Source organism: Arachis hypogaea, chromosome 19, assembly GCF_003086295.3.
Source record: "Arachis hypogaea cultivar Tifrunner chromosome 19, arahy.Tifrunner.gnm2.J5K5, whole genome shotgun sequence".
NCBI lineage: Eukaryota > Viridiplantae > Streptophyta > Magnoliopsida > Fabales > Fabaceae > Arachis > Arachis hypogaea.
In genome coordinates, this window is record NC_092054.1 from 99,253,667 (window position 1) to 99,325,755 (window position 72,089).

General features: G+C 38.5%; 1 protein-coding gene and 4 non-coding genes across 5 annotated transcripts; 3 read left to right on the top strand and 2 right to left on the bottom strand.

Moving 5' to 3' along the window:
- Positions 1-13,427: 13,427 nt before the first annotated feature.
- On the bottom strand, positions 13,428-13,535 carry LOC112780230 (small nucleolar RNA R71). The gene has a single exon (XR_003191082.1). It is a non-coding gene; the product is annotated as a small nucleolar RNA R71 (small nucleolar RNA).
- A 7,877-nt stretch (positions 13,536-21,412) lies between these two features.
- On the top strand, positions 21,413-21,520 carry LOC112780343 (small nucleolar RNA R71). The gene has a single exon (XR_003191186.1). It is a non-coding gene; the product is annotated as a small nucleolar RNA R71 (small nucleolar RNA).
- Positions 21,521-32,769: 11,249 nt separating this feature from the next.
- LOC112778551 (uncharacterized) lies at positions 32,770-33,969 on the bottom strand. Its single transcript, XM_025822858.1, has 2 exons — positions 33,555-33,969; positions 32,770-33,440 (listed from the first exon to the last, which is right to left on the bottom strand). The coding sequence occupies exons 1-2, from the start codon at positions 33,967-33,969 to the stop codon at positions 32,770-32,772; spliced, it is 1,086 nt and encodes a 361-aa protein (XP_025678643.1).
- Positions 33,970-57,580: 23,611 nt separating this feature from the next.
- On the top strand, positions 57,581-57,688 carry LOC112781288 (small nucleolar RNA R71). Its single transcript, XR_003192073.1, has one exon. It is a non-coding gene; the product is annotated as a small nucleolar RNA R71 (small nucleolar RNA).
- A 10,381-nt stretch (positions 57,689-68,069) lies between these two features.
- On the top strand, positions 68,070-68,175 carry LOC112781049 (small nucleolar RNA R71). Its single transcript, XR_003191847.1, has one exon. It is a non-coding gene; the product is annotated as a small nucleolar RNA R71 (small nucleolar RNA).
- Positions 68,176-72,089: the final 3,914 nt, after the last annotated feature.

A 72,089-nucleotide genomic window follows, 5' to 3' on the forward strand; every position in this document is an offset into this window, starting at 1 on the left:
GAGTTGGGGATGCATGACAGAGGGATAGTCCAATGGTTAGCTACCAGGACTTGTCGGGTTGGCTTTATAACCAACAAATGATATCATCAGCCACTAGGACATGCATTCATTATATGCATCTATTTGACATTGTTTGGGTGTGCATATTGTACTTGGTTTGCCTTTGTGATTACTTGTGATTAACTGCTAATTGTTCTACTTGCAGTAACTGTTTGTTTGTGCTTGAACTTTCCTCTTTGTGTTTGAGACTGAGACTTTGTTGGACTATGGTGATTGGTTATTGTTTGGGTTGTTTGGGCCTAGGGCCATGGTTGATCATGAGGTGGGCCGAAGGCCATGTCTGGTTGATGTTTCTGGTTTGGAAAAGTATGAAAAACTAATCTAGCTCAGCATAGATAAACCTTTTGAAAGGCTTTTGAATTTTCAGAAACAAACAGTTCCTCTTTCAGAAAAGATTTCAGATTTTTCTTTTAAAGTAAACCTTTGCTTTTGAAAAGATGCATAAGGCGGTTATTAATCACTGTAACGATTTTTATCTCGTATATCCTATTATAGTAATTCTGTCAGACGATATTTTTGTAGTGAGAACCCTTTCGAGGATGATGTTTTCACTCCGCTACAGATCTTCTCTTTTCAGGTTACAGGTGACGAAGTTCAGAAGATATTATTTATTTTTTGTCAGACGATATTTTTGTATTGTTTTAGTATTTATGTTTCCCTCGCCTTTAATTTTGTAAGTCTTGTAAGAGGGATAGGATTGTGATATGAGATGTTTGTATATATATATATATATACTCTATGAGTATTGTAACTTATATTGTAAGTCTGAATATTTGTTTTTTTTGAAAAATTAGGTTCAAGTTTTAAACAGGCTCATATTTTAGTATTAAATATTATAAGAGTCGTCGTAATACCCGAGTTATCAGAGTGGCGCAGCCGGAAGCGTGACATTATGATAGTTAGGGTGTTACATGTTGGTTGAGTTAGTTTTGGCTACGCTTCTAAAGCGCGTCAATAGGAGACATAGCCACGCTTTTGAAGGGAGAAAATAAGAAAGTATAAAAAGAATTGATTTTTTTATTGATTTATATGAATTATTTACATTCTATAATTATAATTAAAAAAATTATAGTTCTATAATAAAACTAATAATTTAATTTACACACGGCAAATGTAATGCCAATAAGCCATAATAACCTCTTTATTTTAAGCTGAAATATGGAGAAAAATGCTTAACCTATTTTTGGTAAATTTACGGAAAAACCATCAGTTTAGTATTAATTACCTCATCAGTTCTACAGATTACAAAAAAGCAACACAAATCAATAGAGAAATGGGGAATTTTTTGGCCATACATGAGGTCATAGAACTATAAGCTAAGCTAACCCATGATACAGAATTCCATAAATGGATTCATAGAAGATGATCACCAAAGAAGTAGCAAGAAATTCAACAAAAAAAAAAAAAGAAAAGAAATTCATAATCATAAAGAATCCAATAATAGTCAAAATCAAAGGCACTGCATTATACTACACAACATCATGTGATTCTTGTTTGCATGCAAAAGATTTTAATCAAGATAAAAAACATAATCAAATAGAAGAAAGCAAGATTGAGAAATTAAAGCAGAAACTTTACCAAGAAACACAAATAGGATTCATTTTCAGCTCTTCTCAATAGAAGAGAATAGGATGAGTTGAAAATAGCATGAGCCAGCAAATAGCTGAATAATTGATAAGAGACATTGAAAAAAATAATAATTCACTATTTAGCACTGAGCTAAAAATCAAACAATTGATTCCTATTAAAAGAGATTGCATTAGAAAATAGGTTCAATAACATTAATCTATAGTAGTAATTTGTGCAAGTTCAACCAACTCAATCAGTAGACGATGTTAACCTTCTTTCTAGGAGCTGCTCTATTGCCTGGTGCCTGAGCACTTTCTCCTTTACCAGGTTCTTTCAACTTGTTCTTTTTCTTCTTTTTCCTGAAAATTATATGAAATCATTATTAGGAGAGAAAAAGAAGTACAAAACAGTTAGTATAAATTAAACAAAAGGCACAAAATGTTCTTTTTCAGTGACCCTTTTAAAAAAACCAAAGGCTGGTTGGCACAGAGATGTAAGATGTCACTAAATAAGTATATTTATCTCACTTATCTTGCTGCTGTAGTTCATCTCCATCAGCACTTTCGACTTTTCATTTTAAGTTTGGAGAATGATTAACACCTGTATTTTTGCCAGCTTCCTCAGCTCTCTTATTTGCTTTGTTTCCTTTAACTACAGATTTACCTTTCTCAGCAGCAGAAATTAGAAAACCATCCTTATCTTCACTTTCCATATCATCTTTTTCACTTTCTGGAACAGGATGGCCAGTCTCATCCCTAATAACTATTAAAAGCTGAGAATATTTTGTTATCTTCCTCTTTCATCTAAGCTTCCTATTTCTTTTTCTTCAATTTCTGAGCTGGATATTCTTCATTTTAGGCATTTCATCGTCCACTATTTCCTTAATTCTAACTGTATAATTAATTAAATACAATTAGCTAATAATAATAAAAATGCCACTGTCTTTGCTACTTGCAAACAGCATGAATGAATACACGAATAAACAATAAGGTTCATGCCACAGTACAGAATAATTGCTATTACTTTGTATGAGCATCAATTAGAACACTACATAATGATTTTAAAAAAATAAACAAGAAAAAAACAAAACAAGGAAGGGAAAAAGGCAGAAAAGAATCAGATACTGATTTCATTAACCATGGATGAAAAAAAAGCCCAGATCCTCATGTTCCTACATATTCATGTGAATGAATTTCATTAACCAAGCAGATCAAATCATACAGTAAATGATGAACATAATGTTCAACAAACAGCAAAAAAATTTAACGATAAAAAAATCAACAACGACACATTCATTTCCTATAATCAGCAATAACATTTCAAAAATTCAGCAACTCAGAATAACCAAACATAAAAAAATTATTATTATTAACTCAGCAACTCAAAATTAAACCCAGCAACTCACAATTAAACCTAACTTAGCAACTCAGAATTAAACAAGCAAAAGTAAAACAAACACAAATACAAACAAATAAATAAACACAAACAAAAGAGGTGCATACATGGTGAATATTGGGCAGTGATAGTTCTTCTACTCTAAAGTGGCTTTTGGTGAGAGTACTGCTGTAACACCCTACCACACAAAGTCTTATGCTTAAGTCATAAAGCTGAAGTAACGAGGTATTACAACCTTTAAAATAAAATCATATATATATATATATATATATATATATATATAGTGAAAAGGAGTTTTATCTAGGAGCCTTGAAGAAAAGTCAAACAAAAGCGTTAAACAGAAAAGCGCATATCTCTCGACGAATAAGTGTGATCATAAGCCGGATAAGTTAAGAACAAAGAACTATAGATACATAAGAGAACAGTTGCAAGGATACATATAACAAAGCTTCTGACTTGGCTTGCGAAGTTAAAATCGGCCAGAACATATATACATATATACATATATACATGAGAATCCCCAAAAAGACCCAAAATATTTTTTTACAGAATCTCTTTTTCCAAATCAACCTCTAAGAGGGATAAAACATAATATACATATACAGTGGAGATATAAGAGTAACTACATATATATCAAAACTAAAATGGAATCCAAAAAGGCTAAAGTCCTTTGCTTTCTGAAGCTTCCAAAATGCCTCAGCGAGGTGCCTCACGTCCTGCGTTCGAAAACCACAAGATATATATGGAATGAGAATCGGAGGTTCTCAGTATGGTAACTGTACCCACATAACTAACATATAAGGTCTCGGAAAAGCCAAAGGTGATCCTAGAACTTCTGGCATTGGATTCACTCTTATAAAACACAACTAAACCAAAAATTTAGGCGACTAACTAAGGATCTTCCTTTTAATCTAACACTCCCCTTTCCAACTCCTCCGAACCTTCCAACCGCCATTGGAATTGTTTGTTTTCAAACACATGTATTACATAAAAAGAAATTCTAAGAACCGCAATTAATTAATCACTTAATTAAAATAATTTAATTTTCCAAAATAGGATCTAAAAATTTAGAATATTAATTAGAAAATTTAAATATGATATTTAGACTCAGTAGATTTTTCTGAGTTAGAAAATGTAATTTTCTGTGGAAAATTGCATAAAAAATACGTACCGGTAAATTAACCGGTAGTACCAGCTTAAATCTGTCCCGTACTGTGCGAAAATGATAAAAAAAGTAGAAAAACTTAGAAAATAAATTAAAGTTGAAACCGGACATTAATTTTAAAGGTTTGGGCCGAAATTGGGCCAAACGGGCCAAAAACGCTAACGGATTGGATCGGACCCAAGTTGGGTCCAAGCCCAACATATATAAGCACTTAAAGGCACCCATTTCAGCTCATTAGACACATAAGAGAGGGAGAGCTGCTGAAGTGAGAAGAGAGTGAGGGTTTCCAAAGTTACTATTCACATACAACTTCAATCCATCATATCTCGAGCTACGGTGCTCTGATTTGGGTGCCGTCAGCGGCTACACGAAGCTCTCGCCAAGCCTGTTACTCTCATGTAACTTTTATAGGTGATATTTCGAAATTTCTTCTCCTTCATGCAGCCCTAAAAATCCGAAAATGTGGGTGATGGTTTTGAGTGAATTTTTGTGTTTTAAATTGATTAGGTAATATCTAAGGTTGGGCTATTGGTGGTTTGTGCCCCAAACACCATCAAAAAAGGTAAGAAAACTCTTTACCTTGTGAAATTATGTTTATGATGAATCCTAGGTTGATTGGTTATGAATTATGTGTGTATATAGCTTGAAGCTATGATTGTTGGCATTTATTTGGAGCTTTGGATTGATTGTTGGTGATTGGAGGCTTGAGTTGGACTCAATTTTGGGATTTTGAAATATTGAAAATTGGCCAAGGTATGGTTTCAGTTTTCTCTATGTAATATATAATATTTCTGGACACTTAGGCTAGTGACCCATAGGATAGGTTTGGATTGAATTGATCGTTGAAACTTGGTTGATTGATGATGTATGATGAATTGATGATTTGGATGAATAAATGTCGTTGATGTTGGTAAATGATATTGAAGTTTGAGATTGATTATGATGATTGTTATTGATATAATAATGATGGATGATTGTATTAGATGGGAAATGATTTTAGTGTGATATATTTGATAATTGGGGTTGAGGATTGTATATTGAGAGTGCAAATTTGGTATGAATGGTGAATTGTGACACAAAGGGTAAGTTATGAGGTAAATTGGTGTTTGGTGTGGCTATGATTTGGTTTTGGTTATGAATTTTAAGGATTTGAGAAATTAGTGAACTTTGGTAAAAATGGATTTTTGGCGAAATTTGACGGATCATATCTTGAACTGTAGTTTCTAAAATTTAATGAATTTTATATCAAATTAAAGATAATTTAAGGAGCTTTGAAACAGTATAGATTTTGTAGAAATATGAATTTTGTAGGGAAAGATATGATCATTGGAAGTTGTGTCAGAAATCTGAATTCTGTGATGTTGCAGAATTTATGATTTCTGGTTTGTGTGCGCACGCACACTGCTGTGCGCGTGCTCTGATAAGTGGCTATTTCTGACTTGTGCGTACGCACAACCTTGTGCGCACGGGTTGTGCGCACGAACACCCTGCGAATTTTTGAAAACCTGCGTACGCACACTCTTGTGCGCACGCAGACACCGGGAGGTGCCTACTGTTGGGAGCGCTAGCACACTCAGGTGTGCACACACACCCTTTGAAATTTGCAAGCTGTGCGTACGCATAACTACGTGCACGCGCACACGCTGGAAGGTGCATTCTATTTAGGGCGTTTGCACGTATCTATGCATGTACGAAGAATGGAAATTTTTACTCTCTGTGCGTACGCGCACCTCTATGCGTACGCACACTTCTTGAAAATCTTTCTGGGCGTGCGTACTGATGGACTGATAATTCACTATATCACTATAATGAACCCGTCTTTGGCAAGTATACCACATTATCGTCAAGTAATAACTCACAATGAGTGAGGTCAAATCCCACAGAGATTGATTGATTGAACAACTTTAGTTACTGGGTGATTTAGTCAAGCTAATCAAGAAGAATTGTCGAGTGCAAAATTCTAAATAGCAGAATTATAAATGACTTAAAGATAAAGGAAAGCAATAAAGTGCAGAAATGTAAAGAACATGAAAGTAAATGGAAGGAACATAAATGACTGAATTATAAATGGAGAATGGGTTATAGCAGAAATTAAAGAAAGCTATAAAGAATAGGGAAGATAAAAATAGGGAAGATTCATTGGGATTGGGAGATATTGCTCTCTTTGGATTAAATTTAGATCATCTCATCTTCAAACATACAGCTCATTGACCTCTTGGCACTCATGATTAATTGAACCCCAATTCCTTGGTGATTCAATCTTTCAAATCTTGATAATCAGCCAATTCCTTGGTCTAATTGCTCATGAAGAGAGATAAGCTTGGTCCCTGATTTTGCCACACATCCTCATAGATCCAAATATTTGGGTAGATTTCATGTCACCATATCCAATCCCAAAATCCAGATCTACTCAATGTGAGAAGGGATTTCAAGCATGGTTTCATGTTTCCTTTTCCAAGGCTCCCATGAAACCCAACTTGCATTCAATCTCTTTTCCAAGATGATTGAACACTAAGCATGAAGAACAAAATTCCTTCTAGAAAATCAAAGAAAAGATGAAGAGAAGAAGAAATTCACTATCAATTAATCCATCAAGCATAATAGAGCTCCCTCCCCCAATGAGAGGGAGTTTAGCTACTCATAGTTTAGAGAAAGTACAAGAGATGGAAGAAGATGAAGTGAAGTGTAAAGTAAAAGTTCCAAGCTAACAAGCTACTCAAAAACCCCCTCTTCAGTACTCTTTAAGGGGTATTTACACTACTCCTATTACTAGAAATGAAAATTACAAAAAGGAAAGAAAATACAATTGAAAAACTAAAGAGAAAAGTCATTAAAATGAGACATGTGCCTGGCGTGTGAGCGGCCTGCCATGCCTGGCTTTCAAGTGGCACGCCCCCTTTGTTATCTTCCTTCTTCCTCTCTGATGAATTGAACTAGCGTGGCACGCCCAGAACTGGCGTGCCATGCCCTCAGCAAAGTCCTCATTACTCTCTTTTGAAAAGTTGAACTGGCGTGCCACGCCTTCAATGAGATCCTCAATTTCTTATTTGGAAGGTTGAACTGGCATGCCACGCCGAGGTTTGCCATTCCACGCTCTTGTAAAAGCATGAATACTCCCCTCTGGTCCAGTAAGCTGGCGTGCCACACCCAGGAGTCAAGTGGCACGCCCATGATTGACCACGACTCTAAGTGTTTCGTCTCAAGACGACCCTTTAGGTTAAGCTTTCAATTAGCACTCCCAAACTAGTTGGTTTTAGGGTACTAGGTGTTAAAACACCCCTAAGAATTTACTTGCTCAGGTCTCTGTTCTTGACACATCTTTACCACAAGCATCTACTAAGATTTTGGCTCTTTGAGCTATGTGTTTCTTTCTTTTATCTTAGTAGTTGATGCTCAGAGCCTTGGGTCTTACTTACTACTTCTTGGTTCTATTGATATTCAAGGGTCATCCTTGGCATCTACTTGTTATGTCCTCTATGTCTAATTATTCATTATGAATTACTCACTTCCAGATTCTTATTCATGATTCCATACTTGTTCCTCATCTCTTAATTTGAATTATCTCACTTGGGTCTTAATCTCTTACTCTTATTTTGTAACAAATCCTCATTGATTCTTGTGAAAACAGACTACTTTTATTGATGTAATGAAAACTTAACAAAAGACATTTTCTTTCTCAATTTAAAGACTGAAACTTAAAGGACTTATATATGGATTCAAAAACAACAAAAAACTAAGATATCAAGATACTACTAGCAGTAAATTCAGAAAATAAATTTCAACAATGGGACTCAACAACCTTTTTCTCATCAGCAGCTTCAATGCATAGGTCCCTTCCCCTTATCCTTCTTCTTGGAGGACTCATCACCATCCTTCTTCTTGGAGGCTCCTTCTTGTGCAGGGGTGTTCTTTGGCTTCCAAAAGCCTAGCTTCCTCATGAAGGTCCTCTCATCTTCCTTGTGCTTGGCTAGTATCTCCTCTTGCCTAGCACTCAGCTCTTCCATTCCTTGCATGAATGTTGGATAGTCGGGGTTGAGAGTGGCCACCACATTATACAAGTGATTCAGCTTCGTTTGTGTATTTATGTCATATTGCCTTCTTGATGTGGTCCTAGCCTCATAAAGGGACCTAAATTCAGCAAGGTTCCTTTGTTGTACTTGTTGTTGCTCCATGATCTTGTTGAGGCTACCTTGCAATTCTCCCTAATGAAATTGACCTTGCTGCTCTTTCACATACTCCACACTCCCTTGGAGTTGCTGGATACTCTCTTGCATTTGCTCCCATTGTTTTTGCTACTCCCTAAGTTGAGTGATGTCTTCTTGCATATGGTTGATGTTCCCTTGCATTTGGTGGATGTTCCCTTGCATTTTTTCCCAATTAAAGCCTTCCAGAAATTGTGCTTGAAACTGTGGAATTGGTGCTGGCAGTTGTGGAAATGGTCCTTGAACATATGCTTCCTCTTGTTGTGGTGGCCCTTGTGGTTCTTGCACATGGCCCTATATTCTCTAGCTCTTTGTAGTGGGTTGATGACCACCACTTTCTCCATCTTCTTGGCAGTTATTGGTTTGTCTTGCTCAACCAAGATTTCATCTATGACCTTCTCCACTCCAGCCTCATCACACAGTCGCTGAATGATGCTTGGGAAGGTCAACCTTGTGCTATCTTTGGTGCTTTTCAGCACCCTATGGATGTTGGCTGTTATCATCTCCCCCACATTGATGTTCTCCCCCTTCATTATGCTGTAAATTAGCACAGTCCTTTCCAAAGTTACCTCTGAAGTGTTGGAGGTGGGGTTGAGGGATCTTTTCACAAAATCCAACCACCCTCTAGCTTGAGGGCACAAGTCTCTTCTTCTCAACTGATTTGGCTTCCTATCTTTATCATTGATCCACTGGACATTGAGGACACAAATCTCATTCAAGATTTCTTCAAAACCCGTATCAAGTTGCTTCATCCTTTCTTCATAGCTCTGGGTGGAACTTGTGTGCCTCACCTCTAACATTCTCTCTAAATTGGCAGGGCTATAGTCGATGCTCTTCCCCCTCACATAGCTTTGATAGTTGATGAGCGGATAATTTATACGCTTTTTGGCATTGTTTTTAGTATGTTTTTAGTAGGATCTAGTTACTTTTAGGGATATTTTTATTAGTTTTTATGTTAAATTCACATTTCTAGACTTTACTATAAGTTTGTGTATTTTTCTGTGATTTCAGGTATTTTCTGGCTGAAATTGAGGGACTTGAGCAAAAATCAGATTCAGAGGTTGAAGAAGGACTGCTGATGCTGTTGGATTCTGACCTCCCTGCACTTAAAGTGGATTTTCCGAAGCTACAGAACTCAAAATGGCGCGCTTCCAATTGCGTTGGAAAGTAGACATCCAGGGCTTTCCAGAAATATATAATAGTCCATACTTTGGCCGAGTTTAGACGATGCAAAAGGGCGTTGAACGCCAGTTCTATGCTGCAGTCTGGAGTTAAACGCCAGAAACACGTCACGAACCAGAGTTGAACGCCAAAAACACGTTACAACTTGGCGTTCAACTCCAAAAGAAGCCTCTACACGTGTAAACTTCAAGCTCAGCCCAAGCACACACCAAGTGGGCCCGGAAGTGGATTTATGCATCAATTACTTACTTTTGTAAACCCTAGTAACTAGTTTAGTATACATAGGACTTTTTACTATTGTATTAGACATCTTATGATTTTTAGTTCAACTTAGGATCATATTGATCACGTTTGGGGGCTGGCCATTCGGCCATGACTGGACCATTATCACTTATATATTTTTAAACGGTAGAGTTTCTGCACTCCATAGATTAAGGTGTGGAGCTCTGCTGTTCCTCATGATTTAATGCAAAGTACTACTGTTTTTCTATTCAATTCAACTTATTCCGCCTCTAAGATATCCATTCGTTCCCAAGAACATGATGAATATGATGATTATGTGACGCTCATCATCATTCTCACTCATGAACGCATGCCTGACAAACACTTCCGTTTTACATGCAAACAAGCTTGAATGGATATCTCTTAGATATCTAATACAGGGGACCGAGTCCGAGTTATTAGTATCTTCGTGGTATAAGTTAGAACCCATGGATGGCCATTCCTGAGATCCGGAAAGTCTAAACCTTGTCTGTGGTATTCCGAGTAGGATCTGGGAAGGGATGGCTGTGACGAACTTCAAACTCGCGAGTGCTGGGCGTAGTGACAGACGCAAAAGGATAGTAAATCCTATTCCAGTATGATCGAAAACCTCCGGATGATTAGTCATGCCGTAATAGAGCATTTGGACCATTTTCACAGAGAGGATGGGATGTAGTCATTGACAACGGTGATGCCCTTACAGAAAGCTTGCCATGGAGAGGAGTGAGACTTATTGGATGAAGACAGTGGGAAAGCAGAGATTCAGAGGAACGAAAGCATCTCTATACGCTTATCTGAAATTCTCACCAATGAATTACATAAGTATTTCTATCTTTATTTTCTGTTTATTTATTATTATTATTCGAAAATACTATAACTATTTGATATCCGCCTGACTGAGATTTACAAGGTGACCATAGCTTGCTTCATACCAACAATCTCCGTGGGATCGACCCTTACTCACGTAAGGTTTTATTACTTGGACGACCCAGTGCACTTGCTAGTTAGTTGTGCGAAGTTGTGAAGTGATGTTTGGACCATGGTATTGTGCACCAGTTATTGGCGCCATTTCCAGGGAGAGAACGAACAACAAATTTTACAACCTCAGAGTAACAATTTCGCATACCAAGTTTTTGGCGCCGTTGAAGGGGATTGTTTGAGTTTGGACAACTGACGATTCATCCTGTTGCTCAGATTAGGTAATTTTCTTCTCATTTTGTTTTCAAAAAAATTTTCAAAAATTTTTCAAAAATATTTCCTTCTTTTTCGTTTTTCCCAATTAATATTTGAAAAAAATTTTTTTAAATTATTCTATGGCTTCAAAACTTTCAAGAATGAATTCTAGAGTTTCATGGTAACATGTTGAATCCTATCTGGCTGTAAAGCCATATCCAAACTGCTTTGGGATTGGTCTTCAACTAATCACCACAATGCATGTAATTCCATCCTAAAGCTGACTGGCTATTAAGTCATGTCCAACCCTTTGATTGGAGCTTTGGGCTAATATTGAAAGATTCTTGGAATTCTTCTTAAAGATTTTGGATTTCTTATTTTCTTTTTCCATATGTTTTTCAAAAAAAATTAAAAGAAAATACAAAAAAATCATAAAATCATAAAAACCAAAAATATTTTGTGTTTCTTGTTTGAGTCTTGAGTCAAATTTTAAGTTTGGTGTCAATTGTATACTCATCTTGCATTTTTCGAAAATTGCATTCATGCATTGCATTCATCATGATCTTCAAGTTGTTCTTGATAACCCTTCTTGATTGATCTTCATATTATATTGTTTTGTGTTGTATGTTGTTTTTCATATGCATTCTTGAATTCTTAGTGTCTAAATATTAAAAATTTCTAAGTTTGGTGTCTTGCATGTTTTTCTTTGCATATAAAAATTTTCAAAAATATGTTCTTGATGTTCATCATGATCTTCAAAGTGTTCTTGGTGTTCATCTTAATATTCATAGCATTCTTGCATGCATTCATTGTTTTAATCCAAAATTTTCATGCATTGAATCTTTTTCATGTTTTTCTCTTTCATCATTAAAATTTAAAAAATAAAAAAAATATCTTTCCTTTTTTCTCTCATAAATTTCGAAAATTTGGATTGACTTTTTTCAAAAATTTTTAAAAATTCAATTGTTTCTTATGAGTCAAATCAAATTTTCAATTTAAAAATCTTATCTTTTTCAAAATCTTTTTCAAAAATCATATCTTTCTCATTTTTCTTATTTATTTTTGAAAATTTTAAAAATATTTTTCAAAAATCTTTTTCTTAATTTTATATCATATTTTCGAAAATATCATCAACAATTAATCTTTTGATTCAAAAATTTCAAGTTTGTTACTTACTTGTTAAGAAAGATTCAAACTTTAAGTTCTAGAATCATATCTTGTGATTTCTTGTGAATCAAGTCATTAATTGTGAATTTAAAAATCAAATATTTTTCAAAACTAATTTCAATCATATCTTTTCAAAAATATATTTTTACCTTATCTTTTTTTTTTCATATCTTTTTAAAACATATCTTTTTCAAAAATTTGATTTTAAAATATCTTTTGTAACTTCTTATCTTCTTATCTTTTCAAAATTGATTTTCAAATTTGTTTCAACTAACTAATTAACTTTTTGTTTGTTTCTTATCTCTTTCAAAACTACCTAACTAACTTTCCCTCTCTAATTTTCGAAAATACCTCCTTCTTTTTCAAAAATTCTTTTTAATTAATTAATTGTTTTCAATTTTTAATTTTAATTTTTTTCATTCTTAATTTTCGAAAATCATTAACCCTTTTTCAAAAACTATTTTCGAAATTTAACTTTAAATTCTAATTTCTAATTTTCGAAAATCCTCTCACCTCTCATCTCCTTCTTTTTATTTATTCATTTACTAACACTTCTCTTCATCTCAATTCACTACTCTTATCCTCACCCTTGTGTTTGGATTCTCCTCCCTTCTCTTCTTTACATTACATTCTATTCTTCTTCTAGTCACACAAAGGAACCTCTCTCTACTGAGGCAAAGAGGATCCCTATTATTATTTTCTGTTCCCTTCTTTTTCATATGAGCAGGAGCAAGGACAAGAACATTCTTGTTGAAGCAGACCCTGAACCTGAAAGGACTCTGAAGAGGAAACTAAGAGAAGCTAAAATACAACAATCTAGAGACAACCTTACAGGAATTTTCGAACAAGAAGAGGATATGGCAGCCAAAAATAATAATAATGCAAGGAGGATGCTTGGTGACTTTACTGCACCTAATTCCAATTTACATGGAAGAAGCATCTCCATCCCTACCATTGGAGCAAATAATTTTGAGCTTAAACCTCAATTAGTTTCTCTGATGCAGCAAAACTGCAAGTTTCATGGACTTCCATCTGAAGATCCTTTTCAGTTCTTAACTGAATTCTTGCAGATCTGTGATACTGTTAAGACAAATGGAGTAGATCCTGAAGTCTACAGGCTCATGCTTTTCCCTTTTGCTGTGAGAGACAGAGCTAGAATATGGTTGGATTCTCAACCAAAGGATAGCCTGAACTCTTGGGATAAGCTGGTCAAGGCTTTCTTAGCCAAGTTCTTTCCTCCTCAAAAGCTGAGTAAGCTTAGAGTGGATGTTCAAACCTTCAGATAGAAAGAAGGTGAATCCCTCTATGAAGCTTGGGAGAGATACAAGGAACTGACCAAAAAGTGTCCTTCTGACATGCTTTCAGAATGGACCATCCTGGATATATTCTATGATGGTTTGTCTGAATTAGCTAAAATGTCATTGGATACTTCTGCAGGTGGATCCATTCACCTAAAGAAAATGCCTACAGAAGCTCAAGAACTTATTGACATGGTTGCTAACAACCAGTTTATGTACACTTTTGAGAGGAATCCTGTAAGTAATGGGACGCCTCAGAAGAAGGAGGTTCTTGAAATTGATACTCTGAATGCCATATTGGCTCAGAATAAAATATTGACTCAGCAAGTCAATATGATTTCTCAGAGTCTGAATGGAATGCAAGCTGCATCCAACAATACTCAAGAGGCATCTTCTGAAGAAGAAGCTTATGATCCTGAGAACCCTGCAATAGCAGAGGTAAATTATATGGGTAAACCTTATGGAGACACCTATAACCCCTCATGGAGAAATCACCCAAATTTCTCATGGAAGGATCAACAAAAGCCTCAACAAGGCTTTAATAATGGTGGAAGAAACAGGTTTAGCAATAGCAAGCCTTTTCCATCATCCACTCAGCAACAGATAGAGAACTCTGAACAAAATACCTCTAATTTAGCAAACTTAGTCTCTGATCTATCTAAGGCCACTCTGAGTTTCATGAATGAAACAAGGTCCTCCATTAGAAATTTGGAGGCACAAGTAGGCCAGCTGAGTAAGAAGATCACTGAAACCCCTCCTAGTGCTCTCCCAAGCAATACAGAAGAAAATCCAAAAGGAGAATGCAAGGCCATTGATATAACCATCATGGCCGAATCCAAGGAGGAAGGAGAGAACGTGAATCCCATGGAGGAAGACCTCCTGGGACGTCCAGTGATCAATAAGGAGCTTCCCTCTGAGGAACCAAAGGAATCTGAGACTCATCTAGAGACCATAGAGATTCCATTGAACCTCCTTACGCCCTTCATGAGCTCTGATGAGTATTCCTCTTCAGAAGAGAATGAGGATGTCACTGAAGAGCAAGTTACCAAGTTCCTTGGTGCAATCATGAAGCTGAATGCCAATCTATTTGGTAATGAGACTTGGGGAGATGAACCTCCCCTGTTCACCAATGAACTAAATGCATTGGATCAACTGAGATTGCCTCAGAAGAAACAGGATCCTGGAAAGTTTCTAATACCTTGTACCATAGACACCATGACCTTTGAGAAGGATCTATGTGACCTTGGGTCAGGAATAAACCTCATGACACTCTCTGTAATGGAGAAACTGGGAATCTTTGAGGTACAAGCTGCTAGAATCTCATTAGAGATGGCAGACAATTCTAGAAAACAGGCTTATGGACAAGTAGAGGACGTGTTAGTAAAGGTTGAAGGCCTTTACATCCCTGCTGATTTCATAATCCTAGACACTGGGAAGGAAGATGATGAATCTATCATCCTTGGAAGACCCTTCCTAGCCACAGCAAGAGCTGTGATTGATATAGACAGAGGAGAATTGATTCTTCAACTGAATGAGGACAACCTTGTGTTTAAAACTCAAGAATCTCCTTCTGTAACAATGGAGAGGAAGCATGAAAAGCTTTTCTCAGTACAGAGTCAACTAAAGCCCCCACAGTCAAACTCTTAGTTTGGTGTTGGGAGGCCTCAGCCAAACTCTAAGTTTGGTGTTGAACTTCCATATCCAAACTCCAGAATTGCATGCAAAGGTGTTTTACATGCCTAATTGGTGCAGGGATGCAAATTCTTGACACCTCAGGATCTGTGGACCCCACAGGATCCCCACATACCTCCACTCACCTTACCTCCTCATAATCCTATATCACCCTTTCCCAAGAACCCTTCGCCACTCACATCCATTACTCCCCTAAAACCATCATACAACCCACCTACACCCACCCACTCAAATTCAAACCATCAACTCACCTCCATATCTTCTTCTTCTTCTACTATTCTTTCTTCTTTTGCTCGAGGGCGAGCAATATTCTAAGTTTGGTGTGGTAAAAGCATAGCTTTTTTTGTTTTTCCATAACCATTGATGGCACCTAAGGCCAGAGAAACCTCTAGAAAGAGAAAAGAGAAGACAAAAGCTTCCACCTCCAAGTCATAGGAGATAGAAAGATTCATCTCAAGGGTCTATAGCTCAGTGGTAGAACATTTGACTGCAAATCAAGAGATCTCTGAGATACCTCTGGGGATACATTTTCCTCCACACAATTATTGGGAGCAACTAAGGGTGGAACATCAAGAGCACTCTGGTATGCGAAATTGCTACTCAGGTTGTGAATTGTTGTTCGAAATTGATTCCCTGGTAATGGCACCAAAAACGGATGCACAGGACCATGGTCTAAACATATCTTCACAACTTCGCATAACTAACCAGCAAGTGCACTGGGTCGTCCAAGTAATACCTTACGTGAGTAAGGGTCGAATCCCACGGAGATTGTTGGTATGAAGCAAGCTATGGTCACCTTGTAAATATCAGTCAGGCAGATATCAAATGGTTATGGAGTTTTCGAAAATAATATAATAAAATAGGGATAGAAATACTCATGTAATTCATTGGTGAGAATTTCAGATAAGCGAATGGAGATGCTTTCGTTCCTCTGAACCTCTGCTTTCCTGCTATCTTCATCCAATCAGTCTTACTCCTTTCCATGGCTGGCTTTATGTGATACATCAGCACTGTCAATGGCTACTTTCGGTCATCTCTCGGGAAAATGATCCAATGCCCTGTCACGGCACGGCTAATCATCTGGAGGCATCACCCTTGTCAATGGCTTCATCTTATCCTCTCAGTGAAAATGGTCAACGCACCCTGTCACGGCACGGCTATTCATCTGTCGGTTCTCGATCATGCTGGAATAGGATTTACTATCCTTTTGCGTCTGTCACTAACGCCCTGCAATCGCGAGTTTGGAGCTCATCACAGTCATTCATTCATTGAATCCTACTCGGAATACCACAGACAAGGTTTAGACCTTCCGGATTCTCTTGAATGCCGCCATCATTCTAGCTTACACCACGAAGATTCCGATTAAGAGATCTAAGAGATACTCATTCAGTCTAAGGTAGAATAGAAGTGGTTGTCAGGCACGCGTTCATAGGGAATGATGATGATTGTCACGTTCATCACATTCAGATTGAAGTACGAATGAATATCTTAGAAGCAAAACAAGATGAATTGAATAGAAAACAGTAGTACTTTGCATTAATCTTTGAGGAACAGCAGAGCTCCACACCTTAATCTATGGAGTGTAGAAACTCTACCGTTAAAAATACATAAGTGAAAGTCCAGGCATGGCCGAGAGGCCAGCCCTCAAGCGTGATCTAGGATAGCATACAACTGATCAAAGATGCCTAATACAATAGTAAAAGGTCCTATTTATAATAAACTAGCTACTAGGGTTTACAGAAGTAAGTAATTGATGCATAAATCCACTTCCGGGGCCCACTTGGTGTGTGCTTGGGCTGAGCTTGAGTGTTGCACGTGTAGAGGTCCTTCTTGGAGTTGAACGCCAGCTTTTGTGCCAGTTTGGGCGTTCAACTCTGGTTTTGGCTCCTTTTCTGGCGCTGGACGCCAGATTTGGGCAGAAAGCTGGCGTTGAACGCCAGTTTACGTTGTCTATTCTTGGCCAAAGTATGAACTATTATATATTTCTGGAAAGCCCTGGATGTCTACTTTCCAACTCAATTAGAAGCGCGCCATTTCGAGTTCTGTAGCTCCAGAAAATCCACTTTGAGTGCAGGGAGGTCAGAATCCAACAGCATCAGCAGTCCTTCTTCAACCTCTGAATCTGATTTCTGCTCAAGTCCCTCAATTTCAGCCAGAAAATACCTGAAATCATAGAAAAACACACAAACTCATAGTAAAGTCCAGAAATGTGAATTCAACATAAAAACTAATGAAAACATCCCTAAAAGTAACTAGATCCTACTAAAAACATACTAAAAACAATGTCAAAAAGCGTATAAATTATCCGCTCATCACAACACCAAACTTAAATTGTTGCTTGTCCCCAAGCAACTGAAAATCAATTAGGATAAAAAGAAGAGAATATACTATAAATTCTAAACTATCAATGAAACATAGCTTCAATCATATGAGCGGGACTTATAGCTTTTTGCCTCTTGAATAGTTTTGGCATCTCACTCTATCCATTGAGATTCAGAATGATTGGCATCTATAGGAACTCAGGGTTCAGATAGTGTTATTGATTCTCCTAGTTCAGTATGATGATTCTTGAACACAGCTTCTTTATGAGTCTTGGCCGTGGCCCTAAGCACTTTGTTTTCCAGTATTACCACCGGATACATAAATGCCACAGACACATAATTGGGTGAACCTTTTCAAATTGTGACTCAACTTTGCTAAAGTCCCCAATTAGAGGTGTCCAGGGTTCTTAAGCACACTCTTTTGTTGCTTTGGACCTTGACTTTAACCGCTCAGTCTCAAGTTTTCACTTGACACCTTCACGCCACAAGCACATGGTTAGGGACAGCTTGGTTTAGCCGCTTAGACCAGGATTTTATTCCTTTTAGGCCCTCCTATCCACTGATGCTCAAAGCCTTGGGATCCTTTTTATTGCCCTTGCCTTTTGGTTTTAAGGGTTATTGGCTTTTTGCTCTTGCCTCTTGGTTTTAAGAGCTTTTGGCTTTTTCTGCTTGCTTTTTCTTTTTCTTTCTATTTTTTTCGCCTATTTTTTTTTTCTGCAAGCTTTGTTCTTTGCTGCTTTTTCTTGCTTCAAGAATCATTTTTATGATTTTTCAGATTATCAAATAACATGTCTCCTAGTCATCATTCTTTCAAGAGCCAACATATTTAACATTCTTAAACAACAACTTCAAAAGACATATGCACTGTTCAAGCATACATTCAGAAAACAAGAAGCATTGTCACCACATCAATATAATTAAACTAAGTTCAAGGATAAATTCGAAACTCATGTACTTCTTGTTCTTTTGAATTAAAACATTTTTCATTTAAGAGAGGTGATGGATTCATAGGACATTCATAACTTTAAGACATAGTTACTACTTACTAATGATCATGTAATGAAGACACAAACATAGATAAGCACACAACATAGAAAATAAAAAACAGAAGAAATAAGAACAAGGAATGAATCCACCTTAGTGATGGTGGCGTTTCCTTCTTGAGGAACCAATGATGTCCTTGAGCTCTTCTATGTCTCTTCCTTGTCTTTGTCGCTCCTCCTTTCCTTGCTTTTTGATCTTCTCTTATTTCATGAAGGATGATGGAGTGCTCTTGATGTTCCACCCTTAGTTGCTTCCAATAATTGTGTGGAAGAAAATGTATCCCCTGAGGTATCTCAGGGATCTCTTGATTTGCAGTCAAATGTTCTACCACTGAGCTATAGACCCTTGATGGAAGCTTTTGTTTTCCCTTTCCTCTTTCTAGAGGTTTCTCTGGCCTTAGGTGCCATCGATGGTTATGGAAAAAAACAAAAAAGCTATGCTTTTACCACACCAAACTTAGAATGTTGCTCGCCCTCGAGCAAAAAGAAGAAAGAATAGAAGAAGAAGAAGAAGATATGGAGGAGATGGATGGATGTGTGTATTCGGCCATATGGGTGGGGTTGGGTGAGAGAGAGATGTTGAATTTTGAAGGTAGTGGGTGTATGGATGTGAGTGGTAAATGGAAAACAGAAGGGATGATCATGAATGGAAAGAGAGATGATGAGGTAGGTGGGGATCCTGTGGGGTCCACAGATCCTGAGATGATCCTGTAGGGTCCACAGATCCTGAGATGATTCTGTGGAGTCCACAAATCCTGAGGTGTCAAGGCATTTACATCCCTGCACCAACTTAGGCATGTAAAATGCCCTTGCACACAACTCTGGGCGTTCAGCGCCAGGTTGGTGCCCATTTTGGGCGTTCAACGCTCATTTGTTACCATTTCTGGTGTTGAACGCCAGAACCATGCTTGTTCTGGGCGTTCAGCACCAGAATGCTGCCCATTTTGGGCGTTCAGCGCCAGAACCATGCTCTGTTCTGGCGTTGAACGCCAGGCAGATGCTCCTCCAGGGTGTGATTTTTCTTCTGCTGTTTTTGATTCCGTTTTTTATTTTTTTGTTTATTTTGTGACTCCATATGATCATGAACCCATAAAGACATATATCTAAGAAAAATATAGTTAGATAAATAAAAATTAGGTTGCCTCCCAACAAGCGCTTCTTTAATGTCAATAGCTTGACAGTGGGCTCTCATGGAGCCTCACAGATGTGCAGAGCTTTGTTGAGACTCTCTAACACCAAACTTAGAGTTTGGATATGGGAGTTCAACACCAAACTTAGAGTTTGGTTGTGGCCTCCCAACACCAAACTTAGAGTTTGACTGTGGGAGCTTTGTTTGACTCTGCTTTGAGAGAAGCTTTTCATGCTTCCTCTCCATGGTTGCAGAGGGAGATCCTTGAGTTTTAAACGCAAGGGAGTCCTCATTCCATTGGAGGACTAGTTCACCTCTGTCAACATCAATCACAGCTCTTGCTGTGGCCAGGAAAGGTCTTCCTAGGATGATGGATTCATCCTCTTCCTTTCCAGTATCCAGGACTATGAAATCAGCAGGGATGTAAAGGCCTTCAACCTTTACTAACACGTCCTCTACTTGTCCATATGCCTATTTTCTTGAATTGTCTGCCATCTCTAATGAGATTTTAGCAGCTTGCACCCCATAGATTCCCAGTTTCTCTATTATAGAGAGGGGCATGAGGTTTATTCCTGAACCAAGATCACACAGAGCCTTAAAGATCATGGTGCCTATGGTACAAGGTATTATGAACTTCCCAGGATCCTGTCTCTTCTGAGGCAATGTCAGTTGATCCAGATCACTTAGTTCATTGATGAACAAGGGAGGTTCAACTTCCCAAGTATCAATACCAAATAATTTGGCATTCAGCTTCATGATTGCACCAAGGAACTTGGCAGCTTGCTCTTCAGTAACATCCTCATTCTCTTCATAAGAGGAATACTCATCAGAGCTCATGAAGGGCATAAGGAGGTTCAATGGAATCTCTATGGTCTCTAGATGAGCCTCAGAGTCCTTTGGTTCCTCAGAGGGAAGCTCCTTATTGGTCACTAGACGTCCCAGGAGGTCTTCCTCCTCGGGATTTACGTCCTCCTCTCCTTTTTTGGGTTCAGCCATGGTGCTTATGTCAATGGCCTTGCACTCTCCTTTTGGGTTCTCTTCTGTATTGCTTGGGAGAGTACTAGGAGGGATTTCAGTGATCCTTTTACTCAGTTGGCCCACTTGTGCTTCCAGATTTCTAATAAAAGATCTTGTTTCATTCATGAAACTTACAGTGGCCTTAGATAGATCAGAGACTAAGTTTGTTAAATTAGAAGTATTTTGTTCAGAGTTCTCTGTCTGTTGCTGAGTGGATGATGGAAAAGGTTTATTATTGTTAAACCTGTTTCTTCCACCATTATTAAAGCCTTGTTGAGGCTTTTGATCCTTCCATGAGAAATTTGGATGATTTTTCCATGATGAGTTATAGGTGTTTCCATAAGGTTCACCTAAGTAATTCACCTATGCTATTGCAGGGTTCTCAGGATCATAAGCTTCTTCTTCATAAGAAGCCTCTTGAGTACTGTTGGATGCAGCTTGCATTCCATTCAGACTCTGAGAAATCATATTGACTTGCTGAGTCAATATTTTATTCTGAGCCAATATGGCATTCAGAGTATCAACTTCAAGAACTCCCTTCTTCACAGGCGTCCCATTATTCACAGGATTCCTTTCAGAAGTGTACATGAACTGGTTATTTGCAACCATGTCAATGAGTTCTTGAGCTTCTGCAGGTGTTTTCTTTAGGTGAATGGATCCACCTGCAGAAGTATCCAATGACATCTTTGATAACTCAGATAAACCATCATAGAATATATTCAAGATGGTCCATTCTAAAAGCATGTTAGAAGGACACTTTTTGGTCAGTCCTTTGTATCTCTCCCAAGCTTTATAGAGGGATTCACCTTCTTTCTGTCTGAAGGTTTGAACATCCACTCTAAGCTTGCTCAGCTTTTGAGGAGGAAAGAACTTAGCTAAGAAAGCCTTGACCAGCTTATCCCAAGAGTTCAGGCTGTCCTTGGGTTGAGAGTCCAACCATATTCTAGCTCTGTCTCTTACAGCAAAAGGGAAAAGCATGAGCCTGTAGACTTCAGGATCTACTCCATTAGTCTTAACAGTATCACATATCTGCAAGAATTCAGTTAAGAACTGAAAAGGATCTTCAGATGGAAGTCCATGAAACTTGCAGTTCTGCTGCATCAGAGAAACTAATTGAGGTTTCAGCTCAAAGTTGTTTGCTCCAATGGCAGGAATGGAGATGCTTCTTCCATGTAAATTGGAATTAGGTGCAGTAAAGTCACCAAGCATCCTCCTTGCATTATTATTATTTTCGGCTGCCATCTCCTTTACTTGTTCGAAATTTTCAATCAAGTTGTCTCTGGATTGTTGTAATTTAGCTTCTCTTAATTTCTTCTTCAGAGTCCTTTCAGGTTCTGGATCAGCTTCAACAAGAATGCCTTTTTCTCTGTCCCTGCTCATAAGAAAGAGGAGAGAAAAAGAAAAGAAGAGGAATCCTCTATGTCACAGTAAAGAGGTTTCTTATTGTTAGTAGAAGAAAAGAAGAAGAGAAAAATCTGAACTCAGAAAGAGAGAGAGGGTTCAGATTTTTGGTGGGTGAGGGAGAGATGCTAGTAGATGAATAAATAAATAGAAGGAGATGAGAGAGAAGGAATTTTCGAAAATAATTTTTGAAAAAGAGTTAGTGATTTTTGAAAATAGTTTTTGAAAAATGTTAGTAGTTTTTCGAAAATTTAGATTTAAAAATTAAAATAATAGTTAATTAAAAAGAAATTTTGAAAAAGAAGGAAGGGATTTTCGAAAATGAGAGAGAGAGAGTTAGTTAGGTAGTTTTGAAAAAGATAAGAAACACACAAAAAGTTAGTTAGTTAGTTGAAACAAGTTTTGAAAAGATAAGAAGTTAGGAAGTTAGAAAAGATATTTTGAAATCAAATTCTTGAAAAAGATAAGATAAGAAGATATTTTGAAAAGATATGATTGAAATTAGTTTTGAAAAAGATTTGATTTTTAAAATCACAATTAATGACTTGATTCACAAGAAATCACAAGATATGATTCTAGAACTCAAAGTTTGAATCTTTCTTAACAAGCAAGTAACAAACTTGAAATTTTTGAATCAAAACATTAATTGTTATTGTTATTTTCGAAAATTTGATATAAAAAATAAGAAAAAGATTTTTGAAAAATATTTTTAAAATTTTCAAAAATAACTAAAAAAAATGAAAAAGATTTGATTTTTGAAAAAGATTTTTGAAAAAGATGAGATTTTTAAATTGAAAATTTGATTTGACTCATAAGAACAACTAGATTTTAAAATTTTTTGAAAAAGTCAAATCTAATTTTCGAAATTTTAAGAGAGAAAAAGGAAAAGATATTTTTTTGATTTTTGAATTTTTATGATGAGAGACAAAAACAAGAAAAATGATGCAAAACTATGAATGTATGCAAGAATGCTATGAATGTCAAGATGAACACCAAGAACACCGTGAATATCATGATGAACATCAAGAACATATTTTTGAAAAATTTTTTATGCAAAGAAAACATGCAAGACACCAAACTTAGAATTCTTTAATGCTTAGACACTAAGAATTCAAGAATGCATATGAAAAACAAGAAAAGACACAAAACATGCAAATGCAAAGATCAAACAAGAAGACTTACCAAGAACAACTTGAAGATCATGAAGAACACTATGAATGCATGAATTTTCGAAAAAATGCAAGATGCACATGCAATTGACACCAAACTTATAACATGACTCAAGACTCAACCAAGAAACACAAAATATTTTTGATTTTTATGATTTTATAATTTTTTTTGTATTTTCTTTTAATTTTTTTTCGAAAATTATTGTGAAAAATAAAAATAAGGATTCCAAAATTTTTAATATGAATTTCAGGAATCTTGCCATGTTAGTCTTAAAGCTCCAATCAAAGGGTCAGGCATGGCTTAATAGCCAGCCAAGCTTTAATAAAAATATGAGTGTAATTCAGACATGACAAGCCTAACATGCCCTATCCAGAAGAATTGGGCATGACTCTATTGAGGTGATTAGTTGAAGACCAATCCCAAAGTAGTTTGGGTATGGCTTTACAGCCAGATAGGCTTCAACATGCTTCATGAAACACTAGAATTCATTCTTAAAAATTCTGAAGAAAAATAATATTTTTGAAAACATTTTTTTTTTCGAGAACAAAAGAAAAATTTTTGAAAGATTTTTGAAAAATTTTTGAAAATAAAACAAAAAGAAAATTACCTAATCTGAGCAACAAGATGAACCGTCAGTTGTCCAAACTCGAACAATCCCCGGCAACGGCGCCAAAAACTTGGTATGCGAAATTGCTACTCAGGTTGTGAATTGTTGTTCGAAATTGATTCCCTGGTAATGGCACCAAAAACGGATGCACAGGACCATGGTCTAAACATATCTTCACAACTTTGCATAACTAACCAGCAAGTGCACTGGGTCGTCCAAGTAATACCTTACGTGAGTAAGGGTCGAATCCCACGGAGATTGTTGGTATGAAGCAAGCTATGGTCACCTTGTAAATCTCAGTCAGGCGGATATCAAATGGTTATGGAGTTTTCGAAAATAATATAATAAAATAGGGATAGAAATACTCATATAATTCATTGGTGAGAATTTCAGATAAGCAAATGGAGATGCTTTCGTTCCTCTGAACCTCTGCTTTCTTGCTATCTTCATCCAATCAGTCTTACTCCTTTCCATGGCTGGCTTTATGTGATACATCACCACTGTCAATGGCTACTTTCGGTCATCTCTCAGAAAAATGATCCAATGCCCTGTCACGGCACGGCTAATCGTCTGGAGGCATCACCCTTGTCAATGGCTTCATCTTATCCTCTCAGTGAAAATGGTCAACGCACCCTGTCACGGCACGGCTATTCATCTGTCGGTTCTCGATCATGCTGGAATAGGATTTACTATCCTTTTGCGTCTGTCATTAACGCCCTGCAATCGCGAGTTTGGAGCTCGTCATAGTCATTCATTCATTGAATCCTACTCGGAATACCACAGACAAGGTTTAGACCTTTCGGATTCTCTTGAATGCCGCCATCATTCTAGCTTACACCACGAAGATTCCGATTAAGAGATCTAAGAGATACTCATTCAGTCTAAGGTAGAACGGAAGTGGTTGTCAGGCACGCGTTCATAGGGAATGATGATGATTGTCACGTTCATCACATTCAGATTGAAGTACGAATGAATATCTTAGAAGCGAAACAAGATGAATTGAATAGAAAACAGTAGTACTTTGCATTAATCTTTGAGGAACAGCAGAGCTCCACACCTTAATCTATGGAGTGTAGAAACTCTACCATTAAAAATACATAAGTGAAAGTCCAGGCATGGCCGAGAGGCCAGCCTTCAAACGTGATCTAGGATAGCATACAACTGATCAAAGATGCCTAATACAATAGTAAAAGGTCCTATTTATAATAAACTAGCTACTAGGGTTTACAAAAGTAAGTAATTGATGCATAAATCCACTTCCGGGGCCCACTTGGTGTGTGCTTGGGCTGAGCTTGAGTGTTGCACGTGTAGAGGTCCTTCTTGGAGTTGAACGCCAGCTTTTGTGCCAGTTTGGGCGTTCAACTCTGGTTTTGGCTCCTTTTCTGGCGCTGGACGCCAGATTTGGGCAGAAAGCTGGCGTTGAATGCCAGTTTATGTCATCTATTCTTGGCCAAAGTATAGACTATTATATATTGCTGGAAATCCCTGGATGTCTAATTTCCAACGCAATTAGAAGCGCGCCATTTCGAGTTTTGTAGCTCTAGAAAATACACTTTGAGTGCAGGGAGGTTAGAATCCAACAGCATCAGCAGTCCTTCTTCAACTTCTGAATCTGATTTCTGCTCAAGTGCCTCAATTTCAGCCAGAAAATACCTGAAATCACAGAAAAACACACAAACTCATAGTAAAGTCCAGAAATGTGAATTTAACATAAAAACTAATGAAAACATCCCTAAAAGTAACTAGATCCTACTAAAAACATACTAAAAACAATGTCAAAAAGCGTATAAATTATCCGCTCATCACACTCCGTCATCCTCCATGAAATTAGAGAAGATCAAAGAGCTATGAGGGAGGAGCAACAAAGACAAGGAAGATACATAGAAGAGCTCAAGAACATCATTGGTTCCTCAAGAAGGAAATGCCACCATCACTAAGGTGGACTCATTCCTTGTTCTCAAATTTTATGTTTTTTGTTTTCTCTATGTTAAGTGCGTATCTATGTTAGTGTCTTATTACATGATCATTAGTATTTAGAAACTTTGCCTTAAAGTAGTGAATATGAATCCATCACCTCTCTTAAAAGAAAAATATTTTTAATTCAAAAGAACAAGAAGTACATGAGTTTTGATGTGGAGACAGTATTTTTTGTTTTCTGAATGAATGCTTGAATAGTGCATATGTCTTTTGAAGTTGATGTTTTAGAATGTTAAATATGTTGGCTCTTGAAAGAATGATGAACAGGAGACATGTTATTTGATAATCTGAAAAATCATAAAAATGATTCTTGAAGCAAGAAAAAGCAGTGAATACAAAAGCTTGCAGAAAAAAAAGAAAGAAAAAAATGGCAAAAAAAAAATAAAAATAAAAAAGAGAAAAAGCAAGCAGAAAAAGCCAAAAGCTCTTAAAACCAAAAGGCAAGAGCAAAAAGCCAATAACCCTTAAAACCAAAAGGCAAGGATAAATAAAAAGGATCCAAGTCTTTGAGCATCAGTGGATAGGAGGGCCTAAAGAAATAAAATCCTGGCCTAAGCGGCTAAACCAAGCTGTCCCTAACCATGTGCTTGTGGCATGAAGGTGTCAAGTGAAAACTTGAGACTGAGCGGTTAAAGTCAAGGTCCAAAGCAAAAGAAGAGTGTGCTTAAGAATCCTAGACACCTCTAATTGGGGACTTTAGCAAAGCTGAGTCACAATCTGAAAAGGTTCACCCAATTATGTGTCTGTGGCATTTATGTATCCGGTGGTAATACTGGAAAACAAAGTGCTTAGGGCCACGGCCAAGACTCATAAAGTAGCTGTGTTCAAGAATTAACATACTGAACTAGGAGAATCAATAACACTATCTGAACTCTGAGTTCCTATAGATGCCAATCATTCTGAACCTCAATGGATAAAGTGAGATGCCAAAACTATTCAAGAGGCAAAAAGCTACAAGTCTCGCTCATCTGATTGGAGCTATGTTTCATTGATAGTTTGGAATTTATAGTATATTCTCTTCTTTTTATCCTATTTGATTTTTAGTTGCTTGGGGACAAGCAACAATTTAAGTTTGGTGTTGTGATGAGCGGATAATTTATACGCTTTTTGGCATTGTTTTTAGTATGTTTTTAGTAGGATCTAGTTACTTTTAGGGATGTTTTTATTAGTTTTTATGTTAAATTCACATTTCTAGACTTTACTATGAGTTTGTGTGTTTTTCTGTGATTTCAGGTATTTTCTGGCTGAAATTGAGGGACTTGAGCAAAAATCAGATTCAGAGGTTGAAGAAGGACTGCTGATGCTGTTGGATTCTGACCTCCCTGCACTCAAAGTGGATTTTCTGGAGCTACAGAACTCAAAATGGCGCGCTTTCAATTGCGTTGGAAAGTAGACATCCGGGCTTTCTAGCAATATATAATAGTTCATACTTTGGCCGAGTTTAGATGATGCAAAAGGGCATTGAACGCCAGTTCTACACTGCAGTCCGGAGTTAAACGCCAGAAACACGTCACGAACCAGAGTTGAACGCCAAAAACATGTTACAACTTGGCGTTCAACTCCAAAAGAAGCCTCTACACGTGTAAACTTCAAGCTCAGCCCAAGCACACACCAAGTGGGCCCCAGAGGTGGATTTATGCATCAAATACTTATTTTTGTAAACCCTAGTAACTAGTTTAGTATAAATAGGACTTTTTACTATTGTATTAGACATCTTATGATTTTTAGTTCAACTTAGGATCATATTGATCACGTTTGGGGGCTGGCCATTCGGCCATGCCTGGACCATTATCACTTATATATTTTCAAACCGTAGAGTTTCTGCACTCCATAGATTAAGGTGTGGAGCTCTGCTGTTCCTCGTGATTTAATTCAAAGTACTACTATTTTTCTATTCAATTCAACTTATTTTGCCTCTAAGATATCCATTCGTTCCCAAGAACAAGATGAATGTGATGATTATGTGACAATCATCATCATTCTCACTCATGAACGCGTGCCTGACAAACACTTCCGTTCTACATGCAAACAAGCTTGAATGAATATCTCTTAGATATCTAATACAGGGGACCGAGTCCGAGTTATTAGTATCTTCGTGGTATAAGTTAGAACCCATGGATGGCCATTCCTGAGATCCGGAAAGTCTAAACCTTGTCTGTGGTATTCCGAGTAGGATCTGGGAAGGGATGGCTGTGACGAACTTCAAACTCGCGAGTGCTGGGCGTAGTGACAGACGCAAAAGGATAGTAAATCCTATTCCAGTATGATCGAGAACCTTCAGATGATTAGCCATGCCGTGACAAAGCATTTGGACCATTTTCACAGAGAGGATGGGATGTAGCCATTGACAATGGTGATGCCCTTACAGAAAGCTTGCCATGGAGAGGAGTGAGACTGATTGGATGAAGACAGTGGGAAAGCAGAGATTCAGAGGAACGAAAGCATCTCTATACGCTTATCTGAAATTCTCACCAATGAATTACATAAGTATTTCTATCTTTATTTTCTGTTTATTTATTATTATTATTCGAAAATACTATAACCATTTGATATCCGCCTGACCGAGATTTACAAGGTGACTATAGCTTGCTTCATACCAACAATCTCCGTGGGATCGACCCTTACTCACGTTAGGTTTTATTACTTGGACGACCCAGTGCACTTGCTGGTTAGTTGTGCGAAGTTGTGAAGTTATGTTTGGATCATGGTATTGTGCACCAGTTATTGGCGCCATTGCCAGGGAGAGAACGAACAACAAATTTTACAACCTCAGAGTAACAATTTCGCATACCAATAGTTCAATGCTTGACCCGGTTGTGGCATGGCGTTGGCATAGACTTTCTTACTAGGCTTTCTACCACCTTCTTTGGTGGGTTGCATAGGATGGCCCAGCCTCTACTATTGATCTCCATAGTGAGTTTTCTTTGCTCGTCTCTCCCTAGTTAGAAGCCAACCTCAGGGACTATTTGTCTCTCACTCACCCAACCATAAAACTGGTTTTGCTGGAAGAATGAGAGGAACTTAAACTCATTGTAGCTGGAAGACCTAGAGGAGGTTTACTTGGTCTTTCTCTTCTTTGATCTAGTGGCCTTTGGTGGTGCCATTTGAGTGTGATGAGAAGGGTTAAAAGAGTGATGAAGAGGGTTAAAAGAAGGGAAAGAAAGAAAGCAAAGCAAGGGTTTGCTTCAACACCAAACTTAGGACTTGATTGTCCCAATCAAGAAGGCAAGAAAGAAAGAAAGAAAGAAAGAACGTAGAGAAGGGGGAGTGAGGGTTTCGGATGAGAGGAGAGGTGTTGGTAAGGTGTGATGAGGAAGGGTAGGAGAGTGCAATATATAGGGGTAAAATGAAAGATCTGGAAGGTGGGAATTGATAACACAAATTGAATGTTTTCAAACTTGGAAGTGGCGCCTAGCGTGGGGGAAGTGCCAACCCCAAGGCTGTTCAGCTTTCTTCAGAAATTTGAGTTCCAAAGTGTGAAGTACACTTTGACCTCTTGACTTAGTGAGTGTTCAATGCCTTATGGGTCCCACCTCTTCCTGAAAATTTAGTTACAAACCCTCATTAGTGATCAAAAGTTGCTTCATTTTTCTTTAGTTAAATAGCATTTAATTTGTGTCTCTTGGACACCAAACTTAGGTTCATTGCATATAGTAATTGGTCTCATGATTGAACTTTATTGTATACATTATGATTGGAATAAAATTAATTCTTTCACACCCTTCCACTTCCATTTTATATGTACACAATAAAGTGGCCGTTTCATGCACCCACCAATTTACTAATTGCATTCAGACATTAATCAATTGGGCTGTACGCATGGGTCTCTTATGGTGGTGGCTACACCAAACTTAAATTTGGGCTTACTCTTAAGATTAATTCAATTATTGTGATGTAAGCTCAAAATAAGTGGGTTAGTGTCCATACCAAACTTAGCTCTTTAGCTAGTTTCTCAACCTAATTAACAACATCATATAGTGTAGCATGCAAGGTTGCATTTCTAGCAAAACTAAAAAAACTTTTGAAACTAAGTTCAAAGAAACTATCAACTAAGTGACTAACAATTAGAAACTAAAAATACAAACAACCTAAGTGACTAAACATAAGCTAATCTAAAAAGCTTGAAATTGAAATGATATGAGTGTTGGGGTGCCTCCCAACTAGTGCTTCTTTAACGTCACTAGCTTGACAATTCTTCCTCTTCAGTTGAGGTTATAGTTCACTCTTTGCTCATCCAATGAGTCCCCCAAGTAGTGCTTAAGTCTGTGGCCATTGACAGTGAAAGTCTTCTGTGTTTTGTCATCCATGAGCTCCACATGACCATAAGGAGAAACCTTGATGATTGTGAACGGTCCAGACAATCTTGACTTCAGCTTCCCTAGGAAAAATTTGAGTCTTGAGTTGTATGACAACACCTTTTGACCTTCTAAAAACTCTCTTCTTTCCAGATTTTGATTATACAATTTCTTTGTTTTCTCTTTGTAAATCTTGGAATTCTCATAAGCTTGAGTTATGAATTCTTCTAACTCATTGAGCTACAACAACCTTCTTTCTCCAGCAGCTTGATTATCAAAGTTCAACATCTTTAGAGCCTAAAATGCTCTATGTTCAAGCTCCACTGGTAGATGACAAGCTTTTCCAAACACCAATTGGTATGGAGACATGCCAATAGGTATTTTAAAAGCTATTCTATAAGCCCACAATGCATCATCTAGCTTCTTGGACCAATCTTTTCTTGAGTTCCCAACAGTTTTCTCAAGGATTCTCTTGAGCTTTCTATTTGAAATTTCAGCTTGACCATTGGTTTGTGGATGGTATGGGGTTGCTACTTTGTGCTTAACACCATATTTGAGGAGGAGTATCTCTAATTGCTTGTTGCAAAAGTGAGTTCCCCCATCACTTATAAGAGCTCTTGGAATCCCAAACCGACTAAATATGTTCTTCCTCAAAAAATTGATCACTACTTTCTGGTCATTTGTTGATGTTGCTATGGCTTCCACCCATTTGGACACATAGTCCACAGCCACCAATATATAATTGTTAGAGTATGAGGGTGGGAAAGGTCCCATGAATTCAATCCCCCAAATATCAAACAACTCCAACTCCATGATGAATCTTTATGGCATTTCATTCTTCTTGGGTAGGTTTCCAGCTCTTTGACACTCATTGCACCTTATTACAAACTCCTTTACATCTTTGAATATTGGAGGCCAAAAGAATCCACACTGCAACACCTTGGCTGCAGTGTTCTTTCCACTAAAATGTTCTCCATAAATAGATCCATGCAATGCCAAAGGACCTCTTACCCTTCCTAATGAGAGATGCATCTTCTTAGAATCCCATCAGCACACTTCTTGAAGAGGTAAGGCTCATCCCAAATGTAATGCTTGGCATCATTGATGAGCTTCCTTTTCAAGTGCTTGTTGATGTTGGAAGATAGTTCTCCAATGGCCTTGAAGTTGGCTATGTCTGCGAACCATGGAGCCTATTGGATCATCATCAATTGCTCATCTGGGAAGCTTTCATTTGCCCTAGGGCTATGTGCTTTATCCCCTTCATGTGGGATCCTTGATAGGTGGTCAGCCACCTTGTTCCCTACTCCACTTCTATCCTTGATTTCAATGTTGAATTCTTGGATTAATAGGATCCATCTTATCAGTCTAGGCTTGGATTATTTCTTGGTTAACAAGTATTTAAGAGCTGTATTGTCAGTGAATACAATGACTTTAGAGCCAATGAGGTAAGATCTAAATTTATCAAATGCAAAAGCTATAGCAAGGAGTTCTTTTTCTGTGGTGGTGTAGTTCCTTTGGGCTTCATTAAGGACCTTGCTAGCATAATAGATGACATGCACTAGCTTGTCTCTCCTTTGTCCTAAGACAGCATCAATAGCAAAATCTGATGCATCACACATCAATTCAAAAGGTAAGTCCCAGCTAAGTAGTGCTATAATAGGTGCAGAGGAGACCTTGCTTTTAAGCTCATCAAAAGCTTGCATACATTCTCTATCAAAGATAAATGGTACATTAGAGACAAGCAAGTTACTCAAAGGTTTGGCAATTTTTTGAAAAGTCTCTAATGAACTTTCTATAGAACCCAGCATGTTCCAAGAAACTCCTAATTGCTTTGATATTGCAAGGTGGGGGTAATTTTTCAATCACTTCCACCTTGGCTCTATCTACCCCTATGCCTTTCTTAGAAATTTTATGGTCAAGGACTACCCCTTCGGTAACCATAAAATGACATTTTTCCCAGTTCAAAACCAAGTTAGTCTCTTGGCATCTCTTAAGTACCAAGGAAAGATGGTGTAAGTAATTAGGAAAGGAGTCACCAAACACTAAAAAATCATCCATGAAGATCTCAATAAACCTCTCAATCATATCAGAAAAAATGGATAGCATGCACCTTTAGAATGTGGCAGGTGCATTGCACAAACCAAAGGGCATGCGTCTATATGCAAAAACACCATAAGGGCAAGTGAAAGAAGTCTTCTCTTGGTCTTTAAGATCCACTACAATCTGGTTGTAGCCTGAGTATCCATCCAAAAAATAATAGTACTCATGTCCAGCAAGCCTTTCCAACATTTGATCCATGAATGGTAGAGGAAAATGGTCCTTCTTTGTGGCTTTATTGAGCTTTCTGTAGTCTATACACCTGCGCCATCTAATCACTATTCTTGTTGGTATCAATTTATTTCTCTCATTTGGCACAACTGTGATCCCCCCTTCTTGGGAATTACTTGAACCAGGCTCACCCAAGGGCTGTCTGAGATGGGATAAATCACCCCTGCTTGCCATAACTTTAGCATTTCTTTTTGCACCACTTCCTTCATTGTTGGATTCAATATTTGTTGTGGCTGTATTGAGGGCTTGGCATCCTCCACAAGAAGGATTTTATACATGCACATTGAAGGGCTAATCCCTTTTAAATCTGAAAGTTTTCACCCAATGGCATCCTTGTGTTGCCTTAACACTTTGATAAGCTCCTCTTCTTGTTCTTCATTCAAGCTTGAGTTGATGATTACTGGATATGTGTCATTGCTCCCCAAGTAAGCATACTTCAAGCTTGGGGGCAGGGTTTTCAACTCCAGCTTTGGTTCTTCCACTTTTTCTTTGTTCGTCTTGTCTAGCATGATTGAGCCTTCTATGATTTCTTGTGGCAGTTCACCATATGATGTTTGTTGCTCTTGCTCCATTGCATCTTCACATTGATCTTCTTCTAGGACTCCTTGAATCAGCTTCTCCATTGTGTCTACCATCATGCATTCTCCAATAAACTCCTTTGGGTAGCTTATTGCAGTGAAAACATTGAACACTATCTTTTTTTCATGCAGCCTTAAGACTAACTCTCCCTTTTGCACATCAATTATAGCCCCAGCTGTTGCCAAGAATGGTCTCCCTAGTATGATTGATGTATTAGCCTCTTCTTCCATGTCAAGCACTACAAAATCAGCTGGAAAGATGAACTCTCCCACCTTAACTAAAAAGTCCTCTACTACTCTATGGGGAAACTTGAATGTCCTATCAGCTAGTTGAAGTGCCATTCTTGTTAGTTTGGCCTCTTCAATTCTCATTCTCTTCATCATGGCCAAGGATATAAGGTTGATGCTATCTCCCAAGTCACACAATACTTTTTCAATGCTAATATCCCATATGATGTAGGGGATTTGAAAGCTCCCAGGATCTTTCATCTTTTGGGGAAGCTTCTTTTGTATGATGGCACTACATTCCTCCGTGAGCACCACAGTTTCCTTTTTTCCCCAATTTCTTTTCTTAGTCATGAGCTCTTTTAGGAACTTGGCATAGAGTGGCATTTGCTCTAGTGCCTCAGCAAAAGGTATGTTAATTTGAAGCTTCTTAAAGACCTCTAAGAATCTAGAAAACTGGCTATCTTTCCCATCTTTTCTCAGCCTTTGTGGATAGGGTACTTTTGGTAGATAGGGCTTCAAGACTTGCTTTGGTGGAGATGGAATATGCATCTCTTCTCCCTCCTTTATTTCTGAGTCATTTGTAGCCTCTTCTTCTTGTAAGTTGTGGCTGGAGGATGCCTCCTTCACCACCTTCCCACTTCTTAGTGTGATGGCCTTGCATTTCCCTCTTGGGTTGGTCATGGTATCACTGGGAAATGCATTTGTAGACATTGGTATTTGCTTGGATAAGTATCCAAATTGTGTTTTCAGTTTATGATTGCTACCTCTTGGCTCTTTATATTAGACCTGGCCTCCTCTTGGTATGCATCTATCTTTTTTTCAGCTTGTACTTGTTTCTCTGCAATAGTAGCAATATCCCCTGCTAACCGTGCCATCATGGCTTCCAATCTTGCAAAATTTACCACTGTCATCACATGGTTGTGAGGTTGGAGATGATACATTTTGAGAATGGTTGCTGTGTGATTGCTGGTTTGATTGGAAAAGTGCATTATGTGAGTTGTGGTAGACTCTAAGATTGTGTGATTGATGGCTGGGGTTGTTGTATTGGTTAGAGTGGTATGGTTTGTGGTCTTGGGTATGGTTTTGTTGGTTTTCCCACCCAAAATTTGGGTGGTTCTTCCAACCTGGGTTGTAAGTTTTTTGCATTGGGATCATATGGTTGTCTAGATGAATTGTTCACATAGTTGACTTGCTCCCATTCACATTCAACTTCTGGACTATCTCCTTCTTGTATAGGTGCTTGAGCATTGATGGCTAAAACTTAATTCTTCTCCATTTATTTGGTTAGAGCTGCTAGTTGAGCTGTGATTACCTTGTTTTGAGCCAGCAGAGCATCCATGTGGTTTAGCTCCATTACTCCCCTTCTTGGGTTCCTATCGGAGGCATAGAAATACTCATTATTAGCCACAGTTTCTATAATGTCTATGGCCTCTTCAATTGTCTTCTTGTTATTGAGAGAGCCTCCTGAAGAGTGATCTAAGGCCTTCTTTGACTCTTGAGACAATCCTTCATAGAAAATGTGTAGCTGTATCCACTCACTGAACATATCTGGGGGCATTTCCTTGTTAGCTCTTTATATCTCTCCCAAGCTTCATAGAAAGTCTCCCCATCTTGTTGTCTAAATGTCTGTACCTCAGTTCTCAACTTGATAACTTTTTGGGGAGGGTAAAATTTTGCCAAGAACTTATTCACAACATCATCCCAAGTTCTCAAACTCTCCTTTGGAAAGGATTCCAGCCACTTAGATGATTTATCTCTGAGAGAAAAGGGAAACAAAAGCAGTTTATAGGTGTCAAGGTGAACACCATTAGCCTTCACTGTGTCACAGATTCTCAAGAATGTGGTTAGATATTGATTTGGATCTTCTTGAGCATTCTCTCTGAATGAACAGTTATTCTGAACAAGAGTGATTAGCTGTGGTTTGAGCTCAAAATTATTGGTATGTATGGTGGGTTTCAAGATGCTGCTTCCACAATTCTCAGGATTGGGATTGATATAAGAGCCTAGCACTTTCCTTTCTTGTGGGGGAGCATGGTTGCCCACTACTTCATCTTGATGATTGTGTGCTTCACCCTCCATATTTTGGGTTGGATTCTCTTCTTCTTCTTCTTCTTCACCAACTACCCTTTTGCCTCTTGCCATTGCCTCTCTTTTCAATCTTAAAAATGTCTTTTCAGGTTCAGAATTGTAGGAGGTTACAGCTCCTCTCCTCTCTGTCATACACAACACAAGACTCAATCTAAAACAAAGATGAACACCCTCTTGGGAGAAGGGTGGGTAAGTCAAATTTGGTTGATGCAAAGCATCAAACAGTTAGTGTGCTTCTTGTTAGGATGAATATATATACAATGAACAATTGAGACTTCAGATGCTTAAAAGAAATAACGAAAATAAAGGACTAAAATTAAAGTGATTAACAAAGTAAATAAAAATGCTTAATATAAATACCCATAAACTTTATCATTGTCAATTCAAGATCAATCTCCGGCAACGGCGCCATAAACTTGATGGACTGAGAATTCACTATATCACTATAATGAACCCGTCTTTGGCAAGTATACCAAATTATCATCAAGTAATAACTCACAATGAGTGAGGTCGAATCCCACAGAGATTGATTGATTGAACAACTTTAGTTACTGGGTAATTTAGTCAAGCTAATCAAGAAGAATTGTTGAGTGCAAAATTCTAAATAGCAGAATTATAAATGACTTAAAGATAAAGGAAAGCAAGAAAGTGCAGAAATGTAAAGAACATGAAAGTAAATGGAAGGAACATAAATGATTGAATTATAAATGGGGAATGGGTTATAGCAGAAATTAAAGAAAGCTATAAAGAATAAGGAAGATAAGAATAGGGAAGATTCATTGGGATTGGGAGATATTGCTCTCTTTGGATTAAATTCAGATAATCTCATCTTTAATCATGCAACTCATTGACCTCTTGGCAATCATGATTGATTGAACCCTAATTCCTTGGTGATTCAATCTCTCAAATCTTGATAATAAGCCAATTCATTGGTCTAATTGCTTATGAAGAGAGATAAGCTTGGTCCCTAATTTTACCACACATCCTCATAGATCCAAATATTTGGGTAGATTTCATGTCACCATATCCAATCCCAAAACCCAGATCTACTTAATGTGAGAAGGGATTTCAAGCATGGTTTCATGTTTCCTTTTCCAAGGCTCCCATGAAACCCAATTTGCATTCAATCTCTTTTCCAAGATGATTGAACACTAAGCATGAAGAACAAAATTCCTTCTAGCAAATCAAAGAGAAGATGAAGAGAAGAAGAAATTCACTATCAATTAATCCATCAAGTACAATAGAGCTCCGTCTCCCAATGAGAGGGAGTTTAGCTACTCATAGTTTAGAGAAAGTACAAGAGATGGAAGAAGATGAAGTAAAGTGTAAAGTAAAAGTCCCAAGCTAACAACCTACTCAACAACCCACTCTTCAGTACTCTTTAAGGGGTATTCATACTACTCCTATTACTAGAAATGAAAATTACAAAAAGGAAAGAAAATACAATTGAAAAACTAAAGAGAAAAGTGATTAAAATGAGACATGTGCCTGGCGTGTGAGTGGTGTGCCACGCCCAGCTCAATGGCTTGGCTTGGCGTGCCACGCCTGGCTCCCAAGTGGCACGCTCTCTTTATGCACTGGCTTGGCGTGCCACGCCTGGCTTTCAAGTGGCACGTCCCCTTTGTTAGCTTCCTTCTTCCTCTCTGGTGAATTGAACTAGCGTGGTACACCCAAAACTGGCGTGCCATGCCCTCAGCAAAGTCCTCATTCTTCTCTTCTGAAAAGTTAAACTGGTGTGCCACGCCCAGCAGTGGCGTGCCACGCCCTTGTTATGCTCTTCATCTTTGTCCTATGGTCACTTGTACTAGCATGCCACGCTCAGGTCTGGCATGCCACGTCTTTAATGAGATCCTCAATTTCTTCTCTGGAAGGTTGAACTGGCGTGCCATGCCCAGGTCTGGCGTGCCACGCCCTTAGTAAAGCATGAATACTCCCCTCTGGTCCAGTAAGCTGGCGTGCCATGCCCAGGAGTCAAGTGGCACGCCCATGATACGAACAAGGTTGGCGTGCCATGCCCCAAACATCAAGTGGCACGCCCATTGATATTTTGCCTTGGCGTGCCACGCCTAAAGTCCCAAGTGGCATGCCTTCGAGGAAGCCTTGTCTTTTCTTCTCTAGAGGCTTGTACTGGCGTGCCACACCCTTTTTGGAGCTTCACTTCGCCTCTCTGATCAAATGAACTGGCGTGCCACGCTCAGACCCAAGTGGCATGCCTATAATGATGTTGTGGGCTCACAAGCTTGGCGTGCCATGCCTCTAGTATCAAGTGGCACGCCCATTGAAGTTGGTGTGAGCACTTAAGCTTGGCATGCCATGCCCAAGACTCAAGTGGCACGCCCATAATGGTGCTTCCTCCATTCTCCTCTGCTCAGTTGCATTGGCGTGCCACGCCTTCGACCTGGCGTGCCATGCCCTTTACAAGTCTTCAAGGATCCCTCTCTGGATAGAATGCCTGGCGTGGCACGCCTAGTCAAATTGTTTGCGTTTGCACCAAGTGGCACGCCCAGTACACACACTCAGCTCCTTTTTCTTGCTCTCTTCCTCTTTTATTGCTATTTTCACCTGAAATTCAAACAAGACTCATTTCAAAGTAATGTACCATAAAATTCATCATTTAGTTCAAGTAATTGCATCAATTAAATGAGAATTCACCAATTCTATGGTCCTTTTAGATAAGAGAAAGAGGTAGATGATGCAAGTCATCACGTACCCACAACCCTATGCATACGCATACGGCCTTGTTTTTCAATAAACATATTATTTTTAACTGTTTTACCTTCCCGGCAAGCTTGTAAACTTCCGTGACACTTATATAAGACTCTTTAGCTTGTTTTTAGGTGTGATAACATAGAGAGGGCTCGAGATGAAATTAATTTGATATTCTCTTGTAAAAATTTTAGAAAATGGAGACGTAGGTTTCAGTACTACTGAGGACGGATTTGGTTGAGTGAGGAGGCAGAGTATTGTATTGTTGATCGCTGACTATGAATTATGGAAATAATGAATTGATGGTGGTTGAGACGAGTCTGGGACTCGTAATGGAATGACGGATCCTTGATATATTGAAAAAATGATTTCTGAAAACCACTAAATCACTATTTTATACTAAGATTGTTGAGACGCCATACGCATGGCAGGGATGGTAGGGTAATCCTGCCTGTTGAGGTCGCGGCAGCGGCGTAAGGACGGTAGGTTTATCCCTCTTACGTTGAGATGTGAGGTCTGTGGCAAGAGTATCTCGCTCGCATCCCTTCGGATTACTAGAGTGTGCAGGCACTATATTCTGGACCGTGTTCCGGGCATGATATCTCGGGGGTTCCTGTTATGATACCGAAGGGCGACATCTCTATGGAGATGTATCGGGTAGGCAGTTGAACCGACAATGTGATATCACAACCAATAGGATAGGCATTCATCATGTGCATCTTCTATTTGTTTGTTTGCTTTGCCGACTTGAAATTGCTTGCCTAATTGTATAACATGACTAAATGCTACTTGAATTTCTTGATATACATGCTATACTTGTGCTTTTCTTGCATTGTTATTTATCTGTGTACTCTACTGGGATTGAGGAGGTTTGTAAGGCGGTGGCGATGGGATCGCATGGCGGTTAGGCTGGTGAAGGCTGTGGGACAGCGGAGAATTGTTAGCTTAGAAAATCCACTAAGTTAGATTACCCTTTAGTGTTGTGGTTTTAAAGTTGTGCTTTATAAGTTATAGTTATGCTTTGAATCTTACGATGAATATTAAGCTCTAGGATTGCCTCTGGCGTCCCGGAGTCTTATATCTTACATCACTGGGCACTGTTACCATATTGAGAACCTCCGGTTCTCATTTCATACTCTGTTGTTATTTTTCAAATGCAGGTCGCAACCCATCTCAGTGAGTTGCTTTGATGGTGATAGAGCGGAAGATCTTCACTATGTTTTGAAGTCTTTTGATTATTTTGTTCAGTTCTCTCACCTTTTGTATTTATATTTGCCTTAGAGGCTTACCTTGAGAGGAAGTTTGTATAAGCTGTTTTACTTTCTAAACTCTGTATGTCTGTATATAACTAGCCGACTTAAACTCCGCGAGCGGTGGCTAAATTCCTTATGACTACTATACTCTGATATATCCATATGTATGTCTTGATATCTATACGTATATCTTGTGCCTCGTTTAATGTAGCTTCGTGTGATCATTTTGCGCTTTTCCAACTCTATTTTTGAGCTTATTTCTTCATCGGGCTTCTAGAATATTATTTCTTTCTATATATAAATATGTATAAGCTTTAGAATTGTCGTAACCTTTGATTAACCTTTGCTTTATGACACGAGGTAAGGCTTAGGATAATTAGGGTGTTACATTTAGTGGTATCAGAGTGGTTCGTCCTCGTGAGCCTGAGGGATGGACCGATTGTGCTTCATTGCATACTCTGTGTCTTTTTTTTATGCTATTTAGGTTATCTGCTTGATATATGTATAGCATGCTTGTTTGTGATTGTCTTTTTGGGATAATTGAAGCACTAGGCTTTTTATATTAAGACTGATCACCTTGATATCGATTGCTTGATGTAGATAGGACCCTGAATGGAAACTCGCGGATGAGGTCAGACACGTACTCGATGAGAGAGTGAGGGTGATCCATCGATGGATAATCATGCTGAATTCATGGTGGCGATGACTAACTTAGTTAACACGATTCAAGCGAGCACTGTGATGACTACTCATGCTATGCGGCGGACAAGGCAATCAGCCAGAAACGAAAATGGAGAAGGTGCTGAGGACAACGTAGGTGGTGTTCCGAGAACTCTGGCTTCTTTTTTAAAAGTTGACCCGCCGATTTTCAAAGGATTGACAAACCCTACAGAAGCAGAAAACTGGTTCCAAGATGTGGAGCATGCATTACAAACTCAACATGTACTGTATGACCAATTCGTGGAATATGCGGCTTATCAACTAGTGGGAGAAGCTCAGCAATGGTGGCAAGGAGAGCGCTGACTGCTACATCAATAGAATGTGGACATTATGTTGACATTATTCCAGGCAACTTTCTACAAGAAGTACTTTCTACAAGGGAGGCCAGAGAGTTGGAATTCTTACGGTTGAAGCAAGGGTCTATGACTGTAGCTGAATACACCAGCAAGTTTGAGGAACTCTGTAGGTTCTCAAGAATAGATCAGAGTGCCCCTGAGTCCTTTGAGGGCTGGAAATGCATCAAATACCAAGTAGGGCTGAGGAAAGATATCATGCGTGTTATGGATCCATTGGAGATTAGGGGATTCTCGAAATTGGTGAACGAGGCAAGAGATATGGAGGACTGCATTAGGAAGATGACTTTAATGAGAGATACTCATGGGGGTACCAGTAGCAGAGGTTGTGGAAAGTATTTTCCACCAAGGGGACAGATCGTCAAAAGGGACGGACATGCCACTTAGCATCCTTATGGTCAAGGAAACTTCAGAAGGGACAACAATACTCAGTTCCACCAGATGAGAGGGGGTCGTCTATGTTATACTTGTGGGCGTCTTGGACATATATCCAAGTATTGCCACCATGGGAGGAATTGAGATGTGGGTAGGAGTTAGCAACCAGGCCGAGTGTTCGCTACAGATGCAAGGGAAGCGACGGAGTCGGATCCGCTAATGAGAGGTAAGCATATAAAGTTGTTATGATATGTTACTAGGACCCAGTTCGCGTAGTTTTATCTTTTGGAAGGTTGTCGTAAGTTTGGTTGAACTTAGAGATTCGTTAGAGGGACCAATGGAGAAGGAGGCTTTTGATGGATGTGGCTGATTAATCCGAATTCTTAATGACGATAATCAGAATAAAACTACGGAAGCACGATAATCTTAATAATGGTGTGAGGTTTTATACGAATGAGAGCACCACTACATCCTTGTGAACCGACCTATCTTTTCCCTTGCAAATTGCATTAGAGCTCTCTAGATTTTGGAATCCCTCTTGGTGAATAAATTGAACCTTGCCCAATCCTATTCCTTGTTTGCACATATCCTTGCACGAACCTTGTACTTCTTGATGTGAGTCTGAACGTGTACTGTTGGGTTGGACCTCGTTTAATTGAGGGCTTGTGATCCTCTTAAAATTAGTAAAGACCTAATTTGATTCAATTTGCTGTATTGTTTCCTCTAAAGACTCTTAATTTGGAATTCCTTTCTTGAGGTGCATCCTAGTTCTCTTTCTGGTGCATTTTCTTATTTTCTACAACCTTGTCTGATCACAACATAATGTATCTCTTCAATTTCTTATGAATACCATTTGAAATTATTTGTTTTCTTTTGAGCTTGGTATTCCTTCAGATAACTTGAGCTTATTTCGACATCATATGGAATCCCTAGACACAACCATCGATATGTTAGTTTCTTAGGACACAACTTATGAACACGAAGGATGAAACCGGTGAGCGTGCGACCTTACGAGGAGTGGTGGAGCTTCGACTTTGCAAATGGCATTACCGATGACTGAGTCAACACACAAAGGTGCCCATTGGTGCGAATGTCAGATTCTGAGGGGAAATTCTTCAAAACTTAAAAGAAAGATTAACTACAGCGCTTGTATTTGCACTGCTTGAAACCCATGGAGCATTAAGGATCTACTGGTACATTTTATAGGGAAAATCTTGGAGTGCATTCTGATGTAAAATCAGGATGTAATGATTGATGAATTGTGATAGTTGAGGCCACACAATGTGAATTCTCTGACTCACGATCTGGAGCCTGCTGCATTTGTGCTTGTGCTGAAGACGTGGAGCAAGGAGGAACAACCTCCATGGAGATGGATGTAATTACTAAAGGACTACAATTTTGAGGTAAGCTATCACCTAGGGATTTTCGCGCTTGACTTTAGTTTTTACGTGTAGATTATAGGGTGGTTAATATAACATTTGGTACATGGTGAATTCTAGAGTGCAGAGGTAAGTAGAGAAGGAGAAAAATAAATGAGAATAAATTTAGGCTTGAATTTTTAGCTGAGTTTAACATTTGATTTTAGTTATGATAAGTAGAAATTCATTAGTTATTTATTATGGGTGATGCACGGAAACTTGTCTCTCAACAAATTTCTCTTCGGCAAGTATACCGAATTATCGTCAAGTAAAAACTCACAATAGAGTGAGGTCGAATCCCACAGGGATTGATTGGTCAAGCAACTTTAGTTAGAGGAATGTTCTAGTTGAGCTAAGCAGAAATTAAGTTGAGAAATTGCAGAAAATTAAATGGCGGGAAAGTAAATAAGAGAGAATGTAAATGCTGGAAATAAATGGCGGAATGTAAATGGCATAAAGTAAATTGCAGAATCTTAAATGGGGATTTGGAAAGATGAGCATAAAAGTAAATAGCAGAAAATAAAGAGAAAGGGTAAGATCAGAAATGGGGGATTCATTGGGCTTAGGAGATGTTGCATTCTCCGGATCAAGTTCATTCTCATCTCTTCCTCAATCAATGCATTCATTGATCTCCTTGGCAATCTTAAGTGATTGGATCCCAATTCCTTGGCAACCCAATCTCTCTAAGCTTGAACAATTGCCCAATTCCTTGATTTAATTGCTCATGGGAAGAGATGAAGTGTGGTCACTGATTATACCACATGCATTTCCAAATCAAAGTGTTGGTAGGATTTTATGTCACTATATCCATCCAAACCGCAATTTGGTCCATCATGAGAAAGCATTTCTAGCATGATCTCCTCATTTCTCTTCCAAGGTTCAGAGGAGATCCAATTATGGAGAGCTTCTCTTCCAAGATAGCTAACCAATTGGATGAAGAACGAAAGCTTTCTAGTAAAATCAAGAGAAAAGAAAGAGGAAGAATAATGAAAACTGTTATTGATCCATCAAATTACAACAGAGCTCCCTAACCCAATGAAAAGGGGTTTAGTTGTTCATAGCTCTGGAAATAGAAGCAAAAATGAAAAGTGCATTCTGAAATTAAACTAGAAGTTGCAGAGAAAGTAAAATATACAGAGTATAGTTCTCAAGTTTCAGATCCCTTTTCAATTCAAAACTATCCCTATATATAATACTCTTCAGATCTTCTAGTTAGCTCTTCAAGTCTTGGATATGGGCCCTTGATCTTTAGTTGAAGCAGTTACAGTCTTTAGTGGGCTCAGCTTTGCTTGCAAAGAAAGTGTAAGTTAGGCATGATGGGAAGTTAGTTAGGACGTTAGTGGCGTTAACGTTAAGTGTAAACTTGGGTTCGAAAGCGTTAGTGACGATAACCTTTTTCACTAACGTTCCCAACTAGTTACTCCACGTTAACTTCAACGTGAGTGGTACTAACGTAACCACTAACGTTGCCTCTTTAGCTCTTCGCAAACGTTATTGGCATTCACCTTTTCCAATAACGTTGCTCTTTGTCCCCTTCTTCCATGTTAATGGTCCATGTTAGTGTAACTAACGTGGCCCTTGACTTGGGCATGCCACAGATTCGAGAGCGTTAGTGACACTTACCTTTGTCAGTAACGCTTCAAAGTGCCCCCTTCTCCCACGTTAGTGCCTCACGTTAATGGCATTAACGTGACCACTAACGTGGGTTTGCTTGCCATCTCCAATGTTAGTGACAAAGGTGAGTGTCACTAACGTTGGCTTATCATTCATTGCTCCACGTTACCTTTCACGTTAGTGGTCTTAACGTGACCACTAACGTAGGCAAATTAGGCTTGGTCCAGCGTTAGTGACAAAGGTGAGTGTCACTAACGCTTGCGACTTCCCCTTTACTCCATCTTAGAGTCCACGTTAATTGGAGTAACGTGGCTCTTAACGTGGCTTAGTGTGGCATTAGTGGTGTTCACTTTCACCACTAACGTTGGAGCTCCCCCTTTCTTCCACGTTAGTGTAACTAACGTGGCAACTAACGTGGGTTATGATGGCATTCTAAGGCGTTCTTGGTGGTAATTTTACTACTAACGTTGCAAGCTTGCTCCCATTCTACGATAGTGGTCACGTTAGTGAAGCTAACGTGGCTGCTAACATGGTTCTTCTTTGCTTCCTTTGCCTTGAAATCAAACAAACAAAGTGCATCAAAGATTTGTTTCAAGTCATGAGATCATGTTATCATTCAATTCATGCACAATTCTCATGAAATCATGTAAAGTTCACAATGTTTGCTTGAATCAAGATGTAAGTGTATATTCACCCAAAACTTGCTCATTAACTAAGAAAGCATGAAACTATCCTAAAATAATAAAGAAAAAGGTCAGTGAAACTGGCCAAAATGCCCTGGCATCACAACACCAAACTTAAAGCTTGTTTATCCCTAAGCAAGTACTGAAACATAAGAATGATGAATGAAATGACAAGAGAAACAAGTTTTTATTACAGAAGTAAAGTTCTTGGTTTATGGGGTTTCATGCATAGCAACTTAGGTTCATTCCTTGACTGGCTTCCAGGTTCTTATCATGCTCTTGAATACTTGCTTGATTGCATCCTATGAGATCTTTATTCCTTGATCTCCCCCTTCTTTTCAGGGTTTATTGCATTCTTAGGCTAAGTGCTCTGTGAGGGGGCAACTCTTTAAAATAAGCTTTCAGCCAACACTCCCGAACTAGTTGGTTCAAGGTGCTAGGTGTTGAAACACCCCTAAGGACTTACTCCCTCAAATATCTTTCCCCTATACATGCACACCATAGGCATATGGTTTGTTATTTTCTTTCCTTGAGGCCTTGGTGTCCAGTACCTCTTTGGGTTACTAAATGTTCTGTAGCAAGGTTGCTCTTGATAGTGGATTTTCAGTTGATAATCCCGGGATAGTTAACCCAAGTTACCAAGTGATGAAGCACTCCTGAGAACTTATTCATCCAAGAAGATCCTTGGCACAGGAACACCACAGACACATCCCTCAAGATTTAAACCCTTGGTGCCTAGCCTTATTTCTTATTCTTTTTCTTTCTTTTTCCAATTCTCACTGTTCTTTTTCTTTTTCTTATTAGGACCTTGTTATTTAAATAGTCTCATAGAATGTGCTTCAAGCATAGGATTCAGAACATGTATTTGCCTGTATTCCTTGTTGGTGAACCAACTTAGCTAACCAATTACTACACCACAACATTAAGAACTTACTCCACAAGATGAACTCCACTCTAGTTTTTCATAACATTTTCTTTTATTTTACTTAAAAGACATGCATACATTTAAGCAGGATTAAAATGAAAACATGGAACTTGGACTAGCACACATATGACAAAAGCAATGAAAATTTAAAGCAGAATTGAAACTTTCTAAGCTACTATGGAAGCATGTTCTATTTCATACATGATTTTCCTTATTTGGATATTGAAAGAAAGAAAATGAAAAGGGAAGTCCACCACCTTTTACTCATGGGGATGCCCATGCTCTCTCTCTTGTTTGTCTTCTTTGTGTCCACTTATGTTTCCTTGTGTCTGTGTCCTTCTGGCTCTTTTCCAATCTTCTAGTGCATTCCTTACTGATTCGTGACTCTTTTCTGCTCTTTCTCTTTCCTCTCGTGCTAATTCATCCTTTACTTCTTCCAATGTTGCATGGCAACATTTCCCAATGCATTCCCTTTGAAGACATGTGTATAGTCCCCTTATGAAGTGGCCGAACCCCCTTTTTCAGTTGTCCCATCAATTCTATCCAATCTTCCCTTCATTTCTCCTACAAGATAAAAGGGAAGCAAAAGTGAGCATTAAATTTTGGTGGCAAAAATTAAAGAGGGATTATCTACTTTTTAGAATTTTTTTTAACTAACTAAGTGCTGTTCATGAATACCACCCAACTGACTGATTTACTTGTCCATGTATGCAACATTGGTGACATCAAACTTAGTTTGTGGCCATGTGGTGTAAAAAGGGTTAATTAAGGCTCTAAGAGTAACACAATGTGAATTGTGTTCTTGTCCTCTTAGTATGCCTGGAACACTAAACTTGTTGTTAACTATATGTTGCATATAAGGATTCATCTAATTGTTTGTCAAAGTTGAATTGGAATTCATGAACCTTGCTTTATTAACTACTTTAAACTTCCTAAAAAAAAAACTGAAAGGATATAAAACATATAAAACATGGGTTGCCTCCCATGAAGCACTTCTTTAGCGTCATTAACTTGACGTTCTGCCTTTGTCAGAGTGGTTGGTAATACTTCAAATCTTCCCCTCTCGCAGTGAATCTAACTCCGTTGACTCCATTAAAAACCTCCACATGTTCCAAGGAAAGAATTTTGCTGATGGTGAAAACTTTGGGCAGCTGAGATGGAATGGTGGGTAGATGAGGTGGAATAGCTGGGAAATGAGCAGAGATTACTTTATCCCCTGGAGAGAAATCCTCTGTAGGGATCTTCTTGTTCCTCCATTCCCTTGGTGTCTTCTTCCTTGTTTCTTTTAATGCTCTCCTGCTCCTTGAGGCCTCTTTTCCCAGGGAGATTTTATTTCTGGTCTCATATAACTCTGGTGGGTTTAGCTCCTTTTGGATTTCCTTTAGCTGTTGTGCCTTCTGACTGTATTGTTTGTCAACCAAAGGGATTCCCAGGGGTATTGTTTGTGCTTCAGTGCTTGTTTCTTCCACCATTGCCTTATTGTGATCCTCCCTTGATTCCTTGTTTTCTTGATTTGCTTCTTGTGAGCGTTTGAAGACATTGAAGGTAAGTTGTTCATCATGTATCCTCAATATTAGCTCTCCTCGCTCTACATTTATGAGTGCCCTGGCTGTGGCTAGGAATGGTCTTCCCAATATGATTGGATGGAGGTAACTTTCTTCCATCTCCTAGATGACAAAGTCTATGGGAAGGAAGTAGTTCCCAACCTTTACCAACATGTTTTCAACCACTCCTACTTCTTGTTTTTGAGTTTTGTCAGCCAGCTTGATGACTACGTCTGTGGGCATTAGCTTATTGATCTGAAGCTTCTTCATGAGGGATAAAGACATTAAGTTGATGCTTGCTCCCAGGTCACAGAGTCCGTTATCAATCACTGTTTCTCCTATAGCACAAGGGATGTGAAAATTTCCTGGGTCCTTCTTTTTTGTAGGCAACTCTGGTTGAATGAGAGCACTGCACTCCTTATTCATCACTATTGTTTGCTCTCCCTTGAGTGAACTTTTCTTGGTCAGTAGCTCTTTCATACACTTAATGTATGAGGGAATTTGTTGGAGAGCCTTGATGAATGGTATGTTTACATGGAGAGATGCAAACATGTCGAGGAACCTTGAGTACAATTTCTTTTCTACCCCACCCTTGAGTCTATGGGGAAAAGGTGCATATGGGTTCAGAATCTCCTTCTCCCTTAGCCCCTTCTTCCATGTGGAGTTGGTTTCTTGGTCACCCTTTTCCTGCTTCTCTTCTGGAATATCTCGAGAGTGTCCTAAGGGTTTGTTTAGTTCTTCCTCACTCCCCTTATTACTTATAGTGACCATCTTGCATTCCTCCCATCTTACTTTCTTTGCTCCACTTCTCGGGTTTTTCTTCGTGTCACTTGGGAAGCTATCAGTAGGCTTGGGAATTTGCTGAGAGAGATATCCCACTTGAGACTCCAGCCTCTTGATGGTGTCTCCCTGGTTTTTGATATTGGCTCGCACCTCATCCTTGAACACTCTGTTGTCTTGGATTTCTTTGCATATATTTTCAAGTAGAGTCTCAATTCTAGAGAGTCTATCTTTGGATGGTGATGGTGAGTTGAGGTTGGAGTGGTGAGAAGGGCCATTTTGGTTTTGATATGGATATTGACAGGTATTGTTGGGTAGGTTCTTGGTACACGAAATTGTGATCCCTGGTAATGGCTCCAAAAACTTGGTGCTCTAATCTTAATTCATAATTTGTCACAACTTTGATACAATTAACCAGCAAGTGCACTGGGTGGTCCAAGTAATAAAACCTTACGTGAGTAAGGGTCGATCCCACGGAGATTGTTGGTATGAAGCAAGCTATGGTAATCTTGTAAATCTCAGTCAGGCGGATATCAAATGGTTATGGAGTTTTCGAATAAAAATAATAAATAAACAGAAAATAAAGATAGAAATACTTATGTAATTCATTGGTGAGAATTTCAGATAAGCGTATAGAGATGCTTTCGTTCATCTGAACCTCTGCTTTCCTGCTGTCTTCATCCAACCAGTCCTACTCCTTTCCATGGCAAGCTTTATATAGGGCATCACCGTTGTCAATGGCTACATCCCATACTCTCTGTGAAAAAGGTCCAAGTGCTCTGTCATGGCACGGCTAATCATCTGGAGGTTCTCGATCATACTGGAATAGGATTCACCCTCCTTTTGCGTCTGTCACTACGCCCAGCACTCGCGAGTTTGATGTTCGTCACAGCCATCCCTTCCCAGATCCTACTCGGAATACCACAGACAAGGTTTAGACTTTCCAGATCTCAGGAATGGCCATCCATGGGTTCTAACTTATACCACGAAGATTCTAATATCTCAGACTCGGTCCCCTGTATTAGATATCTAAGAGATACTCATTCTTGCTTGTTTGCATGTAGAACGGAAGTGTTTGTCAGGCACGCGTTCATAGGTGAGAATGATGATGAGCATCACATAATCATCACATTCATCATGTTCTTGGGTGCAAATGGATATCTTAGAAGCGGAATAAGTTGAATTGAATATAAAACAGTAGTACTTTGCATTAAATCATGAGGAACAGCAGAGCTCCACACCTTAATCTATGGAGTGCAGAAACTCTTCCGTTGAAAAATACATAAGTGAAAGGTTCAGGCATGGCCGAATGGCCAGCCCCCATGATCTCAGAACTAGACGTCCCAAGATGATCCGAAGATGAAAATACAATAGTAAAAAGTCCTATTTATACTAAACTAGTTACTAGGGTTTACAGAAGTAAGTAATTGATGCATAAATCCACTTTCGGGGCCCACTTGGTGTGTGCTTGGGCTGAGCTTGAAGTTTACACGTGCAGAGGCTTCTTTTGGAGTTGAACACTAAGTTGTAACGTGTTTTTAGCGTTCAACTCTGGTTCGTGACGTGTTTCTGGCGTTTAACTCCAGACTGCAGCGTAGAACTGGCGTTCAACGCCCTTTTGCATCGTCTAAACTCGGCCAAAGTATGAACTATTATATATTGCTGGAAAGCCCTGGATGTCTATTTTCCAACGCCGTTGAGCGCACGCCATTTGGAGTTCTTTAGCTCTGGAAAATCGACTTTGAGTGAAGGGAGGTCAGAATCCAACAGCATCAGCAGTCCTTCTTCAACCTCTGAATCTGATTTTTGCTCAAGTCCCTCAATTTCAGCCAGAAAATACCTGAAATCATAGAAAAACACACAAACTCATAGTAAAGTCCAGAAATGTGAATTTAACATAAAAACTAATAAAAATATTCCTAAAAGTAGCTAGATCCTACTAAAAACATACTAAAAACAGTGCCAAAAAGCGTATAAATTATCCGCTCATCACAACACCAAACTTAAATTGTTGCTTGTCCCCAAGCAACTGAAAATCAATTAGGATGAAAAGAAGAGAATATAATATAAATTTCAAAATATCAATGAAACATAGCTCCAATCAGATGAGCGGGACTTGTAGCTTTTTGCCTCTTGAATTGTTTTGGCATCTCACTTTATCTATTGAAGTTCAGAATGATTGGCATCTATAGGAACTCAGAGTTCAGATAGTGTTATTGATTCTCCTAGTTCAGTATGTTGATTCTTAAACACAGCTACTTTATGAGTCTTGGCCGTGGCCCTAAGCACTTTGTTTTCCAGTATTACCACCGGATACATAAATGCCACAGACACATAACTGGGTGAACCTTTTCAGATTGTGACTCAGCTTTGCTAAAGTCCCCAATTAGAGGTGTCTAGGGTTCTTAAGCACACTCTGTTTTTGCTTTGGACCTTGACTTTAACCGCTCAGTCTCAAGTTTTCACTTGACACCTTCACGCCACAAGCACATGGTTAGGGACAGCTTGGTTTAGCCGCTTAGGCCAGGATTTTATTCCTTTAGGCCCTCCTATCCACTGATGCTCAAAGCCTTGGATCCTTTTTATTACCCTTGCCTTTTGGTTTTAAGGGCTACTGGCTTTTTGCTCTTGCCTTTTGGTTTAAAGAGCTTTTGGCTTTTTTTGCTTGCTTTTTCTTTTTTCTAATTTTTTTTTTCGTTATTTTTTTCTGCAAGCTTTTGTATTCACTGCTTTTTCTTGCTTCAAGAATCATTTTTATGATTTTTCAGATTTTCAAATAACATATCTCCTTGTCATCATTCTTTCAAGAGCCAACATATTTAACATTCATAAACAACAACTTCAAAAGACATATGCACTGTTCAAGCATTCATTCAGAAAACAAAAAGTATTGTCACCACATCAAAATAATTAATCTAGTTTCAAGGATGAATTTGAAACCCTGTACTTCTTGTTCTTTTGTTTTTGAAACGGTTTTCATTTAAGAGAGGTGATGGATTCATATTCATGACTTTAAGGCATAGACACTTAGACACTAATGATCATGTAATAAGACACAAACATAGATAGACATTTAACATAAGAAAACGAAAAACAGAAAATTTAAGAATAAGGAATGAGTCCACCTTAGTGATGGTGGCGTTTCCTTCCTGAGGAACCAATGATGTCCTTGAGCTCTTCTATGTCTCTTCCTTGTCTTTGTTGCTCCTCCCTCATAGCTCTTTGATCTTCTCTAATTTCATGGAGGATGATTGAGTGCTCTTGATGTTCTACCCTTAGTTGTCCCATGTTGGAACTCAGTTCTCCTAGGGAGGTGTTGATTTGCTCCCAAAAGTTCTGTGGAAGAAAGTGCATCCCTTGAGGCATCTCAGGGATTTCTTGGTGATGAGCTTCTTCATGTGTCTCTTGAGATTCGTGAATAGGCTCTCTTGTTTGCTCCATCCTTTTCTTAGTGATGGGCTTGTCCTCATCAATGAGGATATCTCCCTCTATGTCAATCCCAGCTGAATTGCATAGATGGCAAATGAGGTGGGGAAAAGCTAACCTTGCCATAGTGGAGGACTTGTCAGCCACCTTGTAGAGTTCTTGAGGTATAATCTCATGAACCTCCACCTCTTCTCCAATCATGATGCTATGGATCATGATGGCCCGGTCTATAGTAACTTCAGACCGGTTGCTAGTGGGAATGATTGAGCGTTGAATGAACTCCAACCATCCTTTAGCTACAGGCTTAAGGTCCAGTCTTCTCAGTTGAACCGGTTTGCCTTTTGAGTCAATCTTCCATTGAGCTCCTTCCACACATATGTCCATGAGGACTTGGTCCAACCTTTGATCAAAGTTGACTCTCCTTGTGTAGGGGCATGCGTTCTCTTCCATCATTGGAAAGTTGAACGCCAACCTTACATTTTCCGGACTAAAATCTAAGTATTTCCCCCGAACCATGGTGAGATAATTCTTTGGGTTCGGGTTCTTACTTTGATCATGGTTCCTAGTGATCCATGCATTAGTATAGAACTCTTGAATCATTAGAATTCTGACTTGTTGGATAGGGTTTGTTAAAACTTCCCAAACTCTTCTTTGGATCTCATGTCGGATCTCCGGATACTCATTTTTCTTGAGTTTGAAAGGGACCTCGGGGATCACCTTCTTCTTGGCCACAACATCATAGAAGTGGTCTTGATGGGCTTTGGAGATGAATCTTTCCATCTCCCATGACTCAGAGGTGGAAGCTTTTGTCTTCCCTTTCCCTTTTCTAGAGGATTCTCTGGTCTTAGGTGCCATCAATGGAAAAATGGTGTGCAGAAATTGTGATTACACTTTGATTATGTAAAATTCATCGCTCTTTCTTTCCCTGGTAATGGCGCCAAAAACATGATGCCAATACCATGGTTCACAACTTGGCACAACTAACCAGCAAGTGCACTGGGTCGTCCAATTAATACCTTACGTGAGTAAGGGTCGAATCCCACGGAGATTGTTGGTATGAAGCAAGCTATGGTCTCCTTACAAATCTCAGTCAGGTAGGGTTAAATGTGATTGGATTAGATAATTAAAAGATAAATAATAAAGGATAGAAATACTTATGTAATTCATTGGTGAGAATTTCAGATAAGCGAATAGAGATGCTTTTCGTTCCTCTGAACCTTTGCTTTCCTGCTGCCTTTATCCAATCAGTCTTACTCCTTTCCATGGCTGGCTTTATGTGATACATCACCATTGTCAATGGCTACTTTCGGTCTTCTCTCGGGAAAATGATCCAAATGCCCTGTCACGGCACGGCTAATCGTCTGGAGGCATCACCCTTGTCAATGGTTTCACCTTATCCTCTCAGTGAAAATGATCAACGCACCCTGTCACGGCACGGCTATTCATCTGTCGGTTCTCGATCATGCTGGAATAGGATTTACTATCCTTTTGCGTCTGTCACTAACGCCCAGCACTCGCGAGTTTGAAGCTCGTCACAGTCATCCAATCATTGAATCCTACTCGGAATACCACAGACAAGATTTAGACCTTCCGGATTCTCTTGAATCCCGCCATCATTCTAGCTTACACCACGAAGATTCTGATTAAGAGATCTAAGAGATACTCATTCAATTCTAATGTAGAACGGAAGTGGTTGTCAGGCACGCGTTCATAGGGAATGATGATGATTGTCACGTTCATCACATTCAGATTGAAGTGCGAATGAATATCTTAGAAGCGAAATAAGATGAATTGAATAGAAAACAGTAGTACTTTGCATTAATCTTTGAGGAACAGCAGAGCTCCACACCTTAATCTATGGAGTGCAGAAACTCTACCGTATGAAAATACATAAGTAATGATGAAGTTCATTGGTCTCGGCCCCAGAGGGGAATCGGAGTAACCAAGACTGCGAATACAATGATAAAAAGTTCTATTTATAATAAACTAGTCACTAGGGTTTACAGAAGTAAGTAATTGATGCATAAATCCACTTCCGGGGCCCACTTGGTGTGTGCTTGGGCTGAGCTTGAGTGTTGCACGTGTAGAGGCCATTTGTGGAGTTGAACGCCAGGTTTTGATCCATTTCTGGCATTCAACTCTTGTTTTGGATCCTTTTCTGGCGCTGGACACCAGAATTGGACAGAGAGCTGGCGTTGAACGCCAGTTTGCGTCATCTATTCTTGGCCAAAGTATGGACTATTATATATTGCAGGAAAGCCCTAGATGTCTACTTTCCAACACAATTGGAAGCGCGCCATTTCGAGTTCTGTAGCTCCAGAAAATCCACTTTGAGTGCAGGGAGGTCAGAATCCAACAGCATCAGCAGTCCTTCTTCAACCTCTGAATCTGATTTTTGCTCAAGTCCCTCAATTTCAGCCAGAAAATACCTGAAATCACAGAAAAACACACAAACTCATAGTAAAGTCCAGAAATGTGAATTTAACATAAAAACTAATGAAAACATCCCTAAAAGTAACTAGATCCTACTAAAAACATACTAAAAACAATGCCAAAAAGCGTATAAATTATCCACTCATCACAACACCAAACTTAAATTGTTGCTTATCCCCAAGCAACTGAAAATCAAATAGGATAAAAAGAAGAGAATATACTATAAATTCCAAACTATCAATGAAACATAGCTTCAATTAAATGAGCGGGACTTATAGCTTTTTGCCTCTTGAATAGTTCTGGCATCTCACTTTATCCATTGAGGTTTAGAATGATTGGCATCTATAGGAACTTAGAGTTCAGATAATGTTATTGATTCTCCTAGTTTAGTATGATGATTCTTGAACACAGCTATTTTATGTGTTTTGGTCGTGGCCCTAAGCACTTTGTTTTCCAGTATTACCACCGGATACATAAATGCCACAGACACATAATTGGGTGAACCTTTTCAGATTGTGACTCAGCTTTGCTAAAGTCCCCAATTAGAGGTGTCCAGGGTTCTTAAGCACACTCTTTTTTTGCTTTGGACCTTGACTTTAACCGCTCAGTCTCAAGTTTTCACTTGACACCTTCACGCCACAAGCACATGGTTAGGGACAGCTTGGTTTAGCCGCTTAGACCAGGATTTTATTCCTTTAGGCCCTCCTATCCACTGATGCTCAAAGCCTTGGGATCCTTTTTATTTGCCCTTGCCTTTTGGTTTTAAGGGTTATTGGCTTTTTGCTCTTGCCTCTTGGTTTTAAGAGCTTTTGGCTTTTTCTGCTTGCTTTTTCTTTCTATTTTTTTTTCGCCTATTTTTTTTCTGCAAGCTTTGTTCTTTGCTGCTTTTTCTTGCTTCAAGAATCATTTTTCAGATTATCAAATAACATGTCTCCTAGTCATTATTCTTTCAAGAGCCAACATATTTAACATTCTTAAACAACAACTTCAAAAGACATATGCACTGTTCAAGCATACATTCAGAAAACAAGAAGCATTGTCACCACATCAATATAATTAAGCTAAGTTCAAGGATAAATTCGAAACTCATGTACTTCTTGTTCTTTTGAATTAAAACAGTTTTTATTTAAGAGAGGTGATGGATTCATAGGACATTCATAACTTTAAGACATAGTTACTAACTACTAATGATCATGTAATGAAGACACAAACATAGATAAGCACCGAACATAGAAAACAAAAAACAGAAGAGATAAGAACAAGGAATGAATCCACCTTAGTGATGGTGGCGTTTCCTTCTTGAGGAACCAATGATGTCCTTGAGCTCTTCTATGTCTCTTCCTTGTCTTTGTTGCTCCTCCCTCATTGCTTTTTGATCTTCTCTAATTTCATGAAGGATGATGGAGTGCTCTTGATGTTCCACCCTTAGTTGCTTCCAATAATTGTGTGGAAGAAAATGTATCCCCTGAGGTATCTCAGGGATCTCTTGATTTGCAGTCAAATGTTCTACCACTGAGCTATAGACCCTTGATGGAAGCTTTTGTTTTCCCTTTCCTCTTTCTAGAGGTTTCTCTGGCCTTAGGTGCCCTCAATGGTTATGGAAAAAACAAAAAAGCTATGCTTTTACCACACCAAACTTAGAATGTTGCTCGCCCTCGAGCAAAATAAAAAAGAATAGAAGAAGAAGAAGAAGATATGGAGGAGATGGATGGATGTGTGTATTCGGCCATATGGGTGGGATTGGGTGGGAGAGAGATGTTGAATTTTGAAGGTAGTAGGTATATGAATGTGAGTGGTAAATGGAAAACAGAAGGGATGATCATGAATGGAAAGAGAGATGATGAGGTAGGTGGGGATCCTGTGGGGTCCACAGATCCTGAGATGATCCTGTAGGGTCCACAGATCCTGAGGTGTCAAGGCATTTACATCCCTGCACCAATTTAGGCATGTAAAATGCCCTTGCACACAACTCTGGGCGTTCAGCGCTAGGTTGGTGCCCATTTTGGGCGTTCAACGCCCATTTGTTGCCATTTTTGGCGTTGAACGCCAGAACCATGCTTGTTCTGGGCGTTCAGCGCCAGAACCATGCTCTGTTCTGGCGTTGAACACCAGGCAGATGCTTCCTCCAGGGTGTGATTTTTCTTCTGCTGTTTTTGATTCCGTTTTTGATTTTTTTGTTTATTTTGTGACTCCACATGATCATGAACCTATAAAGACATATAACTAAGAAAAATATAGTTAGATAAATAAACATTGGGTTGCCTCCCAACAAGCGCTTCTTTAATGTCAATAGCTTGACAGTGGGCTCTCATGGAGCCTCACAAATGTGCAGAGCTTTGTTGAGACCTCCCAACACCAAACTTAGAGTTTGGATATGGGGGTTTGACACCAAACTTAGAGTTTGGTTGTGGCCTCCCAACACCAAACTTAGAGTTTGACTGTGGGGGCTTTGGTTGACTCTGCTTTGAGAGAAGCTTGTTCTGCTTCCTCTCCATGGATGGAGAGAGAGATCCTTGAGTAGTAAACACAAGGTTGTCCTTATTTAATTGAAGGATCAATTCTCCTCTGTCCACATCAATCACAGCTCTTGCTGTGGTTAGGAAAGGTCTTCCTAGGATGATGGATTCATCCTCTTCCTTTCCAGTGTCCAGGACTATGAAATCAACAGGGATGTAAAGGCCTTCAACCTTTACTAACACGTCCTCTACTTTTCCATAAGCTTGTTTTCTTGAATTGTCTGCCATTTCTAATGAGATTTTAGCAGCTTGCACCCCATAGATTCCCAGTCTCTCTATTACAGAGAGGGGCATGAGGTTCATTCCTGAACCAAGGTCACACAGAGCCTTAAAGATCATGGTGCCTATGGTACAAGGTATTATGAACTTTCCAGGATCCTGTCTCTTCTGAGGCAATGTCAGTTGATCCAGATCACTTAGTTCATTGATGAACAAGGGAGGTTCATCTTCCCAAGTATCAATGCCAAATAATTTGGCATTCAGCTTCATGATTGCACCAAGGAACTTGGCAGCTTGCTCTTTAGTAACATCCTCATTCTCTTCAGAAGAGGAATACTCATCAGAGCTCATGAAGGGCATAAGAAGGTTCAATGGAATCTCTATGGTCTCTAGATGAGCCTCAGAGTCCTTTGGTTCCTCAGAGGGAAGCTCCTTATTAATCACTGGACGTCCCAGGAGGTCTTCCTCCTTGGGATTCACGTCCTCCTCTCCCTCATTGGGTTCGGCCATTTTGGTTATGTCAATGGCCTTGCACTCTCCTTTTGGATTCTCTTCTGTATTGCTTGGGAGTGTACTAGGAGGGATTTCAGTGATCCTTTTACTCAGCTGGCCCACTTGTGCTTCTAAATTTCTGATGGAAGACCTTGTTTCATTCATGAAACTCACAGTGGCCTTAGATAGATCAGAGACTAAGTTTGCTAAGCTAGATGAATTCTGCTCAGAATTCTCTGTCTGTTGCTGAGTGGATGATGGAAAAGGCTTGCTATTGCTAAACCTGTTTCTTCCACCATTATTAAAGCCTTGTTGAGGCTTTTGATCCTTCCATGAGAAATTTGGATGATTTCTCCATGATGAGTTATAGGTGTTTCCATAAGGTTCACCTAAGTAATTCACCTCTGCTATTGCAGGGTTCTCAGGATCATAAGCTTCTTCTTCAGAAGATGCCTCTTGAGTACTGTTGGATGCAGCTTGCATTCCATTCAGACTCTGGGAAATCATATTGACTTGCTGAGTCAATATTTTGTTCTGAGCCAATATGGCATTCAGAGTATCAACTTCAAGAACTCCCTTCTTCATAGGCGTCCCATTACTCACAGGATTCCTCTCAGAAGTGTACATGAACTGGTTATTAGCAACCATGTCAATGAGTTCTTGAGCTTCTGCAGGCGTTTTCTTTAGGTGAATGGATCCACCTGCAGAAGTATCCAATGACATCTTTGATAACTCAGATAAACCATCATAGAATATATCTAGGATGGTCCATTCTGAAAGCATGTCAGAAGGACACTTTTTGGTCAGCTGTTTGTATCTTTCCCAAGCTTCATAGAGGGATTCACCATCTTTTTGTTTGAAGGTTTGAACATCCACTCTAAGCTTGCTCAGCTTTTGAGGAGGAAAGAACTTGGCTAAGAAAGCTGTGACCAGCTTATCCCAAGAGTTCAGGCTGTGTTTGGGTTGAGAGTCCAACCACACTCTAGCTTTGTCTCTTACAGCAAAAGGGAAAAGCATGAGCCTGTAGACTTCAGGATCTACTCCATTAGTCTTAACAGTATCACAGATCTGCAAGAATTCAGTTAAGAACTGAAAAGGATCTTCAGATGGAAGTCCATGAAACTTGCAGTTCTGCTGCATCAGAGAAACTAGCTGAGGTTTCAGCTCAAAATTGTTTGCTCCGATGGTAGGAATGGAGATGCTTCTTCCATGTAAATTGGAATTAGGTGCAGTAAAGTCACCAAGCATTCTCCTTGCATTATTATTTTTTTCAGCTGCCATCTTCTTTTCCTGTTTGATAATTTCTGACAGGTGCTTGCTGGTTTGTTGTAATTCAGCTTCTCTTAGTTTCCTCTTCAGAGTCCTTTCAGGTTCTGGATCTGCTTCAACAAGAATATTCTTGTCCTTGCTCCTGCTCATATGACAAAGAAGAGGGCACAGAAAAATAATAATAATAGAGATCCTCTTTTTTTTTTTTGTGAGTGAGGGAGAGATGTTAGTAGATGAATAAACAAATAGAAGGAGATGAGAGAGAAGAGAATTTTCGAAAATTATTTTTGAAAAAAGAGTTAGTGATTTTCGAAAATAGTTTTTGAAAAAGGTTAGTAATTTTCGAAAATAAAAATCAAAAATTAAAATAATTAGTTAATTAAAAAGAGATTTTGAAAAAAAAGGGGGAAGATATTTTCAAAAATGAGAGAGAGAGAGAGAGTTAGTTAGGTGATTTTGAAAAAGATAAGAAACAAACAAAAAGTTAGTTAGTTAGTTGAAACAAATTTTGAAAAGATAAGAAGTTAGGAAGTTAGAAAAGATATTTTGAAAATCAAATTTTTTGAAAAAGATAAGATAAGAAGATATTTTTAAAAAGATATAATTTAAATTAGTTTTTGAAAAAGATTTGAATTTTAAAGTCACAATTAATGACTTTATTCATAAGAAATCACAAGATATGATTCTAGAACTCAAAGTTTGAATCTTTCTTAACAAGTAAGTAACAAACTTGAAATTTTTGAATCAAAATATTAATTGATGATGTTATTTTCGAAAATATGATGTAAAATTAAGAAAAATATTTTTGAAAAATATTTTTGAAATTTTCGATAATAACTAAAAGAAATTGAAAAAAGATTTGATTTTTTGAGAAAGATTTTGAAAAAGATAAGACTTTTTTTTTTAAATTGAAAATTTGATTTGACTCATAAAAACAACTAGATTTTAAAAATTTTTGAAAAAGTCAAATCTAATTTTCGAAATTTTAAGAGAGAAAAAGAGAAAGATATTTTTTTGATTTTTGAATTTTTATGATGAGAGAGAAAAACAAGAAAAATGATGCAATGCATGAAAGTTATGGATCAAAACAATGAATGCATGCAAGAATGCTATGAATGTCAAGATGAACACCAAGAACACTATGAAGATCATGATGAACATCAAGAACACATTTTTGAAAAATTTTTAATGCAAAGAAAACATGCAAGACACCAAACTTAGAATTCTTTAATGCTTAGACATAAAGAATTCAAGAATGCATATGAAAAACAAGAAAAGACACAAAACATGCAAATGCAAAGATCAAACAAGAAGACTTACCAAGAACAACTTGAAGATCATGAAGAACACTATGAATGCATGAAAATTTTCGAAAAATGCAAGATGAGTATGCAATTGACACCAAACTTATAACATGACTCAAGACTCAAACAAGAAACATGAAAAATATTTTTGATTTTTATGATTTTCTAAATTTTTTTGGATTTTTCGAAAATTAATTGAAAAAAGGAAAATAAAGATTCCAAAATTTTTAATATGAAATCCAGGAATCTTGCATTCTTAGTCTAAAGCTTCAGTCCAGGAATTAGACATGGCTCACTAGCCAGCCAAGCTTTCAATGAAAGCTTCGGTCCAAAACACTAGACATGGCCAATGGCCAGCTAAGCTTCAGCATGTAATTCAGACATGACATGCCTGACATACCCTTCAGTCGTGTAACAGCTGATGGTTGGAAGCCTCAGTCCAAAAGAATTTAGACATGGCTTTACAGCCAGCCAGGCTTCACATGCTTCATGAAACACTATAATTCATTCTTAAAAATTTTGAATAAAATTATAAAATTTTTGAAAACATTTTTATTTTAAAATATTTTTTTTAAATAAAATAAAAATTTTTGAAAGATTTTTGAAATATTTTTGAAAACTTCTTGAAAAGAAAACGAAAAGAAAGTTACCTAATCTGAGCAACAAGATGAACCGTCAGTTGTCCAAACTCGAACAATCCCCGGCAACGGCGCCAAAAACTTGGTGCGCAGAAATTGTGATTACACTTTGATTATGTAAAATTCATCGCTCTTTCTTTCCCTGGTAATGGCGCCAAAAACATAATGCCAATACCATGGTTCACAACTTCGCACAACTAACCAGCAAGTGCACTGGGTCGTCCAAGTAATACCTTACGTGAGTAAGGGTCGAATCCCACGGAGATTGTTGGTATGAAGCAAGCTATGGTCACCTTGCAAATCTCAGTCAGGTAGGGTTAAATGTGATTGGATTAGATAATTAAAAGATAAATAATAAAGGATAGAAATACTTATGTAATTCATTGGTGAGAATTTCAGATAAGCAAATAGAGATGCTTTTTGTTCCTCTGAACCTTTGCTTTACTGCTGCCTTTATCCAATCAGTCTTACTCCTTTCCATGGCTGGCTTTATGTGATACATCACCATTGTCAATGGCTACTTTCAGTCTTCTCTCGGGAAAATGATCCAAATGCCCTGTCACGGCACGGCTAATCGTCTGGAGGCATCACCCTTGTCAATGGTTTCACCTTATCCTCTCAGTGAAAATGATCAACGCACCCTGTCACGGCACGGCTATTCATCTGTCGGTTCTCGATCATGCTGGAATAGGATTTACTATCCTTTTGCGTCTGTCACTAACGCCCAGCACTCGCGAGTTTGAAGCTCGTCACAGTCATCCAATCATTGAATCCTACTCGGAATACCACAGACAAGATTTAGACCTTCCGGATTCTCTTGAATGCCGCCATCATTCTAGCTTACACCACGAAGATTCTGATTAAGAGATCTAAGAGATACTCATTCAATTCTAATGTAGAACGGAAGTGGTTGTCAGGCACGCGTTCATAGGGAATGATGATGATTGTCACGTTCATCACATTCAGGTTGAAGTGCGAATGAATATCTTAGAAGCGAAATAAGATGAATTGAATAGAAAACAGTAGTACTTTGCATTAATCTTTGAGGAACAGCAGAGCTCCACACCTTAATCTATGGAGTGCAGAAACTCTACCGTATGAAAATACATAAGTAATGATGAAGTTCATTGGTCTCGGCCCCAGAGGGGAATCGGAGTAACCAAGACTGCGAATACAATGATAAAAAGTTCTATTTATAATAAACTAGTCACTAGGGTTTACAGAAGTAAGTAATTGATGCATAAATCCACTTCCGGGGCCCACTTGGTGTGTGCTTGGGCTGAGCTTGAGTGTTGCACGTGTAGAGGCCATTTGTGGAGTTGAACGCCAGGTTTTGATCTATTTCTGGCGTTCAACTCTTGTTTTGGATCCTTTTCTGGCGCTGGACACTAGAATTGGACAGAGAGCTGGCATTGAACGCCAGTTTGCGTCGTCTATTCTTGGCCAAAGTATGGATTATTATATATTGCAGGAAAGCCCTGGATGTCTACTTTCCAACACAATTAGAAACGCGCCATTTCGAGTTCTGTAGCTCCAGAAAATCCACTTTGAGTGCAGGGAGGTCAGAATCCAACAGCATCAGCAGTCCTTCTTCAACCTCTGAATCTGATTTTTGCTCAAGTCCCTCAACTTCAGCCAGAAAATACCTGAAATCACAAAAAACACACAAACTCATAGTAAAGTCCAGAAATGTGAATTTAACATAAAAACTAATGAAAACATCCCTAAAAGTAACTAGATCCTACTAAAAACATACTAAAAACAATGCCAAAAAGCGTATAAATTATCCGCTCATCAAAAAACAAAAAGCTTTATGCTTTTACCACACCAAACTTAGAATATTGCTCGCCCTCGAGCAAGAGATGAAAGAAAAGAAGAAGAAGAAGAAATGGAAGAGAGGGTTGTGTTTCGGCCAAGAAGGGGATGAGAGGGTTTTGTTGTGTGAGAATGAAGAAGAATGGAGAGGTTTATATAGTGAAGGGGAGAGGGGTTAAGGTTCGGCCATATGGGGTGGGTTTGGGTGGGAAAGTGATTTTGAATTTTAAAGGAAGGTGGGGTTTATGAGGTAGGTTTATGGGGAAGAGTGGATGAATGTGAGTGGTGAATGGGTAATAGGGAAGAGAGATTGAGGTGATTGGTGAAGGGTTTTGGGAAAAGGTGTTTATTAGGAAGAAAGGATGAATGAGAAGAGGGAAGAGTATGAGTGGAGGTAGGTGGGGATCCTGTGGGGTCCACAGATCCTGAGGTGTCAAGGATTTACATCCCTGCACCATTGAGGCATGTAAAGTGCCTTTGTATGCAATTCTGGCGTTTAAACGCCGAATTGATGCTTGTTCTGGGCGTTCAACGCCCAGATGCAGCATGTTTCTGGCGTTAAATGCCAGTTCTATGCTTGTTTCTGGCATTCAGCGCCAGCTTTCCTCAGTGTGCATTCCTGGTGTCTGAACGCCAGGATGTTGCTTGTTTCTGGCGTTCAACGCCAGATCCATGCTCTGTTCTGGTGTTGAACGCCAGCCAGATGCTCCTTACTGGCGTTTAAACGCCAGTAAGCCCTTCCTCCAGGGTGTGATTTTTCTTCTGCTATTTTTTATTCTATTTTTGATTTTTCTATTTATTTTGTAACTCCACATGATCATGAACCTGATAAAACATGAAAGAACAATAAAAATAAAAATAAAATTAGATAAATAAAAATTGGGTTGCCTCCCAACAAGCGCTTCTTTAATGTCAATAGCTTGACAGTGGGCTCTCATGGAGCCACACAGGTGATCAAGTCAATTTTATAGACTCCCAACACCAAACTTAGAGTTTGGCTGAGGCCTCCCAACACCAAACTTAGAGTTTGACTGTGGGGGCTTTAGTTGACTCTGTACTGAGAGAAGCTTTTCATGCTTCCTCTCCATTGTTACAGAAGGAGATTCTTGAGTTTTAAACACAAGGTTGTCCCCATTCAGTTGAAGAAACAATTCTCCTCTGTCTACATCAATCACAGCTCTTGCTGTGACTAGGAAGGGTCTTCCAAGGATGATGGATTCATCCTCATCCTTCCCAGTATCTAGGATTATGAAATCAGCAGGGATGTAAAGGTCTTCAACCTTTACTAACATGTCCTCTACTTGTCCATAAGCCTATTTTCTGGAATTGTCTGACATCTCTAATGAGATTCTAGCAGCTTGTACCTCAAAGATTCCCAGTTTCTCCATTACAGAGAGTGGCATGAGGTTTATTCCTGACCCCAGGTCACATAGAGTCTTCTCAAAGGTCATGGTGCCTATGGTACAAGGTATTAAGAACTTTCTAGGATTCTGTTTCTTATGAGGCAATCTCAGTTGATCCAGATCACTCAGTTCATTGGTGAGCAAGGGAGGTTCATCTTCCCAGGTCTCATTACCAACTAATTTGGCATTCAGCTTCATGATAGCACCAAGGTACTTGGCAACTTGCTCTTCAGTAACATTTTCATTCTCTTTAGAAGAAGAATACTCATCAGAGCTCATGAATGGCATAAGGAGGTTTAATGGAATCTCTATGGTCTCTAGATGAGCCTCAGAGTCCTTTGGTTCCTCAGAGGGAAACTCCTTGTTGATTACTGGACGTCCCAGGAGGTCTTTCTCACTGGGGTTCACGTCCTCCTCCTCTCTTGTGGGTTCGGCCATGATGGTTAATTCAATGGCCTTGCACTCTCCTTTTGGATTTTCTTCTGTATTGCTTGGGAGAGTACTAGGAGGGGTTTCAGTGATCCTTTTACTCAGCTGGCCCACTTGTGCTTCCAGATTTCTAATGGAAGACCTTGTTTCATTCATGAAACTCAGAGTGGCCTTAGATAGATCAGAGACTGAGTTTGCTAAATTAGAGGTATTTTATTCAGAATTCTCTGTCTGTTGCTGAGTGGATGATGGAAAAGGCTTGCTATTGCTAAACCTGTTTCTTCCACCATTATTAAAGCCTTGTTGAGGCTTTTGTTGATCCTTCCATGAGAGATTTGGGTGATTTCTCCATGAGGGATTATAGGAGTTTCCATAGGGTTCACCCATGTAATTCACCTCTGCTATTGCAGTGTTCTCAGGATCATAAGCTTCTTCCTCAGAAGATGCCTCTTGAGTACTGTTGGATGCAGCTTGCATTCCATTCAGACTTTGAAAAATCATATTGACTTGCTGAGTCAATATTTTATTTTGAGCCAATATGGCATTCAGAGTATCAATTTCAAGAACTTCCTTCTTCTGAGGTGTCCCATTACTCACAGGATTCCTCTCAGAAGTGTACATGAACTAGTTATTAGCAACCATGTCAATGAGTTCTTGAGCTTCTGCAGGCGTTTTCTTTAGGTGAATGGATCCACCTGCAGAAGTATCCAATGACATCTTAGCTAATTCAAACAAACCATCATAGAATATATCCAGGATGGTCCATTCTGAAAGCATGTCAGAAGGACACTTTTTTGGTCAGTTGCTTATATCTCTCCCAAGCTTCATAGAGGGATTCACCTTCTTTCTTTCTGAAGGTTTGAACATCCACTCTAAGCTTACTCAGCTTTTGAGGAGGAAAGAACTTGGCTAAGAAAGTCGTGACCAGCTTATCCCAAGAGTTCAGGCTATCCTTGGGTTGAGAGTCCAACCACACTCTAGCTCTGTCTCTTACAGTAAACGGGAAAAGCATGAGCCTGTAGACTTCAGGATCTACTCCATTAGTCTTAACAGTATCACAGATCCGCAAGAATTCAGTTAATAACTGAAAAGGATCTTCAGATGGAAGTCCATGAAACTTGCAGTTTTGCTGCATCAGAGAAACTAATTGAGGTTCCAGCTCAAAATTGTTTGCTCCAATGGCAGGAATGGAGATGCTTCTTCCATGTAAATTGGAATTAGGTGCAGTAAAGTCACCAAGCATCCTCCTTGCATTATTATTTTCGGCTGCCATCTCCTCTTCCTGTTGAAAAATTTCTGTAAGGTTGTCTCTGGATTGTTGTATTTTAACTTCTCTTAGTTTCCTTTTTAGAGTCCTTTCAGGTTCTAGATCTGCTTCAACAAGAATGTTCTTGTCCTTGCTCCTGCTCATATGAAGAAGAAGGGAACAGAAAATAATAATAGGGATCCTCTTTGCCTCAGTAGAGAGAGGTTCTTTTGTGTGAGTAGAAGAAGAAAGGGAATAAGAGTGAAAAAGAATGAATAATCCAAACACAAGGGTGAGGATAGGAGCAAAGATATGAGGTGAGGAGAAGTGTTAGTAGATGAATAAATAAATAGAAGGAGATGAGGGAGAGGAAATTTCGAAAATTAATTTTTGAAAAGAAGTTGATGATTTTCGAAAATTAAAGGAGAATTAAAATTAAAATTAAAATTTAAACAATTAATTAATTAAAAAGAATTTTTTGAAAAAGAGGGAGATATTTTCGAAAATTAGAGAGGGGTAGTTAGTTAGGTAGTTTTGAAAGAGATAAGAAACAAACAAAAAATTAATTAGTTAGTTGAAACAAATTTTGAAAATTAATTTTTAAAAGATAAGAAGATAAGAAGTTAGAAAAGATATTTGAAAAAGATAAGATAAAAAGATATTTTTGAAAAGATATGATTGAAATTAGTTTTGAAAAAGATTTGATTTTTAAAATCACAATTAATGACTTGATTCACAAGAAATCACAAGATATGATTCTAGAACTTAAAGTTTGAATATTTCTTAACAAGTAAGTAACAAACTTGAAATTTTTGAATCAAAACATTAATTGTTGATGATATTTTTGAAAATTATAAGATGAAATTATGAAAAAGTATTTTTGAAAAATATTTTAAAAATTTTTGAAAATAAATAAGAAAAATGAAAAAGATTTGATTTTTGAAAATGATTTTGAAAAAGATAAGATTTTCAAATTGAAAATTTGATTTGACTCATAAGAAACAACTAGATTTTAAAATTTTTTTGAAAAAGTCAATCCAAATTTTCGAAATTTATGAGTGAAAAAGGGAAAGATATTTTTTTGAATTTTGAATTTTTAATGATGAAAGAGAAAAACATGAAAAAGACTCATAACATAAAAATTATGAATCAAAACACACAATGCATGCAAGAACACTATGAATGTCAAGATGAATACCAAGAACACTTTGAATGTCAAGATGAACATCAAGAACTATTTTTGAAAAATTTTCAAGAAAAGAAAACATGCAAGACACCAAACTTAGATATTTTTCATGTATAGACACTATGAATGCAAGAATGCATATGAAAAACAAGAAAAGACACAAAACAAGAAAATATGAAGATCAAACAAGAAGACTGGCCAAGAACAACTTGAAGATCATGAAGAACACTATGAATGCATGAATTTTCGAAAAAATGCATAAAGAATTTTTAGAAAAAAAATGCAATTGACACCAAACTTAAAAATTGACTCAAGACTCAAACAAGAAACACAAGAATATTTTTGATTTTATGATTTTATGAATTTTTTTGTATTTTTGTATATTTTTATTTTTTGAAAACATATAGGGAAAAGGAAGCAATAAATTCACAGTCCTCAATCAAGATTCTAGGAATCATACCAGGTTAGTCTAAAGCTTGATGGCCAGCCAAACTTCAGCATACCATTTTGAAACTTTAGAATTCATTCTTAAAAATTTTAAAATAATTTTCGAAAACAAAGGGAAAAGAAAATTTTTTTTGAAAGATTTTCGAAAACAAATAGTCTTTTTTTTTAAAAGAAAACGAAAAGAAAGTTACCTAATCTGAGCAACAAGATGAACCGTCAGTTGTCCAAACTCGAACAATCCCCGGCAACGGCGCCAAAAACTTGGTGCACGAAATTGTGATCCCTGGTAATGGCTCCAAAAACTTGGTGCTCTAATCTTAATTCATAATTTGTCACAACTTTGATACAACTAACCAGCAAGTGCACTGGGGCGTCCAAGTAATAAAACCTTACGTGAGTAAGGGTCGATCCCACGGAGATTGTTGGTATGAAGCAAGCTATGGTTATCTTGTAAATCTCAGTCAGGCGGATATCAAATGGTTATGGAGTTTTCGAATAAAAATAATAAATAAACAGAAAATAAAGATAGAAATACTTATGTAATTCATTGGTGAGAATTTCAGATAAGCGTATAGAGATGCTTTCGTTCCTTTTAACCTCTGCTTTCCTGATGTCTTCATCCAACCAGTCCTACTCCTTTTCATGGCAAGCTTTATATAGGGCATCACCGTTGTCAATGACTACATCCTATCCTCTCTGTGAAAAAGGTCCAAATGCTCTGTCACGGCACGGCTAATCATCTGGAGGTTCTCGATCATACTGGAATAGGATTTACCCTCCTTTTGCGTCTGTCACTACGCCCAGCACTCGCGAGTTTGAAGTTTGTCACAGCCATCCCTTCCCAGATCCTACTCGGAATACCACAGACAAGGTTTAGACTTTTCGGATCTCAGGAATGGCCATCCATGGGTTCTAACTTATACCACGAAGATTCTAATATCTCGGACTCGGTCCCCTGTATTAGATATCTAAGAGATACTCATTCTAGCTTGTTTGCATGTAGAACGGAAGTGTTTGTCAGGCACGCGTTCATAGGTGAGAATGATGATGAGCGTCACATAATCATCACATTCATCATGTTCTTGGGTGCGAAAGGATATCTTAGAAGCAGAATAAGTTGAATTGAATATAAAATAGTAGTACTTTGTATTAAATCATGAGGAACAACAGCTAGTTGGTTTTCTTTCCATCTTCTTCCTCTGTATTCACTCCTTCTTGTGCTGCTGATGAGGTGGTGACTGCTGCAACTTGGTTTCTTTCCATCTTCTTGGTAAGGTCAGCTAGTTGCTTGGTGATCATCTTGTTTTGAGCCAGCAGCGCGTCCATGTTGTTCAGCTCCATTACTCCTCGAGTATTGCCCCTTTCAGAAGCATAGAAGTAGTCATTCTTAGCTATAGTTTCGATGACATCTGTGGCTTCTTCAATAGTATTCTTCTTGTTCAGAGATCTCCCGGATGAGTTGTCTACTGCCTTCTTTGATTCATAAGAAAGACCCTCATAGAAAATGTGTAACTACACCCATTCATTGAACATGTCTGGTGGGCACCTTCTTGTCAAGTCCTTAAACCTCTCCCATGCTTCATAGAGAGTTTCACCATCTTGTTGCCTGAAGGTTTGTACCTCAGTTTTCAATCTGTTGATTCTTTGAGGAGGGTAGAATCGCGCCAAGAATTTGTTTACCACATCTTCCCAGGTTGTTAAACTCTCCTTCGGGAAGGATTTCAGCCATTTGGATGCCTTATCCTTGAGTGAGAAGGGAAATAGAAGTTGTCTATAGGTGTCAGGATGAACACCATTAGACTTCACAGTATCACATATCCTTAGGAAGGTGGTTAGATGTTGATTGGGATCTTCTTGGGCACTTCCCCCGAATACATAGTTGTTCTGAACGAGGGTGATGAGCTGGGGTTTTAGTTCAAAGTTATTGGCATGTATGGTTGGCTTTTAGATGCTACTTCCACGGTTTCCTGGGTTTGGATTGATATAAGAGCCTAGAACTCTTCTCTCTTGCCCATCATGATTCACTGGACCCTCTCTGGCATGGTTGTGAGCTTCTTCTTCATGGTGGTTCTCCATATGCTCCTCCATGTCTGGTTCAAAATACTCTTCCTTTTCCTCAGCACCAGCAACTCTCTTCCCTCTTGCTTCCCTCCTTAATCTAAGGAAGGTCCTCTCAGGTTCAGAATCAAAGGAAGTTGAAGCTCCGCTTCTTCTACCTATCATTCAACCAACAAGGCAAAAAGCAAGAAAGAAATTGAATGGAAATTACTCTTGTTAGAATGACTGTTAGTGTGAGTGATGCAATATATCAAATAGTTAGTGGGTTAGTGAACTGAATTGTAAACAATGAAGAAAACACAACAAACGGGTAAGGGATAAAGAATAGAAAAATAGCTAAAACTGAAAGTAAATCACTCAAATGGAATTAAACAAATCTAAAGAAAAATGCTCAATCTAGTTATCCTCCAACTTAATCATTATCGATACAAAATCAATCCCCGGCAACGGCGCCATAAACTTGATGCACGGAAACTTGTCTCTCAACAAATTTCCCTTTGGCAAGTATGCCGAATTGTCGTCAAGTAAAAACTCACAATAGAGTGAGGTCAAATCCCACAGGGATTGATTGGTCAAGCAACTTTAGTTAGAGGAATGTTCTAGTTGAGCTAAGTAGAAATTGAGTTGAGAAATTACAGAAAATTAAATGGCAGAAAAGTAAATAACAGAGAATGTAAATGCTGGAAATAAATGGCGGAATGTAAATAGCATAAAGTAAATTACAGAATTTTAAATGGGAATTTGGGAAGATGAGCATAAAAGTAAATGGCAGAAAATAAAGAGAACGGGTAAGATCAGAAATGGGGGATTCATTGGGCTTAGGAGATATTGCATTCTCCGGATCAAGTTCATTCTCATCTCTTCCTCAATCAATGCATTCATTGATCTCCTTGGCAATCTTACGTGATTGGATCCCAATTCCTTGGCAACCCAATCTCTCTAAGCTTGAACAATTGCCCAATTCCTTGATTTAATTGCTCATGGGAAGAGATGAAGTGTGGTCACTGATTATACCACATGCATTTTCAAATCAAAGTGTTGGTAGGATTATATGTCACTATATCCATCCAAACCGCAATTTGGTCCAGCATGAGAAAGTATTTCTAGCATGATCTCCTCATTCCTCTTCCAAGGTTCAGAGGATATCCAATTATGGAGAGCTTCTCTTCCAAGATAGCTAACCAATTGGATGAAGAACGAAAGCTTTCTAGTAAAATCAAGAGAAAAGAAAGAGGAAGAATAATAAAAACTGTTATTGATCCATCAAATTACAATAGAGCTCCCTAACCCAATGAAAAGGGGTTTAGTTGTTCATAGCTCTGGAAATGGAAAGCAAAAATGAAAAGTGCATTCTAAAATTAAACTAGAAGTTGCAGAGAAAGTAAAATATACAGAGTATAGTTCTCAAGTTCCAGATCCCTTTTCAATTCAAAACTATCCCTATATATACTACTCTTCAGATCTTCTAGTTAGCTCTTCAACTCTTGGATATGGGCCCTTGATCTTTAGTTGAAGCAGTTACAGTCTTTAGTGGGCTCGGATTTGCTTGCAAAGAAAGTGTAAGTTAGGCATGATGGGAAGTTAGTTAGGACGTTAGTGGCGTTAACGTTAAGTGTAAACTTGGGTTCGAAAGCGTTAGTGACGATAACCTTTTTCACTAACGTTCCTAACTAGTTACTCCACGTTATCTTCAACGTTAGTGGTAATAATGTAACCACTAACGTTGCCTCTTTAGCCCTTCGCAAACGTTATTGGAATTCACCTTTTCCAATAACGTTGCTCTTTGTCCCCTTCTTCCACGTTAATGGTCCACGTTAGTGTAACTAACGTGGCCCTTAACGTGGGCATGCCACAGCTTCGAGAGCGTTAGTGACACTTACCTTTGTCACTAACGCTTCAAAGTGCCCCCTTCTCCCACGTTAGTACCTCACGTTAATGGCATTAACGTGACCACTAACGTGGGTCTGCTTGCCATCTCCAACGTTAGTGACAAAGGTGAGTGTCACTAACGTTGGCTTATCATTCATTGCTCCATGTTACCTTTCACGTTAGTGGTCTTAACGTGACCACTAACGTAGGCAAATTAGGCTTGGTCCAGCGTTAGTGACAAAGGTGAGTGTCACTAACGCTTGCGACTTCCCCTTTACTCCACGTTAGAGTCCACGTTAATTGGATTAACGTGGCTCTTAACGTGGCTTAGTGTGGCGTCAGTGGTGTTCACTTTCACCACTAACGTTGGAGCTCCCCCTTTCTTCCACGTTAGTTTCCATGTTAGTGTAACTAACGTGGCAACTAACGTGGGTTATGATGGCATTCTAAGGCATTATTGGTGGTAACTTTACTACTAACGTTGCAAGCTTGCTCCCATTCCACGTTAGTGGTCACGTTAGTGAAGCTAACGTGGCTGCTAACGTGGTTCTTCTTTGCTTCCTTTGTCCTGAAATCAAACAAACAAGGTGCATCAAAGCTTTGTTTCAAGTCATGAGATCATGCATCATCTATATTATCATTCAATTCATGCACAATTCTCATGAAATGATGTAAAGTTCACAATGTTTGCTTGAATCAAGATGTAAGTGTATATTCACCCAAAACTTGCTTATTTACTAAGAAATGCATGAAACTATCCTAAAATAATAAAGAAAAAGGTCAGTGAAACTGGCCAAAATGCCCTGACATCACAACACCAAACTTTAAGCATGCTTGTGCCTAAGCAAGTACTGAAACATAAGAATGATGAATGAAATGACAAGAGAAACAAGTTCTTATTACAGAAGTAAAGTTCATGGTTTATGGGGTTTCATGCATAGCAACTTAGGTTCATTCCTTGACTGGCTTCCAGGTTCTTATCATGCTCTTGAATACTTGCTTGATTGCATCCTATGAGATCTTTATTCCTTGATCTCCCCATTCTTTTCAGGGTTTATTGCATTCTTAGGCTAAGTACTCTGTGAGGGGGCAACTCTTTAAAATAAGCTTTCAACCAACACTCCCGAACCAGTTGGTTCAAGGTGCTAGGTGTTGAAACACCCCTAAGGACTTACTCCCTCAAGTCTCTTTCCCCCATACATGCACACCACATGCATATGGTTTGTTATTTCTTTCCTTGAGGCCCTGGTGTCCAGTACCTCTTTGGGTTACTAAATGTTCTGTAGCAAGGTTGCTCTTGATAGTGGATTTTCAGTTGATAATCCCGGGTTAGTTAACCCAAGTTACCAAGTGATGAAGCACTCCTGAGAACTTATTCATCCAAGCATATCCTTGGCACAGGAACACCACAGACACATCTCTCAAGATTTAAACCCTTGGTGCCTAGCCTTATTTCTTATTCTTTTTCTTTCTTTTTCCAATTCTCACTGTTCTTTTTCTTTTTCTTATTAGGACCTTGTTATTTAAATAGTCTTATAGAATGTGCTTCAAGCATAGGATTCAGAACATGTAGTTGCCTGTATTCCTTATTGGTGAACCAACTTAGCTAACCAATTACTACA

What these genes read in the sequence shown, in the direction of transcription:
- LOC112778551 (XM_025822858.1), bottom strand. Translation starts at nt 33,969, where the DNA reads ATGTCTACAAATGCATTTCCCAGTGATACCATGACCAACCCAAGAGGG. An exon ending in TGTGGTGCTCACGGAGGAAT is followed by an intron (nt 33,441 to 33,554) that starts GTAGTGCCATCA and finishes GTGACTTGGGAG; the next exon opens with ATAGCATCAACCTTATATCC.